The 72,089-nt window shown below is 42.7% G+C and overlaps 3 protein-coding genes across 11 annotated transcripts; 2 read left to right on the top strand and 1 right to left on the bottom strand.

Annotated features, from left to right (window-relative positions):
* Positions 1 to 13,243: 13,243 nt before the first annotated feature.
* On the bottom strand, positions 13,244 to 26,021 carry LOC123104838 (uncharacterized). 3 transcript variants are annotated; one of them, XM_044526746.1, is made up of 13 exons: positions 25,638 to 26,021; positions 24,161 to 24,799; positions 23,385 to 23,734; positions 22,483 to 22,752; positions 22,188 to 22,361; positions 19,899 to 20,964; positions 19,739 to 19,827; positions 18,390 to 18,494; positions 17,130 to 18,293; positions 15,668 to 16,387; positions 15,378 to 15,573; positions 14,265 to 15,260; positions 13,244 to 13,526 (listed from the first exon to the last, which is right to left on the bottom strand). In XM_044526746.1, exons 2-12 carry the CDS (start codon positions 24,762 to 24,764, stop codon positions 14,350 to 14,352), a joined length of 5,649 nt encoding a protein of 1,882 aa, XP_044382681.1. In that variant the 5' UTR covers positions 24,765 to 24,799; positions 25,638 to 26,021; the 3' UTR covers positions 13,244 to 13,526; positions 14,265 to 14,349. The 3 variants fall into 3 exon arrangements, with proteins under 3 accessions (XP_044382681.1, XP_044382680.1, XP_044382682.1); XM_044526745.1 differs by having other exon boundaries at positions 22,483 to 22,782; positions 25,638 to 26,020; XM_044526747.1 differs by lacking the exon at positions 24,161 to 24,799 and having other exon boundaries at positions 22,483 to 22,782; positions 25,638 to 26,019.
* Positions 26,022 to 26,459: 438 nt separating this feature from the next.
* LOC123104837 (uncharacterized) lies at positions 26,460 to 30,536 on the top strand. 7 transcript variants are annotated; one of them, XR_006450548.1, is made up of 4 exons: positions 26,468 to 26,887; positions 26,967 to 28,904; positions 29,562 to 29,633; positions 30,252 to 30,536. XR_006450548.1 is itself a non-coding variant. In XM_044526744.1 (4 exons), the coding sequence occupies exons 1-4, from the start codon at positions 26,765 to 26,767 to the stop codon at positions 30,294 to 30,296; spliced, it is 408 nt and encodes a 135-aa protein (XP_044382679.1). In that variant the 5' UTR covers positions 26,474 to 26,764; the 3' UTR covers positions 30,297 to 30,536. The 7 variants fall into 7 exon arrangements, 1 of the variants encoding a protein (XP_044382679.1); XR_006450546.1 differs by having other exon boundaries at positions 26,472 to 26,887; positions 26,967 to 27,134; positions 28,757 to 28,904; positions 29,562 to 30,536; XM_044526744.1 differs by having other exon boundaries at positions 26,474 to 26,887; positions 26,967 to 27,134.
* A 34,857-nt stretch (positions 30,537 to 65,393) lies between these two features.
* Positions 65,394 to 68,401, top strand: LOC123104835 (G-type lectin S-receptor-like serine/threonine-protein kinase At2g19130). Its single transcript, XM_044526743.1, has one exon. It carries the CDS (start codon positions 65,399 to 65,401, stop codon positions 67,940 to 67,942), a length of 2,544 nt encoding a protein of 847 aa, XP_044382678.1. The 5' UTR covers positions 65,394 to 65,398; the 3' UTR covers positions 67,943 to 68,401.
* The last annotated feature ends 3,688 nt before the right edge of the window (positions 68,402 to 72,089 follow it).

The raw sequence follows: 72,089 nt of genomic DNA, 5'->3' as shown, positions 1-72,089 counted from the left end.
CCCTCTCTTGTGGAGATCTATTCGATGTAATCTTATTTTTGCGGTGTGTTTGTTGAGACCGATGAATTGTGGGTTTATGATCAAGTCTATCTATGAATAATATTTGAATCTTCTCTGAATTCTTTTATGTATGATTGGTTATCTTTGCAAGTCTCTTCGAATTATCAGTTTGGTTTGGCCTACTAGATTGATCTTTCTTGCAATGGGAGAAGTGCTTAGCTTTGGGTTCAATCTTGTAGTGTCCTTTCCCGGTGACAGTAAGGGCAGCAAGGCACGTATTGTATTGTTGCCATCGAGGATAACAAGATGGGGTTTTCTTCATATTGCATGAGTCTATCCCTCTACATCATGTCATCTTGCTTAAGGCGTTACTCTGTTTTTAACTTAATACTCTAGATGCATGCTGGATAGCGGTCAATGAGTGGAGTAATAGTAGTAGATGCAGGCAGGAGTCGGTCTACTTGTCTCGGACGTGATGCCTATATACATGATCATACCTAGATATTCTCATAACTATGCTCAATTCTGTCAATTGCTCAACAGTAATTTGTTCACCCACCGTAGAATACTTATGCTCTCGAGAGAAGCCACTAGTGAAACCTATGCCCCCAGGTCTATCTTCATCATATTAATCTCCTACTACTTAGTTATTTCCTTTGCTATTTACTTTGCCTTTATTTTACTTTGCATCTTTTATCATAAAAATACCAAAAATATTATCTTCTCATATCTATCAGATCTCACTCTCGTAAGTGTCCCTATAGGGATTGACAACCCCTATTTGCGTTGGTTGCGAGGATTTATTTGTTTTCTGCATGTGCGAGGGACTCGCGCGTAGCCTCCTACTGGATTGATACCTTGGTTCTCAAAAACTGAGGGAAATACTTACGCTACTTTGCTGCATCATCCCTTCCTCTTCGGGGAAAACCAACGCAGTGCTCAAGAGGTAGCAAGAAGGATTTCTGGCGCCATTGCCGGGGAGGTCTACGCAAAAGTCAACATACCAAGTACCCATCACATACCCTTATCTCCCGCATTACATTATTTGCAATTTGCCTCTCGTTTTCCTCTCCCCCACTTCACACTTGCCGTTTTATTCGCCCTCTCTCTCTCTCTCTATCCTCCCTCTCTATTTGCCTCTTTTTGTTCGCTTGCTTTTTGTTTGCTTGTGTGTTAGATTGCTTGCTTGTCATGATGGCTCTACCTAAATTGGTGACCTTCACCTTAAAAGATTAGAAGAGATCGAAAGCAATGTCAGGAGTTTCATGGTCTTGCAATTTGAACATAATAGTTTCTTCAGAAACGAGCTTAAAGAACAAAAAAGTTTTATGAATTTTATGAATAAAGAGCTTGATGATATGTCTAAAGAATTCGATGGTTTCAGATCCCAAATTGCTCATCTTGAGAAATTAACTGCTGAAATTTCGGATAGGCGGGCTACCTTAGTTAATAAGATGGCCGCTAAACCGGGTTTCTATGAAAATAAAGATGAAGATCTAAAAGTTATTGATGTGTCCCCTATTAAATCTTTGTTTTGCAATATGAATCTTGATAATGATGGGACTGAATATGACGCACCTTTACCTAGAAGGCGTTCCAAGAATTTGGAATTTGTTGATCTTGATTCTAAATTTGATAAAAGTGGGATTGAAGAAATTAAAACCCTAGATGTTGCTAAACCCACTATTATGGATTTCAAGAAATTTAACTATGAAAATTTCTCTTTGATTGATTGTATTTCCTTGTTGCAATCCGTGCTAAATTCCCCTCATGATTATAGTCAAAATAAAGCGTTTACTAAACATGTCGTTGATGCCTTGATGCAATCTTATGAAGAAAAACTTGAATTGGAAGTTTCTATCCCTAGAAAACTTTATGATGAGTGGTAACCAACTACTAAAATTAAAATTAAAGATCATGAGTGCTATGCTTTATGTGATTTTGGTGCTAGTGTTTCCACGATTCCTAAAACTTTGTGTGATTTCTTAGGTTTCCGTGATTTTGATGATTGCTCTCTAAACTTGCACCTTGCGGATTCCACTATTAAGAAAACTATGGGAAGAATTAACGATGTTCTTATTGTTGCAAATAGGAATTATGTGCCCGTAGATTTTATTGTTCTTGACATAGATTGCAATCCTTCATGTCCTATTATTCTTGGTAGACCTTTCCTTAGAACGATTGGTGCAATTATTGATATGAAGGAAGGAAATATTAGATTCCAATTTCCACTAAGGAAAGGCATGGAACACTTTCCTAGAAATAAAATAAAATTACCTTATGAATCTATTATGAGAGCCACTTATGGATTGCCTACCAAAGATGGCAATACCTAGATCTATTCTTGCTTGTTATGCCTAGCTAGGGGCGTTAAACGATAGCGCTTGTTGGGAGGCAACCCAACTTTATTTTTATTCCTTTCTTTTTGCTCCTGTTTAGTAATAAATAATTTATCTAGCCTCTGTTTTGGTTTTGTTTTTTGAGCCAAGTAGAACCGTTGGGAAGACTTGGGGAAAGTTTTGTTGAACTTGCTGTAAAAAACAGAAACTTTAGCGCTCACGAGAACTGATTTAATTTTTATTTGGAGAGTTCTATTTAGTTAATTGTTTTTTAAGATGATTAATAGATAAATTCCTCACGTCCAGCAATTTATTTTAGAATTTTTGGGGTTCCAGATATTGCGCTAGCTACAGATTACTACAGACTGTTCTGTTTTTGACAGATTCTGTTTTTCGTGTGTTGTTTGCTTATTTTGATGAATCTATGGCTAGTAAAATAGTTTGTAAACCATAGAGAAGTTGGAATACTGTAGGTAGAACACCAATATAAATAAAGAATGAGTTCATTACAGTACCTTGAAGTGGTCTTTTATTTGCTTTCGCTAACGGAGCTCACGAGATTTTCTACTTTAAGTTTTGTGTTGTGAAGTTTCAAGTTTTGGGTAAAGATTTGATGGATTATGGAACAAGTAGTGGCAAGAGCCTAAGCTTGGGGATGCCCCGGAAGGCATACCCTCTTTCATCTACTTCTATCAGTAACTTTACTTGGAGCTATATTTTTATTTACCACATGATATGTGTTTTGCTTGGAGCGTCTTGTATGATTTGATTCTTTGCTTGTTTGTTTACCACAATCATCCTTGCTGTAGACACCTTTCGAGAGAGCCATACATGATTTGGAATTTGTTAGAATACTCTATGTGCTTCACTTATATCTTTTGGCCCTTTTCTTTTTCTTTTTGATGTATTGGTTTTTGCTCTGTTTTTTCTTTTTGGAGTGGTTCTGTGGCTTTGTCACCTGGGAAATCATCCTCATTTCCCCTCCCAAGTGGCTCATCATCCTAAAACTTTGCCAAGATCATGTCACTCCACTGGTTGACCAAACCCTAATTTCTTTTCTAGGGAGAATTCATTTTTCTATTAAAGGAATAATCCTATCTACCCTAGGTTGTGAAGCAACCTATATTTCGGTCCATCCAAAAATCCCCAAATAATTCTTATAAATTGTTTGGGTCATATCTTCCTTAAATATGGCAAAATATTTTATTAGCCATATTTTCCATCGTTCTCAATAAATTCATTTCCTATCCTGTCCTAAATGGCACATTGTGAAGCAAGTGCTATTTATCTTTACCCATTTAACCCCAAACTTTTTGTACATCTTATCCTATCCAAATAATTGACTTGTGCCAAAATTAAACTTTATTTTCCTAGCCAAACTTCCTCGGTGATTTTTCAAAGATCCTGTCTAAGGGAAGCCTTTGTGAAGGAAGTGCTAGCTAGGATTATCCAAATGAGTTGAAATTTTGCACACTCCTTAATGTGCTCATATAATTGCTCTACTCCAAATTTCAGCTCCATCCCTTGATCTATGTGAGCTCAACATCAAATCTTTGATACTGTCAATATTTTTCAGGTTGTGAAGCAAGTATATTTTATATTGCTTCATTTTGCCTGAAAATTTACCAGAGCATTCTCCTACCCAAATAACTTCTCTACACCAAATTTGGCACCAGTTCACCTAGCCAATATTTCTCTAAAATTCTTGCAAGATTCTGGCCAGTGAAGATAGTCGTGAAGGAAGTACCATTTTGGTAAATCTATTTGGTATGAAATTTTTACAGCGCCTTTATCTAGCCAAATCACTAAGCCCTGCCAAGTTTGACCTCAAGTGGTTACTCCATGTAAGTGCATCATCCAAATATTGATTCTGGACACATAATGTGAGTTACAAAGCAACTATGTTAGTTTGTGCTCCATTATGCCTCAAAACCTCCAGGATCATAGTCCTTCCTTAGTTAATCACCCCAGACAAACTCTTTGGCGCCAGTAAAATACCTGTTGATCACCAGTGTTCACCCAAGTTTACTGCAGTAAACTTCAGAGGGTGATTACCTTTTAACCATAGCTCTTTTAACTGATCTACCACCATAGTTGAGACCTACCCTGGATGAACTTACCCGTAGACAACATTTTACAGCCCATCTCCCCCACTACATGCCAGTGCACGCGGTGACCGCATTAATGGCAAGCCTGTGCGCGTGCTCTGCTACCGTTGGCCGCGTCCAGAATGGCTTCTTGCTCGGGCCCCTCCTCTGCTCGGCGTCTCAGCAAGCACGGGAATTTCCCCTAGCTTCCCCTCGTCGTCGCCGTTCTCCTGGACCCCTCTCCCCCTCGGTCTGCTTCCTCACCAACGCAAGTCGCCGCGCGCCCACGGGTGCACTGTGGCCGATCGAGCTTTTATGGCGCTCGGCTTCTTCCTCTACTTCTCCTTTGGCCTCCTCCTCCTTGTGAGCTCTCCTCTATGCCTCCCTCGTCGCCTGCCTCCGAGCTCGCAAGCGCGGGCACGCGTCCGCGGCGCCGAACACGCGTCTGCGGCGACGCTAGCGCGATACCTCGTCCCGCGGCTATATAAGCCAACTCCGAGCTCCCTCGACCACACCAGCAGCCTCACTCCTCTCTCCTAGTCCTCCTAGCCCCTTCCCTGAGCACCAGAACCCCTCCTCGACCTCCATTGGCACCATGGCCGTCGTTCGGCTCCGCTCAAATTCGAGCTGGGCAGTGCCCCTCACCCTCTCTTTACACCACCAGTAGACTCCTCCTCCACCTAGACTTCGCCCCCGTGCTCTCCCTCCCCTCCGGTGGCCTTCTGCCATGAGCTCGCTGCCGGCCAAAGATCGCCGTTCGCCGCGGCTGGCCGCCCGCTCAGCCGAGCCCTTCCCCGCGACTCTATCTTGCCTGGATGGATCCGCCCCATCGCGCTGATCACTCCGGTAGGTCGCACGCCGCGAGAGGTGGCCGGAGTCGTCGGGAATCCGCGTCAGGCCGCCAGTCTCGTCTGTGCATCGCGGGCGAGCGGGAGGAGGAAGAAGGAGCCAGGCCAGGCAGGCCCCATCTCCACGCGGCCCCACCTGTCGGCGGGTACACATTGACCCCGCCTGCCTAGCTGGATAAGTGACGGGCCCCACAGCCCGTGGGACCCGCCCGTCAGCGACCACGCGCCCGGTCCCGCCTCTGCCTAGTCAGATAAGTGGACACGTATCCTCTGGAATACGTTTTCCTATACAAAAAGCGTACTTTGGTTAACTGCGACTGAAAATACATTTCCCGTTTCTAGAAACGTATTTCAGCTGTAGGCGCTTTCAGTTTTTCTGTTTAAGCCCAGGCTGAAAAATATTTCTTTATAGATGGGTCCCTGGCACAAAAACAACTATATCTTTTTATTCCCAACTCCAAATGAGGTGAATCCAACGCCCACTTCTTCGTCTCGTCGAGTCCGTTCTGTTGGTATCATTTTCATTATGTTTCAACATTCTGAAATTGACCATTTTTCCCTTGCACTTAATCAGCCCCCTCTGAGAGAGAACGTTTTCCGGCAACTCTTTCCGCTAGCTTCTCGCACTTCTTCCCAGTGATTTCTTCCACCCCAGGCAAGCCACACCCTCCATTTGCATGATTGCAATGCAGTGACATGGTTTCTTTATTTAAACTTGTTTAAAATATTGTTCTAGCTACTTGTGATTTGTTCATGGCATATTTCAGAGTATTGTTTTGATCTTGCTATTGCCATGATATTGCTTGGAGTTCTAGGACATACATTTTGATGAGTATGTGGATGACATGTGCCTTTGGATTCTTAGTGGCTATTATGATTGTTTTCATGATGGTATCTGGTATTATTTTGAAGTATTACTTTGGATATCATGTTGCCTTTGGATTATTAGTGGCTAGAGTTATTTTCATCATGATGCTAGATGATATTATGTTTTGGAGTATGATGTTGGAGGTGATGCTTGCATGTGGATCATAGTTGGATAATTAGTTCTTGACATTTGAGTAGTAGTTTTATCGTTATTGGATTCATCATGATAGTAGTGTTATGTTGTTCTCGGAGTATTTTGGTATGATGATATTATGCTCAAATGATTTGTTGGATATTGCTATGACTTGGATTATAGTTTGATAGTTGATATCGGAGTAGCAGTTATCACAGTTATATTTTGGGGATAAATTTCGTCATTAAGTTGGTCAGGTGCCATCGAACCGGGCTTTTCCAATGCAACCACATTTGCCTTTATGGGAAGGCCCTAATGCGGTCTATTGTCGTGCCTCTCGCCGGTGCCTCCAACATAGGGAAGGTTATGGGCACGCGCTACCCTGATCAGGTAGGCGGACATGAACCTTGTGAGCCCGAGTTGTTTTGCGCGCTTTGTCCCTGTTTGGGACCGTTTTTGCCACGACGGTGGCCGTAACACCTTTGGTAGGCATGGGCCACCCAGGACTGAACCCAAAAGGGGTGTTGGTCGGAGTGGCCGGGAGAGTGTCATGGCAGTAGATCGGTTTTGTCAGAATGCCGTTGGTCCACCCGAATGGGAGTGCGAGGCCATGGGTTCCGTGGTGTGGGTAAAGTGTGCTACCTCTGCAGAGTATATTTAAATCTATCGTTAGCCATGTTCTCGGTCATGGGCATGGGTTCATACTAGGTCACACCGTTCGGTCAACACTCACATGACGGAATGACTTATAGGTGATATATTTATATGTTGATATGTTGAGCAGTACAGATTGGCAGGATGTTGATGATGATGTTGGAGACCAAGTGTTGGTCATGGTAGTAATAGCCGGAAAGATCACTGTTTGAGCCCAAGTGTTGGTCATGGTTGTGATCACCGGAAAGATCACCGTTTGGTTTGGATCACGAGGTGATCGAGATGGTATATTGCTTGGCCGGTTAGCCAAGAGTGATATGGTTATGGAGATCTGAGATAGTGATTTATTAGTATTGTATTAGTTTCATACCATGCTTAGTAGTTGCTTCATCATGATAGTTGTTAATTTAATTAACCTTTTAAATGCTATGTTATTGTCTTGCCTTGATGTTTATGGTTGTTGTGAACTTGCAAGTACATTCAATGTACTGACTTGGCGTGTCATGCCAGATTGCAAGTGATCCCATGATTGCTTGATTGCTTGTCGATGGTTGCCGTGCGTGCGAGCTAGATCATGTCCCAGCCAGAGTCCCTGCGGAGTGGAGTTCACCACCTTCGTCGTTGTTCCGCTGCTAGAAGTATTCCGCTGCTACGAGTTGTTCTGCTGCTAGCATAGAGCAAGTATAGTATCGCAGGCGTAGTGTCACCGTACTGATGTGCCTCTTTGTAACATCAGACCCTTGTATTATTATTCTTGTAATAAGAGCTGATTTGTTCTATGTCAAGCAGTGTCGTATTCCAGATCTCTGGGCTGGAATACGGGGCGTTCCGGTTTCTCTGAGCCGGGGTGCCACAAAAGTCTGAACTGATGGAGAGAGCCAGGCAATATATTTCAATAGAGCCGCAACAAGCTCTCTCCTCTTTGGACGTGCGTGACTGGAAGAAGCAGTCGACCCCTCTGTCACGCAAAGTCGCCTCAGTTGGGAGGGGCAGTGAGTACGTCGGGGAAGCGTGGAGGTGAGCTCCGATCGGCAGTCTTTGCTCACCGATACACATAAAGTGTTTGATGCAGTGTGTGTGCGCGCGCTCATGCGTGCGTACGTGTGTGCGCGTGTGTGTGTGTGTGTGAGAGAGAGAGAGGAGTCCTGCTATGCGTACGACTCTGCTTGTCAAATTTCCATACGACATAGCAGATCAAGCCGTTCAACTCCTGATCCAAACACAGCACACCACTAGATTAGGCATCGTATAAAGTCGGACAGGACAAAATTGTATTCATAGTAGTTCCGGAGAGAGAAAGAGAGAGTAGGGGGGAGAAGAAGGCCTAGTCAACATGTCCATGCAGCAGGGTTCTTTTCAACTAAGTCTGATGGGTAGGTCTCAACAATTAGTGATGTCAGCAAAGCGCTTAGCATTCATCGTCAGTGTTTGCTGTCACTGATAATTTTTTGGCATGGTGCAAAGTGCAACGGGTCTCTAATTGCTAATCGCGCCGCAAATGTGATTCTTCGTGCATTTAACTCGCAGGCCAAACTATGCCCTTGTCAGTTATGTAAAAGAGAACCAGATTTAGCAGTGTACCTTATATTCAAATGTTTGCTAGTCCATCAGCATTTGGACCATGATTAATGACTGGCTAGGGATGAATCACAGGCAAATGCTTGGGCCGCTTTCATTCGGTGGAATGCTAGCCGCGGGCAACAGGGTACGACCAAGAAGGCGTACAATTCTTTGAAGATGCTTGTCTGAGTGCTGGAGTTTTTTCAAATAAGGTCTCCTTGTCCGCCCACATGGTTTCATCAATCAAGGCAGAGACGAAGATCCGGGTTATTGCCACGCAAAATATTTGGGAAACATTTTACTCAGAAAGTGATCTCTTTGTGTACTAACCTTTGTGGTCATGAAACCCTCAAACATTGTAATCCTTCTTGTTAACTAATGAGATGAGGCAAATCTTTTGTCTCCCTTTAAAAAAAATAGCCCACATGTCATAGAGTGGGTGAAGGAGGGTAGGTGAATAAAACAGGACAGAAAGGCCGCGGATGTTGGCTCTCAGGTCTGAACCCCTCCAAAATCTACAAGTCCATTAGTTACATGAAATGTGTGGAACACCTTTTTAATTACATGAAGATTTTATTAATACATTAAGTTTTTTTTAATAATTATATAAAAAATGCATCGCAAACTTTTAAATTACATGAGATTTAAAAAAAGTGTCAAACACTTAATTATTTGCATGATATTTAATAAATATTTTTATATAATTACATACTTTTTCAAATGCATCATGCGCTTGTTGAAATGCATGTATAGAAGCTTGTCAGTGGTGGTCCCTACCGCCCCCTATGGGTGGCGAGACCTCTCGTCCACCGCTCACTGCGTCATTGTCTTGCCAAAACAAGATGGGTCAGCTGAGCAAGTCCAATTGGCTTTGGTTACGAATTGTCTATAGCGATTTCCTTCCCTATTTTGATTTTTCACTCCCAGAAAACCGCTGCCAAGATTATTTTTCACAAACTGAACACAATTATTGTTGAATTTTTAAAAGACACTCATAACGCCCGAACGTTCGTGATTTGACCATAGCAAATTGAACATCTTCGATGGCAATTTTCATTACGCGTGGATGGCAAGTTTAGTTGACAAGCATGGCAAATCCGTACTCAATGTATTTTGTGCCAGAAAATTGCCGTGCGTGTCAACTAAGCTTGCCATCCTCGTGTCACTAAAATTGCCAGCGAAAACGTTCGATTTTCCAAGGTCAAATCCCGAACGTCCAGAATTTATCATTTCCATTTTTAAATATGTTCACAGGATTTTAAAAAAAATATTTGCAAATTTAAAGAAAATGTTCAAAATATTGAAAAATAATAATAATGGAAAAACATGGATTTAGAAAAATTTTGTTTAAAAAAGGTCCATGAGTATAAAATTTTAACGAAATTTCATAAAAACATTCATGAATTTAAAAAACTTAAATTTGGGGAAATGTTCAAGTACATTGAAGAAAATATTCATGAATTTAAATGCTCTGTTTTGTTTTAATCTAAAATTTGAAAAAATGTTCACGTGTTTAAGTCTGTGGATCATGACTACATATGTTCAAAGTATCAATCATATGTACGCTATCTTTAACGGAAGAGGAGATTTGGGGGGGTGCAAAAGTAGGTTTGCACAAGTTAGCTCCCATGTTTAACTACAGTTGTAAGTTACATGCTTTTTAGCTTAACGCCCGAGTAGTAGTGGCAGCTCGGTTAGTTTCCAAAGTTCATGTACGAGTTTGGGTTTACTCGTGTCCCAGTCACTTTTTGAAATCCATCTTATCTTTATTTTCTCACACGAAAATCTTATTGTGTCAAACACTTATATATTTAAATTAATGTTTTTCCAAACATAGAACAATATGTGAACATTTTTTAAAAGCCATCAATTTTTTGAACATGTCGTAAGTACGTGATGAACATTTTTTGGAACTCAAGATGATTTTTTTAAATACACTATGAACAGTTTTAAATACTACATTCCTAATATTTTTTATAAAATCTGTAAAGTAAAATTTTATAGCATCTCTAAAACCACAGAGAATATGAAATGAAAATTGAAAGGAACATTTATAGCATCTCTAGAACCAGAAAAGATATGAAATAAAAATTGTATAGCATCTCTTGTGGCGAACAATTGTAATAGCCTCAATGGCAGCGTGTAAGGTTGCTGCTGATTCTCAAAAAAATTGAAAGGAAAAAAAAAGAAAAATTAACAGCGCATGCATTACCTACTTTGCGTGTGGCAAGCAGGATACAAGTGGTTGCCTCGGAAACTGAGCCTGGGCCATGTATGTCGTCAGTGATGGTCCCTACCGCTTCGAACTGGCGGCACAACACCACTAGTGTGTCGGAGACCTCTCATCTGCCACTCGCCGTGTCATTGTCTCGCCAGAACGAGATGAGTGAGCTGGGCAAGCCCAATCGGCTTTGCTTACGAGTCGTCTATAGTGATTTCTTTCCCTATTCTGATTTTCACTCCCGAAAAACCGCTGCCAAGATTAACTTTCACAAACTGGAAACAATTGTTGGTGAATTTTTAAAAGACCCTGATAATGCCCGAACGTTCGGGATTTGATCATGACAAATCAAACGTTTTCGATGGCAGTTTTAGTGACGCGAGGATGGCAAGTTTAGTTGGCTAGCATGACAAATCTGTGCTTAATGTATTTTTTTTTGCCAGAAAATTGACGTGAGTGTCAACTAAAGTTGCCATCCTTATGTCATTGAAATTGCCATTGAAAACGTCCGATTTTCCATGGTCAAATCCCAAACGTCCGGGATTTATCATTTCCATTTTTAAGTTTGTTCACGGGACTTAAAAAATCTTCGCAAATTCATTCTTTTATGATTTTTATAAATTATTGCATTTAAATATAAGTTCATAAATTTGAAAAATATGTGCAAATTTTAACAAAATGTTTACATTAATGAAAAATAATAATGGAAATACATGGATTTAGAAAATGTTTGTTCTAAAAAAGTTCATGAGTATAAAATTTTAACAACATTCATAAAAATGTTCATGAATTAAAAAAATCTTAAATTTGGGAAAATGTTCAAGTGTATTAAAGAAAATATTCACGAATTTAAAATATTATGTTTTGTTTTAGTCTCAACTTTGAAAAAATGTTCACAAATTTAGTGTTGTGGGTCATGACTATATATGTTCAAAGTATATCAATCATATGTATCGTATCATTAACGGAAGAGGAGATAGAGAGGGGAAAGGAACAACGGTGGTGTTAGCATTAATCTCGCCTCCGGTGCAAAAGTAGGTTTGCACAAGTTAGTTTCCATGTTAACTAGTACAGTTGGAAGTTACGTGCATTTAGCTTAACGCCCGAGTAAGACTGGCAGTTTGGTTAGTTCCCAAGTTCATGTACTATAAAACCATGACAAGTAATTTGGAATGGATGGAGTACGAGTTTAGGTTTATCCGTGTCCCGGTCCGTGTAGGTTAGGTACTAGTCTAGTTGGCTTTGCGCGTGTTTATATATACACGCATACATAGGCTGCAACTGTGAAACATAGTGATAGCTGACACAGAAATCAAGGAAAAGCAAGGAGCATGACAGGTGTCTTTGGCTACAAGTTTTTCGTGCGCATGTGTTCCTAATGCTGTGGTGTAATCAATCCGTGGGTGAATTCCAACAGGTTGAGCTAGTGAGTCGGCACCGCAGCCTCGGCCTCCAGATCCCTCCAATATGGATGTCGCCGCCGCTGCTTCATCCGGCGTGCCTCCGCAAGACGTACCCGCCCTACAGGGCCTCCCCGCCGGTTGGGTGTTGTTCGATGAACTCGTCGGCTTGGATGAAGAGCTCGCCAACAACGCCACATCCGCCGCCTGCGCGACAACAAATGGTCTCCCTCCGCCTCGCCGCGCCGCCGGCTTCCTCCTGCATCCATCTTTACACCAATGAACACGTGTATGGAAGGCCAAGGGTGTTGGCCGCGGACCGCGACCTCCTCCTCGTGAACATGCTCGTCGCCGCCCAAGACGAGGTTCCCGGGAACTACCCGGACAACTTTCTGGTCTACAAGGCCGACACGGACACGCCGTGGCTGTGATCTCTACCCTCTCCGGTCGACTGGATAGACCCTCGCTGGCCATGAATGCCCAATCTACCTCGTCTACTCCACTGGATAGGCCGGTGCGAAGGCGTCGGCATCGCTCGCAGCGGCGAGGTGTTCTTCGTGGCGAATCTCACTATAAACTAAACGTTCTTATATTATGGGACGGAGGGAGTTGGCGAGGCTTGGATGATGACGGTGGACATGGAAAAGAAGTCGTTGAGGTGGTACGAAATCGACAAGAACGGGATAAGTTATATCTTGGGTGGTAGAAGAAAAATCATTTACAGTGATCTCTGTACATACCTAGCCAACCCCCGAGGGAATTAAACGTGATCTCTGGTTGCATGAGCAAGCAACTTTTAAAAAATAGTTAAATCTCAGTCCATGTGTTTTTGCCCAAATCTGGGTGGCAAGGTGTGCTCCAGCAGGTTCGCATTTATTGTTTGGGCATTGTAATGTGTGCCTTACAAGTTCCTGGTGGCTACAGAATATCCCTGATACTGTAGGTCTTTAAAGCATTTGGGGTGTTCTTGCCACTTAGATTCTTTAGTATTTGTGCCAAATGGTTGACTCATCTTCTATCATGACAACGTAGTAATTTTCAAGCAAAACTAACTGATGCATGAACCTCCGAAAAATAGAATTACCCTCCGAAACTGGTTGACTCATCTTCTGCATAGCAAACTACGGACTTATATGTGTTAAAACGATGAACATTGAATAATTATGCAACTGATGAAATATGCAACTTGTCTTTCCTCAGGGCCAATGGCCAGTACATATATACATATATAGGTGGTAAATATGCAGGAAACCCCTCATACAACGGGGAGAATATACATACTACACATGGAACATAATACAACTCTAGCAGAAACTAACAGTTGCACTACATGGACATCAGTTTATTTTGTTTGCAAGCAACCCTTCTGTTGGAGAGCTCTTCAGCGATGAGCGTCATTTTTGCTTGGTTTGGTCATCTATAGGGCAAATGATTCTATTGGTTAGACATCCATAACATGTGCATAAAAATTGAAAACTTTTCATCCATCGCATCACATGATCATTTATGGCACTAAACGAAAATTGTAAATTACAAAGAAAAATAATTAACAGAAGCTATGAATAAAACTATGCTACAGAGCTAGTTCGCTTAGATTGAAACTCATGAACTAGTTCCTTGCGTGCAGATGTATTCGCTTGCACATGGCAGCTTTAAAGAAATACACGGGACACCTTATATTGGATTCAACACCATAAGTGTGTGTTATCCTAAGTGCCTGCTAGTTAATATCCATTCATCATTATCTATAGTTTAGTTGCAACTGAAAACATATGTACTCCAGCATGTCTAGAGTATATCTAACTATCGGTTATCGCATTGTAGATCTGTTATTGAATTTCGTACTAGATATCACGGAAGAACAATGGATCAGCTCATTGTGTACATGTCGGCTCCAGTTGACAATCTAATCTTTAACACTTCTCTCTTTTTTCTCTTAGTTACTGTGAACTACTAGTTCTAAAATAGTATTTCAGTGAGTTTTCTGCTGTAAATCTGCACTTGAGACAACAAACTCATTCGCGTGTCATTTGCACCTGAGATAATGATATTCAAATTATATTGTCATCTTTGTAATGGTGCTATCCTTGAGATCTATAATTTTTCAAGCAACCTGTTACATTCGCCACTCGGTGTCAAGGAAATGTGAACGTACCAGTCTCTTCATCATCAGATAGGCAATACCACATCTGCAGGAGCAGCCACGCCATGGGGATCACTGTGCAGCCCAAGCCTTCCTGTTAGCCATTCATCCAGCGTGCTGGATCAGGATCTGACTGCAGCGTGCCTGATGCGGAAGGCCCAACACCCCTACTTGTCAACACATTCGACGCAGCTGAGGAAACGCTAGATGTCATAGTCAAACCTCGCGGTGATGTTAGTGGCAGAACTGGATTTGGAGTTGAAGGTACTGGTGACGACAAGCGTGTTGGGTGTGAACTTGATGGCAGTAGTGGAACCTGCTGAATTTGATGTGAACTTGATGGCCCCAAGAGTGCGGCTAAAGTGGGGTATAAACTTGGGTGCAAACTTGACAGTGATGGGTTCCCTGGGGGAACTGCCTGTGGGCATGATTGTCTTATATCTACTGGAGTCACAGGGGTAGCCCGTGTCCTTGCAGACATGCTCTCCAGCTTAGTTGGAAGCTGCTGCTGATTTGCAGATGCCATCGAATGCACCTGTGGAGGCAACCTGCGCCGAAGATGAGGAGCAGGTGCACGTGCACGTGCTAGATCACTCTGGACTCCAAAGCTTCCCCGTGGCAGAACTGGCGCGAGACTAAAAGTAGTTGACGGTGATCTGACAATGTTGTTTAGTATGGAGGGGCGAGGTCTGACAACTTGTGAAGATGGCGATGATGATGGTGATAGTCGATCGACCTTTAATGGTTGGACATGTGGTGGTGGACCAGCTGGTGATGATGGTGATGGTCGATCGACCTTTAATGGTTGGACATGTGGTGGTGGATCAGCTGGCGATGATGGTGATGGTCGGTCGACCTGTAATGGTTGGATATGATGTGTCAACACTAGTGGTCGACCAGCTGATGACGACGCAGCTGGTGATGCAGTCGATGCCACCGCTGAAGGCCTCGGGGGAACTTGCTGAGAGGCCTGGGGTGTCTGGTGATTTGGAGGGCTGTGGGCTCTAGCTGCAGATCAAAGTAATTAGCATTAGCGATAGGGATTTGGGAGGATGTTTGGAAAACATGTCAGCATAATCATTTAGAGGACATCAAATATGATTGCTTGTAGTCAATACTAAATACCTTGTGCTCCAGAAGAAGATATGAATTTAGCCCGAAAATAGTCAGCTATTGACTGGTTGAGGAGAACTTTCTCACATAAATTATCAAGTGTCCTTGTTTGCTGAAGATGAGTGGAATCCTGTTCTTGAAGTAACAAATCATACTTTTGTTTGACCTTGTCTATTTCTTGGCTACACTCAGTCCTAAGTTGTGATTTCTGTCCATAAGTGAAAAAATGAGAACAAGATGAATCGCGGAACTAGTGTAAGAAACTCACAACCAAGATACATGAAATAGAAGAAATAGCAAACCTTTAGTTCGTTGGTTTTATTAAGCGAGTCAATGTATGACCGCAATCTGTGCAACTCATTTTTCAGTGGTTCATCACCAACTGGTGGATGATTAAACACCATTGATGCCACCATTTTTGCTGAAGAACCAAGTGCAGCCTCGGGTTGATGACTTTGTTGACACTGATCAGAGTGTGTTCTTTCAAGCAGAATACTGGACAGTGGAACCCATGGGTGCATTCCAGATGGCAAACACTGAGATGATGGTACACGATAAAGGCTTGCTTGTTCTACATTTCTCTGTGAAAGCTCAGTTGGCACCATACTTGGTTGTGCAGATTGAATTATCAGATCTGACTGCATATAAGCTTCCCTGGATGCTGATGGTTGCATTTCAGGTTGCAAAGTCTGAGCTGGTATCATACCAGAACGGTCTACTTGTTCTGCCTCTCTTTGCAGAAGTTGTGCTGGAGCTGCAATTGGTTGGCCTGACTGCAGTAAAAGATTGGCCTCAGCTTCAACTTCGTTGGACATTTGCAAGGAAGCCTGGCTGGGCACAGGAACCACAATCTGTGGTTCTAGGTAAGGTGGATCTGCCTGAGTATTGTCCCCATTGCCGGTGTTAACTTCCATTTCAGCATCTCCTAAATGTTGGTCAGTCTCTCCGGGTAATGGTTGCGAACCCACACCACTCTGTCGCCCAACATGTTCAGTCCTTCTATCGTCACCACTTGAAGATTCCTGATAAATGTCACAGGTACATAGGATTATAGTATCATAATGGACACTAATAATAAAAACGGTCAAAAGGAATACTAGCACAACTATAATGTAATGAAGTTCCATGAATACTAGTGCAACCATAATGAAATGGAGTACCATGAACTGAAACATGAAGACCATGTGTTCAGCACTGACTCTAATAGAAAGATAGGTGCTGCATCAACTGGGATGTCCACTATTTGTAAGTACGTACAAGTAAAATAGCTACACAAAGTCACAGACGCTCACAGATGAGCCTACTAAACATTTCTTTTCCTTTCGATATATTACAAAGAACTTATAAATGAGTAATCTACAAACCATAAAACATGACATAGCATGAAAGGCAACATACTACATACAGTTCCAGCTTCTATGCCTAGTGTACTGTACAGACCATGGTGAGCAAGTAACTATGTTCACATTGCCACGTGGAAAGAGCAAAAACTACACATCCTAGATGAGCCTACTAAACATCTCCTTTCCTTTTCGCTATCATAAAGCAGAACTTATATGAAAAATCTACAATCCATAAAACATGACATGAAACTTGAACCGAAGCTTCAATGTGCTGTATAATCTTACATAAATTGACTGCTAATTACGATAGAAGTTTTCATTAAAAAAAGTTAAGCTGACAGTTCCTATATGGATAAGCTTATAAAATCAGAATGAAATCACTCCAAAGAACTAGCAAGTCTACTTAATTAATCCACCTTACCTGATTAATAGAATTATCAATTGCAGGACTAGAATTTACTTGGTGTTGAACAGCCAGAGATGCCCCTCCTTGCGAGTCGATGCAATCAAAAATATCGCTGATCGTGTTCTCTGTCAAACCAATACCTTCTGATGCTGGCATTCCCCCATTGTGGATAAGAACTTCAGCAGAACCATTTCTCGCTGCTTCTGCATTGATAACATCAGATGGAATCACACTACGAACCAATGTAACTTCCATCGCTGAGGTTTCATGCAAAGACTGCAGACAGTTTGCCAAAGTTGCTGTATCAACACAGGAGCTAAAATGGCTGAATTCCTCAATAGCAAAGCCTGAATCTGGTAAATAAATATGTTCATCAAAAGTAAGATCTAATTGGCCAAATTTTGCTTCGTGAAGGAAATTTTCCTTCAACTGTAACTCCTTGGTCCACACCATTGATTGCTGCAAGTCAAGCTTCTCACGCTGGTACCTCATGTGCTTCAGAAACGCATATAGTAACATAGTGAACCATTCAACTATTAGCTTTCTTTGACTACCTCTGTCCTCTGGAGCAGCTTGAGACCTACGAAGATGTTCCACAACTATTCTGCATGCTTCTCTCAGTTTCTCCACTCCCTTGTGCCTGTGCATGTCAAACATTGCGACCTCATTTGTTTGTTTATCATGGATATTCTTTTCTCTCAAGGAGAAAACCATGTCAACTAATTTAATTCTTTTCTCTGTGATTCTATTAAGAAGTGCATCCTTTGATAAATGTTGTTTTTCATGAATCCCTGGAACATATAGCACTTCCTTCTCTCCTGGTACAATAGGCTCAATCACTAAGTCATGTGAATCCTCTTGATGTGATTCATTCCCACCAACAGACGCTGCCTGCTTAGGGATTGATTTGTCACCTGCCTGCTTAGGGATTGATTTGTCACATCCATATTTAGTTGAGGTCTCCTGCTGGTATGGTGATATGTTCTTTACTGAAATTGATTGATTACTCTTGCTTGTTCTGCCTACTCTATGTGAGAACTCCTTCTTTAGGACCCTTAGCTTCTTATAAACCTTCTCCGCAAGAGTTTCACTGCACTCATACTTCAAATGTTCTACAGCAAGGGCCAGTGATTCTCTATGATCGACTTTATGCCTTGAGAGAGAAGCAGCACGCCAGCACTGAAGTAAAGCATGCAAAGAAGGAAAACATTCATGAAGAACAGCAACATTTAACATTGAACATGTAGTACAAAATTACAGAAGGCTTTCTCTAACCAGTGCAATGTTGAATGCATGCAGTATGTCCTTTGGCACCTGACTGACTTGGTGATTCTTCAAAGTATACTCAAGAAGTTCTTCACATAAACATTTAACACTCCCCTGCACAACATGCTACAGTTCCATCAAAGAATCCAATCATCTAAAATAGCAAAATGATGAATATATTAAATCATGCGTCTTCAGGAATTTTAACCTCACTGGAATGGTAGGGTGAATCACTTTTTGATAACTTGTCTCTGTATTTATTTGCTACACATAATGCATTGATGTTCAGAATGCTGCACTCCAGGCAGAGTTTATGATTGTTGATCAATTACAAACAACCAAATATTATACTTCTCTTCGGGATGTATTTGGTTCTTACTATCGTTCTTACAGAACTTTCAATACTGCCAATTAGGTTAGTACTTCTGACCAAAAGAATATACTAAACAGTAGCAACTCTAGCAGAATCAGCAAAATGGCCCAATCGCCATAATAACCACCTGTATGGTGTTCGGGGCCCAAAAAAGGGGTCTAGCAGAGTCGCAATATCGCCCTCCATGATTTTTGGAGCGTGCTCCAAATAGCGGGACGTAGCCTCCATATCTGGAGGCTGCACGGGGCTGCTTTGGAGCATGCTCTAAACCCAACCGCCTGCGTGGGAGGGCAGTTTCACCTCTCTCCTCGTCCTCCTGCGTGGCCTCCCCCCCCCCCCCCCCCCCCCCAAGCCAATGGCACGGGTCAGATGCCCGTAACAGTCCCGCAGCCGCTTATCTCACCAGGAAACGAGCCAATTAATGGCCGCTGTCGCGTGTCCAACAGCCTGCGCCCGTTTCAGCCCCATTTTCCTGCCGCCCGCCGGCCACATTTCCCACCGCTTGCTGCTATAGAAAGGCCAGTGCATCCCCGTCCCAGCTCATCTCCCTGCCGCCCACAGCTCCACTTCCCTCCTCATCCTCACCAAACCGCTTCGCCCAAGGCCAGACTGGCTGCCACTCACGGAGGAGGCACAGCAGCTGGACAAGGAGGATGCGCAGGAGGAGGCTGCCCTCATTGCAGAGGAGTGGGATCACCGGGAAAAGCTGCCACGGCCGGTTTCCCGCCGGTCCCTCACTGTTAGGCAGCTTGGGATGCCCACCAGGCCACCGCCTCCGACATAGGCGTTGAGGAGGCCGCGGCAGAGAGGGAGCATGCCTTCTGGGCCAACTTCGAGGTGGCATGGGCAGCAGCACAGGAGATGGACAGAGAACGAGCACGCCATCTGGGACCATCCCCCAAAAGTCTGGACTAGTGGAGAAGGGCGGGCAATATATTTCAACACAAACATCAAGGGAATAATGAAGTCGTTACATTCAGCATACCGGTAGTTCAAACAATTCATATAGCTTTGAGATCTCAGGCTTCAACTGGATGTGAAGACTTTTTTGTGTGTCTTGAAGATTTTCCACCCCTACAAAATGGACTCTGTTAGAACAGTGCATTATTCACACAAAAAACAGAGCTGGTATTACAGTAGTATACCTTGTTCCTGCCATGTGTCATCAACTGATATTTGATGAGAACTAGATGTCACATTAGTTTCAGGCAATATTGAATCCTTGTCTTCGCCAGCTAAAACATTTGCAGATGAATCCAAGATTCCAGCAATTTTTCGACGAGAACTACATGCCGTATTAGTTTCAGGCAATATTGAGTCCTGGTCTTCGCCAGCTAAAACATTTGCAGATGAATCCAAGATTCCAGCAATTTTTCTACGTTTGGTACTGCCTTCATCAGCCTCATCGGCAGGAACGTTCCCTTCTTCCATGTTTTGTATCTTTCTACAGCTTCTTTGTGCCTGCTCAGTTATATACTGCCAACGAGGAGACTTCTGATCTAGCAAATTTACCCAGAACTTTGGCAGATCACTATCAGGTGCAGAGATCCCCTCCCTCTCACCTACTACAAGACTATCTCTAGAATAAAAAGGTCCACTCAGATGAGCTTGTGATATGGCTGCATTGCTCATCTTAGTGCTGGGATCATCTTTAGTGGATAACTTCTTTAAGTCCAAAAGTACTTTATCCATGAACAGTTTCTCAGCATCAGAATCCTTGCGTAAACATGCATAGTTTTTTAGCCCTTCGAGTCTACTGAAGAGAAATGATGCACCCCAACTAAGCAGAGAATGGCTCAGGATAGGCCTTATATTCTGGACAGTGCTATCAAGAATATGACCATGCTTTGCAAGTATAAGAGCCTTTTCCTCCACTGTACAAGACGAATACAAACGAAAAATGGGCACGCACTCGGATTGTGACTCTATGCTGATCTTCTGGAGGACTCTCAAGTCATTTGTGGGATTCCAATCACTACAATATATGATGATGACATCAACTGATGATAGTTTAATGCTTGGGACACACGCACGACTATCAATCAAGAAAATAAACCGGCCCTTAGTCGTGTCATTGAACATACTCATTGCACCCTGTTTCTTTCGTACATTGAGATCACGCTCCACGCGCTCATATGACTCAAAACCAAATCTTTGATTGACAAAGTCATCCAAAATGTCACCCATTGGATTGCCAGCCCCACCACAAGACTGCACATAGAAGAAAGTAACATTATATTGCACTGATAAGCTTGGGAAACCTTTAAAAAAGATCATGATATTTGATTCTAACAACGATGAATCAGAAACTACCCAAACAATGAGCTTAATAAGGGATATATCATATACCCTTCAGGAATTAAAAAGTGCAGATGGTACTTAAACATTGGTACATTTTGAAAAAATGTGGCAACATCTTTTTTTAACAGACACCACGATGCTAGAACATGTGCTTGCAAAATGTTGTTTCTAGAGTGAACCATATGTTCATTGTACCAAAAAAGATTAAATAGAATCAAATGCATATCAGCTTTCTGCAGGAGCAACCATGCATTCATATAGACAACATTGGGGGGGGGGGGGGGGGGGGGGGGTCAGCCCAGACCCTGAGAAGGGTCAGAGAATGCCTCCTTAAATCTAAAGGATTGAACATGTACTTCTTTCAGGATGAGCCATGGTCTAATAGGGGTTATTTTGCCAAAAAATTCTGTGTGTTCCTTTGTTTCCAGATATAAGCCAGCAGGCCATGACAAAGATGCCCAAAAATCTATTTTGAAAAACCAGCACTACGATGGTGCAGCATGTCTCCGATACCGTTTCTCTGCTGGTCCGCCGTACTGAATGCCAAGCTGTTCCAACAGCTGACATCAAACGGGCATCTGAAGGACAGATGGATGCTGGTTTTCTACTGTTCGTTGCTGCAAAGTACACAAGAGTTATCACTGGAGACAGTGAAGTGCCGCCGTGCTATAATTTCTTCGGTGTTTAAACGATCACACTAAATCAATGTCTAGAAACTCCAATACTCAATGCTGCGGAATTCTTATGTGCATAACTGTACTAAAGTGAAACATCACTAGTCTTTCTGCAGCTCTTGATTTTGCGACTAGGAAAGTGATACCCAGATGTTATTACTAACAATTTGACAAAATGCACCAAAGAGCAATGACAGCTTGAAACTTCTCACCGTATGACAAGTTGATAACACTTGTGCATAACATTGACAAATAAGTAAAGGAAATCATCACTGCTTCAGTTACCAAAAATAAAATAATGCGTGCTTTCAGGAAATAAAAAATATTAATCCTTGCCAACTCTTTGGATACAAGTACTAGTAATGAATCACACATAACAGGCATTACTACATAAATAGGGCCAAAACTAAATAATGGAAGTAAGAGATTATCTGAGGAATGGTAACACAAAACACTCACCTGGGAAAGGATAAGAACTCTCTGCCCTTTTTTCCAGATTTCTTGGAGCATTTTGTCAAGAAGCAGTAGCTTGCCACTTGCACTCACTCCAATATCTAGGATATCAGTTACTGGGTGTCCCTTGGTAAGTAATAAATGCAACGTTTTATCTACTAGATAAGGGTGGTCGCAGCACTGTTGCATGATAAGATCATTAAAGACAGTTAGCTATGCACAATGAGGGCCATTGAAGATTCCATCTAACTCCCTACTATGAAAAAAGGTGTCATGCATGCTCAGAATTTTAACAGCTAACCTTCCGGAGGGATACAAGAATGTTGCGAAGAGCACCAACACTGTCAGTTTTTGAATGTGATCGAAGCGCAGGCGAGTTTGAAAGTAAGGTATAACAGTACATTTCTAGTTGCACTCGTGAAAGGCGAGCAGGAACCCAATACTCCACAAATTTTGATGAATCCGCTTTCTGGCCCATTGCAACATGAAGTGCGAACTCTGAACAGTCATCAGTTGGCTCTGTAGCATCCATTGCAGGACTGCTTGAGCACAGATCAACAGTCATATGTGCCTGTACAGGACTTGATAATGTAACCAAGTCCTTCCATGCAGATGGTAGGATGATAAGAGAAAGAAAAGCTACATTGCAAATAACAAGCCAACATACTGAAGCAACAACAATGTTACAAAAAAAATCAAGCATATGCTTAATAGGAATTCAGGTAGCTAAAAGGGAACTATACAAAGTATCCCGTCAGGTGAACAGTCTCCTGCATAAGTTGTACTTAAGTAAGAACCTCAAGACTTTATATGAGATAATTCAGGTGCAAATAAAGAATATTTTGATGTATTACTGAATATGTGTTCAGTTATTTACTTCTATTTTGCTACCCGAGACTTACGACCTATAAAGGATGAAGGAAAATAACAATGATACTTACAGTAATGCTTTGTAATAATTTAAGGTCAAGAGTTGTAATAATTTAAGCCCAAGAGGTGATATTGTGATCTAGGAGCAACGAAATAACATACTATTAATCTATTACCAGAATATGTTACTTAATTCTATTTTGCTACTCCAGGGTTAAGACCTACAAAGGATGAAGGCAGAGAGAACTGCTACTTACAGCAAGGCCTTGATTTCATAAAGAGTAGAATAAAGAAAACCGACAACTCAAAAGAATAGAAGATGGTTGAGCAAACCTCTGAAATGGGAGCAGATTTTTCAACATCATTTTTCAACCCATCTGTCTCCAATATCACCTTGGGAGCTTCACACTGGCCAGAAGTATAGCCTTCCCAAAATTTATTGACGACTTGACTTGAATATGCCTGTTTATCTTCTTCAGATTTTTCAACATCAGTTTTCAACCCATCTGTCTCCAATATCACCTTGGGAACTTCACACAGGCCAGAAGTATAGCCTTCCAAAAAATTATTGGCGACTTGACTTAAATGTGCCTGGTTATCTTCTTCATGTGCGCCACTTTCTTCATACCTCAAAACAGAGCCATTGTCTTCTGTGTGTACCTTGGAAGCATTTCCCTCATAGGCTTTGAAAGTAGCAGCAGGGAATACATCACCAAAGAAAAATAAAAGGGGAAGAAGGTATTAGGATAAAAAGAATTGATATGCCAAAATTTCGTTGATAACAAGCTATACAAGCCTATTAAAATGCTACATTAATTATTTCAACAAAAGTGCTTTGCACCGAACGCCTTGCATTGTTTTTAGAGCATTCAGCAAGCTAGTAACACTTCATCCTGACCAAATCAGTCACAAGAACACGTTAAGCTTTACACCTTCAGCTATCTAAGATGAACTTACACAATATGCAGCAAAAAGCAAAGTCTTGGAGATGGCTATTTACAACAAACAGGCCAACCGTGATAATGAAACAGGCCAACTAAACTGTGACTGTCATCCCAGTTGATTGGAAAAGCAAAATATGAGCTCAAAGTCACAGGGAAATCAAGTACCAGGAGATTTTTCATATTCTTCAGAAGATGTCTTGAAGATATTTGTATAGCTCTGTGCGGTTAGCCTTTTCTGCTTCTTCAATGGCATAGTACCACTCTCGGAAGCATCATTCTTTGTTGAGTCATGTTCATCAATTTCTCTTTTTACGGTTTTGTCGGGAGTAGCCACTGGACTAGAAACTCCAGTTGCATCATTTGAAGCAGTAGAAGCTGAAACAGTACTTTTCTTTACTCTGTCGGACGTTCTTGGAGTACTAGCCTTCCTCGTCGACCCTTTTAGCTTCCTTGCTGACGATTTCGGGGTACCAGGTGTGCTGGGGTTGCTTCTGCCCCTAAAAGATTTCTGCGGAACCGGTGTAGAGGCAGAACTGGTGGTCAAAATGGGATTCTTTCCTTTTGTTTCTCGGTTCGACCTCCTGAGGTTTGGCTTCTGCTCATCGCTTGTTTCACGTGTGGACAAGCTTCTAGACTCCCTTCCACTGGCGGATGAGGTGGAGGTCGTTGCAGACTTGGGGTCTTTTGCACTGGTGGCGGCGCTGCCTTTCCTTGCACTGGTGCCCCCTGCCCCCTCATTGTTCGCCCCTCCTGACCGGGTATTGGCCATCTGCTTCCGAAGAATCAACGCACTAGGCAGGGCACCTAGAATAACGCAATCAGAAGCAGAGGGGGTCAGATATTTGGTCGAGGAGCATGGTATTAAACAGAGAAATTGTTTAATTTCGCGATGCGTAAGCAGTGCGACTTGGGTTGTTTTTGGTTAGGCTATGGATTTTCTCAAAGCAGCTGTGGGAGATGTGCTGTGGAAAAGCTGTGCAGGCTGTGTGCTGTGAGAAAGCTGTAAAGCCATTTGACAAACTAGCTGTCTGCAATGTGGCTGTGGGGTAAATGCCTGAAATACCCGTAAAAGCTGAAACATTGGTTGCATGGTAGTACTACATAATTAGAGGTTGACTTAGTTTATAAATATAGCTATTAGACAAATTACCTAGTTAATTATTCAATGGAATTTTCGAGTCAATGCATATGAACGAGAATGAAAATTTTCCTATAAGTTTTGGATCATGGAATAGCTAATGAGAACACTAATACAAACATAATTGACTAATTATCTGGCTATGTTGATCATTATGGAATTTCAGCATGTCAAAGGAGTATTCTCATGGATCAATGCATCGGTTCGTTGAGCACACATGCAAATAGCAAACAACTCATCACAAAATTCTCTAGCAAGAAACCCAAATATTTTGCAGGACCTAGCATTGACCAGCAACTAGACTACATGTCAATACCACAAGCCTTGACAATAACCAGAGGTGCACGGGGCCATCAAATAGCTAAGAAGCAAATCTAGCACTACCCAGGCCACGAAAACGGTTGTTGTGGTGCCCCCATTGACCATTGTACACCAGCAGCAACCCAGCACAGCAAGTACCCATGGTACAGGGGCATGTACAGCAAAAAAGTTGATTTTTTTTACCTCACAGTCGAACTGCGACGGAGCCGTCCGTCGTGGTCGAGCCGGTGGGCACAGGGAGGCCGTGCGAACGAAGAGAGACGGCGAAGGCGGTGCCGGGGTAGAGCTCCTGCGGCGGCCCGTCGTCTTGGTCGAGCTCCTGCGGCGGCCGGTCACTGTGGCCGAGGTGGACGGGGGCGGCCGCGGAGCGGAGGAGAGGAGGCCGGAGCGAATGGAGGTGGATGAGGGGGTGGAGGCGGCCGACGGCGGTCTTGCGGCTGCCCGCCGGCGGCGAGGTGGGGGCGCGCCGGTGGGCAGCTGCTGGACGGCGGACGAGAACCCTAGAAATGGGGACTGCGTCTGCGTTGACTCTTGCGTGGACGCTGGACGGGGACGGGGACTGCCGGACTGGGCACCGATTAGGATTTTCACAGTGGCAAACATGGGTAATTTCACCATAACTCTGGGGCCAAAGACGGGTGGCCAAATCGAGAAGCATTAGGGCTCCTTTGATTCAAAGAAATTTTATAGGATTTTTGAAGGATTAAAATCCTTAGGATTTTTTCCTATGTTGGTCCTTTGATTTATAGGATTGACCTCATAGGATTTTTTTCTATGAAATCTTTTGTACTGCATTTTATAGAAAATCTAACATCCAGTTCAACCTCTTTTTACAATTCCTCTATTTTTCCTATGCAATCAAACACTCATTGCTAATTCTATAAAATTCAAATGAGCATGCCACTCCAACACTATACTTTTCATATCCCTAAGTTTTTAAAATCCTATGAATCAAAGAGGCCCTTAACGTGTGCAGATGGGGCGGTCGATGGCTAGAGACAAAAAGAGATCGCTGGGAGAAAAGAAAACGCGTCGTGAGCGGAGACAAAAGAGAGGGACAGAGTGCTCTCTTTTTCCTCCTCTCGCATCTCCTTGTTTCCACCCCGACTGGCGGCTAGGGTTTCCGTCGGCGCCGCCACAGCCGCCGCTACCATCCTTGCTCCGCCATCTATGGCCACCAGAGAAGGCGCCCTTCTGAGACCTGCTCTTGTTCAAACCTTCTCGTCTTGGCGTCAAGGCGTGCTATTCTGCCTATGTTTGCCACTGTGGCGGCGAGATGAGGGGGAGGAAGGGATGGCATCGAGGTGTCGATGGAGGCCCTAGCTCGAGGCGGCGAGATGCAGAGATGCGGGGTGGTGCGGATGGAGAGGCAGCTTCAGATCCGCGCGCAGCCGCCCGCACTCTCCTTCCTCTGCCGCCTTCCCTGTGGTCAGGTCAGTGCCGCCACCGCTGCTCCATGCCTCGTGCCGATCCAATTCGCCTCATATTCTTCGTGTGCTGTGGCTGGCGCAGCTCCGTCTTCTCCCCGCCCTCCATCCTCATGTGTTCAGCAGCAACCCTAGGAGGAGCTCGAGCCACATCGGTGAATGTTCTCTGCTAGGTTTGGTGCTACTACTCCGTCTTCGATCCCAACCATCTCGCACGTTCCCGAGATCGTCGTCTTCCTGGCCGGGACGCCTGGTGAGAGCCTCTCTCCATGCCCCAACTTCCTAAGCACATACGTATCTCCTAATGGTGAATCTTTGACTGAATTTGTTACACACGACGTTTACTGAAACTGTCGTGGTCTGAAGAACAGCTTACTGAAATTGTTCTAGTCTGAAAAACAGTTATCTGAATCTGTTGAAGTCTGAAAGTGTTAGTGTGAGCTGTCTGCAACTGTTGTAATCTTGTAGACAGAGTAGGTCAGTTGATTCATCTCTTTTCAGCCTTAACAGAGAAGATGGTGATGATATCCGTTTGACTTAGCCCATTTTGCTTGTGTTTGAATAATCTCTGAACAAAATTCAGGTTCCAACAGTGGTAAATTAAATCTTGTTACTGCACATGATTTGTATTCAGGTTTTCTACATGACCCGTCGTAATATTATGATACATTCTGTTAAAACCTGGCAATGGTCTGAAACTGTTGTAGTCCTATAGAAAGTAAAAGTAGTTGGATGGGAATAGTGTATTTATCAAAGCTAGTTGGACATCCCTGTTCTTGATTAAGATAATTCAGTTCGTCCATTCCATATGTTTGCCGCTAGTAGAAATTATGGAAGCTAAAAGGCCAAATCAAGCTCAGTCATCTCATTTTACCGCTAGTAGATTTCAGACTTTTATTATGTTGTGCGCACACACACATACAACACGTTCGGCACAGTCGCGGCGGCGGCACTGTCGGCTACTTATCTGTACTCCTCACCAGAGTTTGAAGTGGCAGAGTGAGCTCGTTAGCATGGCATGAGAAGTGGTATTTGATAAAATAAAGCATGTCAGATCATGTCACTCCTTAGTACTTGTATGGTTTATTCACGTGTGATGCTCCTCTTTGGCCATTTGGCTGAGTGAGTAGAACTAGACGAAGTAAGGGCCGCGTGAACTGCACGGCCATTTGTGCTGAAAATTAAGTGGGCGCTGGTTCAGCAAGCAACGACCCAATGTGTCAGTCTATTTCAGAAAGAAGAGGTCCTGTTGGTTCAGTAAGCAAAACACTCGAGAGGTCCCTGTCTATTTGAGAAAAAGGAAAGTGCAACAAAAATGTCAAACATCGCGTGCATGGACTGGATTAATCTTCTGGCCTGCATTCCAGCATTTACCTCAAATTTTGACCAGGATGTATGACTTTGTTAAACAGCAATGTCCAGATTGTGCAGCTTAGGTGTGCATCAGTTTTGTTTTCATCAGGCTTTACTTACTTCAATTTAGTTTCATTTTCGCATTACTTCTTTTCGACATGGGTTGGAGTGGGAGCTATGATATTCTCTTTTGACGATATACGACTATTTGAAAGAGTATAAGCAAATAATTATATTTAGTACAAATGCGATAGGGGACATGTGTTTGAACTTCCTCTGGTTTTGAGAGAGTTTAGCCACTCCATATATTTCCTCTCTGGCAAGTCATTTTGCCTATGATATATTGTATCCCTTTCTTTCTAACCTGAAAGTTAGCATGTCAATTTTAAATTAATTAGAGCTCATTTCTTCGCATGGTTCACTGATCCATACTTAAAAAATGAACTTCCATTTAGTTCATAATGTGTTCTTGGCTTCTTGATAACTGGAAATAAGTGTCCTATGTTTCTGCGTTTAATGCAGTTTCCCAATCGTAGATTTTACTGATGAAATAAATACGTCGAAAGGGGATTGGACATGTTACTGACTAAGGAGATAGCGCTAAACTTTTGTATTGATTATGTTGCTATTTTCATACTTCAGTCAAGTTCTTGCCTTATGTGATGGGCAGGTTAGTTTACACTTCCTGAATGCCTCCGTATTCTGTTATGGCACTATTAAAACTTCTATCCCATAGGGCACACAACATTCAGAGGGAAATTTGTCTGTTCTTAATACCTTGCTTGTCCATACGACTATTGGCTTTTGTTGCCTGTGTAGTATTTTTTTAAGTGTTTGTAAATCATATATATTCTGTAAATTGTATATTTTTTAATATTAAGGAACCCAATTTTTGCGTCTCCAATTGTAAAACTGACTCTCTCTCTGGAATTAGGAGATTAACTCATTATATGCACAATTTAACTTCTAAATTAATCTCCTTTTACATGTGGTTTAATTTCAAAATACACGCAGTGTAGATACGACTAAATATGTATTGCACACAATGGAAAATATTTGATATCATCGATTTCTTTGGATGGGGTTGACATTTGGGAGATGCTACACCATTGGTAATGATGACGCTTCAACAACTTACTTAGATTATTGTAATTTCCAAGCATTCAGTTATCCTTCCGTATATCATTCTGTACGTTTTGTGCCCGTTGACCAATTATTTGGCCTACAGGCCTACCGTGAGTGTCCCACACCTATTTAGTAGTGTCCCTTCTGCTTACATATTGCAAGCATAGTTCTTAACAGTCCACTTATTCTTGCTGAATGACAGGTTTGTGATTCATGGCATTTGGCGCATCTGCGCTTAAATTCTTGCTGGAATGGTAAACAACGATTCCATTTGGTACATAACTGAACTTGAACACCCATTATGCATCTGATTTCTCTACACTTCAATCATTCGTGATTGCTGGGAAGATGAGTTTCATAATCTGCACAAGAAATATGAAAGAAAAGAAAGTCGGACTAGATGTCTCCACCCACGCCTCGACTATCGGGTTATTCTCTGTTCTTTCTTTCCTTGTCCTCTTCTCTCTTCTATAAATTCATCAAATTTGATTATTCTATTTAAGAACTAGATAAAATAGAAATATTCATGTATAGGACAATCATATGTCATGTTTGTCTTCATAGTGCAGGTGATGTAATGCACCATTTCACAAGTAAGAATGGGACAAAGGCTACTACGCGCGCTCAATAAATTTTATAGTTTTGGATAGAAAAGGGGGAGCTGCATAAGAATTAATTATAGGGCAGTTGTATGTGTGGATACAGACACGGAAGTAAGGAATGGTATATAAATGATATCATATAAATAAATTGGTGGGCAGAAGTTGGTCTGATTTTATGGGATTAATTAATCCTGTATGTGCTTGCCAATTTTGGTTAGTAAGTATCAGGTAGCAGCTATCTTTTCATAATCCTTCTTCCACTTCTTGATGCACCTATCTTTTGCTTTCAGGTTACCATTAACAAAATGAAGAAAACCAACAATTTATTTTTGTAGTAAACGGCAATACGATGTGAAGATATTCAAGAGAATCTGGTCTTATTTTTCTGATCCCTATGGTCCCTGTGAAGCATCAACTATATCAGCATTTTGAAGCTTAGAATGGCTAATGCTGATTGTTTAGAGCTTAGTTATAATGATTTCTTGTGCATCATGTTATATTGTACAAGTGATTGCAACTGATTTATTTTCAGAGTTATTATTATTTACATGTATAAGTTTAGGGCTGACCTTTTATTTGTCTATGGCAACTACATATCTACATTGTTCCATGTATCAGCGCTTGTATGCACAAGCGTCAAACATATCGAAAACAGGAAAGTAAAAGGGGCGCTTTCCACCTGGCACCGCCTAGCTACCTTTTAGGAGGCCCGCAATAGCGGGCCCCAACCGCTAGTGATGACGGAGCAGGGGCACCCACCCCTCAACTAGTACTAGAACGCTCGTGCGTTGCAACGAGGCCACATGAACTTTACGAGTTCAATATTAGTTATGTTAATATTATATTTAATATTCTCATACATATCAAGTGACATTGACGACATTTTTTACCATCAAATTCTCACACACACACTCTCTCCCTTCCTCTTCCTCACTCTCTCCCCCTCTCCCTCCCTCTCTCTCTAACACACACACATATCCATTTTATTGGGTACGAGATCATAATCCATCTATTTCACACGCACACGCGCTAGTGCATAACAATATGAATTATGTGTATTATATTTGCCACCACAACTTATATTTCCCCGAGCCGCGTCGCTACAGAGCCGAGCTCCCGCCCGACCACCTCGCCGGCATCGAAGGGGAATGGATAAGGGTGACGCCCTGCCTCCCCTGCCCCCCATGGCCTCACTCCTCGACACCCCCTCCCAGATCCACTTCTCCTCCTCGCTCGCTCGATCCCGTCGATCTGGACGAAGTCAGACGCCATGGCCACCATGACCGACCCCATCCACATAGCCACTGCTCTCCCTGCAGGCTAGGAGCTTGTTGAGGAGCTCCGAACTCCTCCGCTACTTCGTCTGCGCCAACGAGATCAAGTCCAGCACTCTCGCATCGACGTCGCTGTCGTCTTCCTCAACCTTCGGCCACCGTAACATTGTCGTTCGATCCGCGTCGCCCCGAGCTCCACTGTCTTCCCCTAGGGCGCCATTGACACCGTCGTGATCTCCTCTTGCCTTTTCCCATGTTTCCCCTCTCGTTTGCTCTCGTTAGGTATTTCGCCGTGGCCGACAACCGCCGTCCGCCATGGCCATTGCAGGGGTAGCCACCGAGCTCCTTAGATTGACCCCGTGGCACATGCCCGCTCCTATGCGCGCCCATGCCCGAGCCTGCTGCTCTTCTTCCGCACCCGCGGGGCCACTCCCTCTCCATGCCCACGCTTGTGCCACACCGCGTCGATCTCGCCCGCCACTGCCGTCGCGCTCGCCGCAGCCACCGCACCACTGTGACCTGCGCGGCGCACACCCTGGCCACGCGCCACACTCTCGCTAGCTGCGCTCGCCCCGTCTGCTACCGCCTATCCCTTCGCTCGCCCCGCAGTCGCGCCGCTGCCTCGCGCCCCCTCCTGTCACGGCCATCTTCTGCCGGCCGCCCCCTCAGCCACGCCGGCCGCTTGCGTCGCCTGCTGCGTGCTGCTTCCTGCTGCTATGCACTGCTCTACCGCTGGTACACTGTTGCGCCATGTCCTCGACACCGTCGTGGACAAACATGGCGGACGGATTGTCAATGGAGTACGAGGAGGTGGTGGCGGAGAAGGTGTGGAGAGGCAGGAGGTCTGGGGTGGCGTCAGCTGGCTGTGGTGGAGGTGTTTATGCGAGAAGGAGCCGAAGCGGAAAGAGAGGTCACAATTGGAAAGAATCGCAAAAAAAAATCATAACCTGACGATCTCATTCCAAAAAATGCTAATATCGATGGAGGGTGATTTCCTTCTATAGGTGGAAAACATAGGAAATATTGGTTGTTATCAAGGAAAGGCAAAAATTTAGGAAAGTTACGATTTTGAACTGATTTCTATGCAAATGGGGTTTTATTGTTTGGTAACATGATATCAGTACCTATCTGTTTGTGACGTGTCTAATTAGGAAAGTTTGCAAATGTTAAGAAACTATTTATTGGGAGGAAAGTTTGTGACGTGTCTGTTATTTGTTTCCTAAACAAATTTCACTAATGAGAGAAATCGATTGATTTAGATAAATTAGGAAAGTTAGATTAAAATATATTATTTGTTTTCTGAAAATCTGTTATTTGTTTCCTAAGACAAATTGAACCAATAAAAGGAATCAATTGATTTGCATAATTTAAGAAAGTTAGATTCGTGATTTGTTATACGTTACGGAAGTTCTGATTGTAATAAAGAGTGGAGAGAAAAATAACCGATGGACCAAGGTGAGAGGGGGTGGTGGGAGGAGAGACAAAAAAACCAGCAAAAATAAACCGTGGAGACTATTCACCAACTGCTCTATTAGGAGTAGAGATATGTCCAGCCCATCAGAGGTAAGTCCTAAATTTGACACTGATACTCGTATTTTTGATTTATTTCAGATTTTTCGACGATGTTTGTTCAGTTGAAGGAGATATGCCATCGATTACGAGGTGTCTATGATGAATTCGTCAATATCAACATGCTATGTGTTTTAGTCTCTTGGAGATGCTCATAAGATGAATACGTGCGATTATATATAGGGTGAGTGCATGCTCACTCATATGTAAACAACTTCGATTACATTGTACTGAAAAATCTCTCTCCCTCTAAATTTAATAGAGGTAGGCCCTTTCATCCTCTATTAAGCCTATAATAAAATTTAAGTGACCCTTTAATAGATGTAGCATTACTCACATGCATCAAATCATCGAGGGCGCACGGCTTCTCCGTTTTTTTTTGTGTCCGGTATTATGAAATAAGATCTACTTCAGGATTCCTATACTGACCGGAAGGACGGGCCGATCAGTGATTGGTCATGTTTGTTCGACCTAATCGATCTTCTCAAACGGTCCCTACACACCAAACTAATCAGCACTCCTGCCCATATATGGGTGGATATGCAAGGCCCGGGCGCGCCCACTATGTCAGCTCGACCCATCCTGGCTCACACGAACCCCATTCTGTCCCATATCCACACCCATTTCTCAAAAAAAATCACACCCAGGTCAAACCCTAGCTTCACTCTCTCACTTCTGCTCCGCTCACTGTCTCTTTCCCTTCCCTCTCCCCGCAATGTTTGGTAGTGGCGTCGGTGTCGGATCCGACAGCGAGGACGATCCCATCGACTGGGACGCCCTCGTTCGGGAGGCAGAGGCAAGTAACGATGAGCAGCTAGTCCTCCACATCGTGCTGTAGCGCTCATGAGTCGACAATGGCGGCAGCTCAGGCTCTGCCCTGTCCCTTGTCGATCGGCGTGGGAACGCGGACGCCAGCGTCGGCCCGTCTTGCATCACATGCAGCTTCGCGTGCTCGGCCCACTCCACTCCGCTCGCTCGACGCCCTCCTACCCCTCCGTGGTTGTTCCTCATGGACATCTGTGGGTGCTCATCCCCGCGACGCCGGCACCATAGAAGTGGATGCTCGAATTGGAGGCACACCCCGTCCACCGTGAGAGGCGGCGGGCTAGCTAGGGAGAGGGTGTCGGAGGCGACCACATCTTCCTCCCGCCAACACATGTGGATTGTAGGCAGCGCCCAATGCGGGGAGCAACTCCTTGTGACCGTATTCCATCGCTCGTTGATGACGGCTGAGACGGATGCCCACCGCCTCCGACGGAAGAACGCCAAGGCGCTCCGGCTCAGCATCGAGCAGTCGGACCATCAAGCGAAGGAGAAGGCAGCGACGACAGTGAAAGTTGTCCAGCTGGCGAAGCAGCACAACTGCGCCATCCGGAGGATGGGCGTCTACATCTCATCCTCCTCCGACAACTCTGACGTCACAGACTGGCTCCGACGACCCCCTCCAGCCGTCGACGCCTACACGAGGGTTACATCCCCTCCGATGACAACAAGGGGAAAGGACCGGTGAGGAAGTGGCGAAATTCATTGGCCCTCTCCGTCTCCATTTACATATCTAGCAATTTTAGTTTAAATATCTATTCATTTTGCAAGCTGAATTGTGATGTTTAAACTAAGTATTTTGGTCCAGATTAACTGCCTATTTGTTCTATGTTCCGAAATTTCGTGGGTGTGGATATTTGAGGATTGACCCGTCACTATCTACGGACACGCGCAGGCGCGTCTGCGGACGTATTTGAGGTCAGATTAGCTATGTCTTGTTGTAGACGCTTTTCTAAAATTATTTTGAGCAATTGAGTTGATTTGATTGTACATGTTGCGGGTGTTTTCTTTATTTTTTGATGGATTAGCTGAGTTGTATAATCCAGGATTGCTCACAACCCTTTTAGAGCATCCCTAATCAATCTCTTATAATTTAGAGAAACAAATGGCCTCCTACTTTTTAGAGAAATGTATTTTGTCATCTAAAAAAGTGTGGTTTCTAGCCGATCCTTATTAGACTTAACTCACTACAGAAAATAAACACAAATTAGTTTATTTTTGGGTCAGTGAGTTAAACTTCACTACTCAATTATTTTATTAAATGACATTTTAGTCACATGCTTTACTAGTTCTTCGCTTAGAGAACTGGTCCAAAGAAAAATTATACACTTCAATAGAAACACCACTTCCTTAACTGCTCCTACTAGTCTGATCAATGATTTCTTCATCTCTTCATTGTCTACATTGTTGCTTTTCTCTATTGGCTTCTCGAGCTTGCAGACTTCTTTCTTCTCTGCCACCTCAAATTTGGACATTGTGTCCTCTCTAGTCTCATCTCTGGCAACTAGTGCACCAATATCTAGCAGATATCTCACTATCAATAGGTCAATGTACTCTTCTTCCCAATACCAAAAAAATTCATCCTTCTCACATACAATTTTTGTTGGGGAACGCAGTAATTTCAAAAATTCCTACGCACACACAAGATCATGGTGATGCATAGCAACGAGAGGGGAAGAGTGTTGTCCACATACCCTCGTAGACCGTAAGCGGAAGCGTTATGACAACGCGGTTGATGTAGTCGTATGTCTTCACGATCGACCGATCTTAGTACCGAAAGTACGGCACCTCCACGATCTGCACACGTTCGGCTCGGTGACGTCCCACGAACTCATGATTCAGCAGAGTGTCGAGGGACACCTTCGTCAGCACGAGGCGCGATGACGATGATGATGATGCTACCGGAACAGGGCTTCGCCTAAGCACCGCTATGATATTGATGACCCACAAGTATAGGGGATCTATCATAGTCCTTTCGATAAGTAAGAGTGTCGAACCCAACAAGGAGCAGAAGGAAATGATAAGCGGTTTCCAGCAAGGTATTCTCTGCAAGTACTGAAATAAGGGGTAACAGATAGTTTTGTGATAGGATAATTTGTAACAAGCAACAAGTAACAAAAGTAAATAAGGTGCAGCAAGGTGGCCCAATCCTTTTTGTAGCAAAGGACAAGCCTGGTCAAACTCTTATATGATGTAAAGCACTCCCAAGGACACATGGGAATATCGTCAAGCTAGTTTTCATCACGCTCATATGATTCGCGTTCGGTACTTTGATAATTTGGTGTGTGGGTGGACCGGTGCTTGGGTGCTGCCCTTACTTGGACAAGCATCCTACTTATGATTAACCTCTATTGCAAGCATCCGCAAATACAACAAAAGTATTAAGGTAAACCTAACCATAGCATAAAACATATGGATCCAAATCAGCCCCTTACAAAGAAACGCATAAACTAGGGTTTAAGCTTCTGTCACTCTAGCAACCCATCATCTACTTATTACTTCCCAATGCCTTCCTCTAGGCCCAAATAATGGTGAAGTGTCATATAGTCGACGTTCACATAACACCACTAGAGGAGAGACAACATACATCTCATCAAAATATCGAACGAATACCAAATTCACATGACTACTAATAGCAAGACTTCTCACATGTCCTTAGGAACAAAAGTAACTACTCACAAAGCATAAACATGTTCATAATCAGAGGGGTATTAATGTGCATATAGGATCTGAACATATGATCTTCCACCAATTAAACCAACTAGCATCAACTACAAGGAGTAATTAACACTACCAACATCCTACTAGCACCAATCCCGGACTTGGAGACAAGAATTGGATACAAGAGATGAACTAGGGTTTTGAGATGAGATGGTGCTGATGAAGATGTTGATGGAGATTGCCCTCTCCCGATGAGAGGAGCGTTGGTGATGACGATGGCGATGATTTCCCCCTCCGGGAGGGAAGTTTCCCAGGCAGAACAGCCCTGCCAGAATCCTAGATTGGCTCCGCCAAGGTTCCGCCTCGTGGCAGCGGAGTTTCGTCCGAGAAGATGGCTTATGATTATTTTCCCATCAAAAGAGTCCATATAGCAGAAGATGGTCACCGGAGGGCCACCAGGGGGCCCACAAGGTAGGGGGCACCCAGGGGGGTAGGGCGCGCCCCCACCCTCGTGGGCAGGGTGTGGCCCCCTGGTGAAGTTCTTGCGCTCAATGTTTTTTATATATTTGGAAAACATCATCCGTGAAGTTTCAGGACTTTTGGAGCTGTGCAGAATAGGTCTCTAATATTTGCTCCTTTTCGAGCCAGAATCCTAGCTGCCGGCATTCTCCCTCTTTATGTAAACCTTGTAAAATAAGAGAGAATAGGCATAAGTATTGTGACATAATGATTAATAACATCCCATGATGCAATAAATATTGATATAAAAGCATGATGCAAAATGGATGTACCAACTCCCCCAAGCTTAGACCTCACTTGTCCTCAAGCGAAAAGCCGAAATCGAAAAATATGTCCACATGTTTAGAGATGAAGGTGTCGATAAAAATAAAATACGGACATGAGGGCATCATGATCATTCTTAGAACAACAACTTACATAATTCTTGTCATATGATTTCTTATGCTAGAGTAATAATTCAATCACAATATCAAGTAGGAATCGTAAACTTCATTGAAAACTAACAAACTATAATCTCAGTCATTGAGGCAATTGCAATTTATCATAACATAGGAAAGAGTCAATGTATAAGAGCTTTTCAGCAAGTCCACATACTCAACTATCATATAGTCTTTCACAATTGCTGACACTCACACAATACTTATGGGTATGGAGTTTTAATCGGACACAGAGAAAGATAGGGGCTTATAGTTTTACCTCCCAACGTTTTACCTCAAGGGTAATGTCAACAGTAATAGTTCATGAAAACCCACATCCAATTAGCCATATATACCAGGATCTTTCCAACATATTGTGCTTGCCAAAGGATAATATGTAAAAAGGAAGGGTGAAGATCACCTTGACTCTTTTGCAGTATAGGAGATAAAATTAAAAGATATTCCCTTCGCAGAGGGAAGCAGAGGTTGTCATGCGCTTTTATGATTGGATGCATAAAATCCTAATGCGAAAGAACGTCACTTTATATTGCCACTTGTGATATGGACCTTTATTATGCAGCATGTCGCTTTTATTACTTCCATATCACACGATCGTATAAAGCTTATTCCTTCCACACCCATCAATCATACATATTTAAAGAGCAATTTTTATTGCTTGCATCGATGACAACTTACTTGATGGAGCTTACTCAATCCATAGGTAGGTATGGTGGACTCTCATGGCAAAACTGGTTTAAGGGTGTTTGGAAGCACAAGTAGTATTTCTACTTGGTGCAAGGAATTTGGCTAGCATGAGGGAGAAAGGCAAGCTCAACATGTCGGAGGATCCAAGACAATATAATTTATCTCAGATGTAAGAAAACATAACCCATTACGTTGTCTTCCTTGTCCAATGTCAACTCTTTAGCATGTCATATTTTAATGGGTGCTCACAATAAAAGATGTCCAAGATAGTATATTTATATGTGAAGACCCCTCTTTCTTTATTACTTCCTATTAATTGCAACGATGACCAAAACTATGTTTGTCAACCCTCAATAACTTTTATTCATCATACTCTTTCTATGTGAGCTCATTACTCTCCATAAGAGTCACATGATCTCTTTGTTTTTTTTATTTCTTTCTCTTTTCTTTTATTCCTTTAGGATCATGGCAAAATAATCAAGCCCTTGACTCAACACTAATCTTTATTATATAGCTCATGGACTCGATTACATAGAAGGATAATAAAGCAAAACTCACAACTAGATCATACTAAGAACTTTTATTCTACTAGATCAAGATATTATCAAAAGGATCGAACTAAGAAAAACGGTAAAGATAAAAGTGATGGTGATACGATACCGGGGCACTCCCCCAAGCTTGGCAGTTGCCAAGTGGAGTGCCCATACCAGATACTCAATTCTTCTTTGTTGGAGGAGATGGTGGGGTTGTTGATGATGGATAGTCGCACATCGAGCGTAGGAGGTCTTCTAGCTTGCAGATAATGCCCTTGAGTGCGATGATATGCTCCTTCAACAAAATATTTTCACGTGTGAGATACTTATTTGTATACGAGCCAACTCAATCATCTTGAAAGCTTCAATTTCTGTTGGGGTAAGAAGATTGTGATCCAGTTGAAGGGTGTCCTCTGTTGTTGGAACTTGGTCCTCCATGGCCTTCTTGATCCCTTCATCCTTGTTGATATCCATAGGTTCTTCTCTCTTCAGCTCTATCTTAATTAGCCAAGCATCATTTCCCTCATGGTTGGAGGAGGAGGGAGACGACATAGTGCCTGGCCTTGAGAACCCTGACAGAAAACAGCTCGAAACAAAGACAGGAGATTTTTGCGTGATACGGGAGTCAAAACCCCCAGGAGGTTATATAATGAATTTTTACCAACCAAAATATGTGTCCTGTAAGAAAACGGAGTCCGGAGAGCACACGAGGTGCCCACGAGGCAGGGGGGCGCGCCCAGGGGGTAGGGCGCGCCCTCCACCCTCTTGGAGCCCTCGTGTCCTTTCCGGACTGTTACTTATTTTTCTATTTTTCTACATATTCCAAACGGAGAAATATTGCCTTAAAAACTGTTTTGGAGTCGGTTTACTTACCGTACCGCATACCTATTCCTTTTCGGAGTCTGAAATGTTCCGAAAAGTGTCCCTTATGTATTCCTCCGGGGTTACAGTTTCAATAACATTGGTTTCAACATTTATAGGATTACCTGAGATATAGTGTTTGATTCTTTGACCGTTCACCACCTTCGGATTTGTGCCCTCGAAGTTGTTGATTTTTATGGCACCGGAACGGTAGACCTCCTCGATAACGTAAGGGCCTTCCCATTTAGAGAGAAGTTTTCCTGCAAAAAATCTTAAACGAGAGTTGTATAGCAATACATAATCACCTACGTTAAACTCACGCTTTTGTATCCTTTTGTCATGCCATCTTTTAACTTTTTCTTTAAACAACTTGGCATTTCGTAGGCTTGGGTTCTCCATTCATCAAGTGAGCTAATATCAAATAACCTCTTCTCACCGGCAAGTTTAAAATCATAATTAAGTTCTTTAATAGCCCAATAAGCCTTGTGTTCTAGTTCGAGAGGTAAGTGACATGCTTTGCCATAGACCATTTTATACGGAGACATACTCATAGGATTTTTATATGCAGTTCTATAGGCCCATAATGCATCATCAAGTTTCTTGGACCAATTCTTTCTGGACCTATTAACAGTCTTTTGCAAACTTAATTTGAGTTCTCTATTACTCAATTCTACTTGACCACTAGACTGAGGGTGATAAGGAGATGCAATTCTATGATTAACATCATACTTAGCAAGCATTTTACGGAAAGCACCATGAATAAAATGTGAACCACCATTAGTCATTAAATATCTAGGGACTCCAAACCTTGGAAAATAACTTCTTTAAGCATTTTAATAGAAGTGTTATGATCAACACTACTAGTTGGAATAGCTTCTACCCACTTAGTAACGTAATCAACAGGAACTAAAATATGTGTATAACCATTAGAGGAAGGAAAAGGTCCCATATAGTCAAAGCCCCAAACATCAAATGGTTCAATAACAAGTGAATAATTCATAGGCATTTCTTGACGTCTACTAATATTACCAATTCTTTGACATTCATCACAAGATAAGACAAACTTACAGGCATCCTTGAAGAGAGTAGGCCAATAAAAACCAGATTGCAGTACCTTATGTGCAGTTCTATCTCCAGCATAGTGTCCTCCATAAGCTTCGGAGTGACACTTGCGTAGGATCTGTTCATGCTCATGCTCAGGTACACAACGTCTAATAACACCATCTACTCCTTCTTTATAAAGATGTGGGTCATCCCAAAAGTAATGCCTCAAATCATAAAAGAACTTTTTCTTTTGCTGGTATGTGAAACTAGGTGGTATAAACTTAGCAACAATGTAATTAGCATAATCAGCATACCATGGAGCAATATGAGAAGTATTTATGACATTTAATTGCTCATCTGGAAAGCTATCATCAATAGGTAGTGGGTCATCAAGCACATTTTCTAACCTAGACAAGTTGTCTGCAACGGGGTTCTCAGCTCCTTTTCTATCAACAATATGCAAATCAAATTCTTGTAGCAAGAGAACCCATCTAATAAGTCTAGGTTTATCATCTTTCTTTTCCATAAGATATTTAATAGCAACATGATCAGTGTGAATAGTTACTTTAGAATCAACAATATAAGGTCTAAACTTATCACAAGCAAATACAGCCGCTAAGAATTATTTTTCAGTGGTAGCATAATTTCTTTGAGCATTGTCTAGAGTTTTACTAGCATATTGGATAACATTTAGTTTCTTATCAACTCTTTGTCCTAGAACAACACCTACAGCATAATCACTAGCATCACACATAATTTCAAAGGGTAAATTCCAATCAGGTGGCTGAACAATAGGTGCAGAGATCAATGCTTTCTTAAGTATTTCAAATGCTTCTACACAATCATCATCAAAGACAAATGGTATATCTTTTTGTAATAAATTAGTTAGAGGCCGAGAGATTTTTGAGAAGTCCTTGATGAACCTCCTATAAGAACCGGCATGACCAAGAAAACTTCTTATACCTTTGATGTCCTTGGGACATGGCATCTTTTCAATAGCATCAACCTTGGCTTTATCAACTTCAATACCTCTTTCAGAAACTTTATGCCCCAAGACAATACCGTCATTAACCATAAAGTGGCACTTTTCCCAATTCAAGACAAGATTAGTTTCTTCACATCTCTGCAAAACTCGATCAAGGTTGCTCAAGAAATCATCAAAAGAAGATCCATAGACGGAAAAGTCATCCACGAAAACCTCACAAATCTTTTCAGAGAAGTCAGAGAATATAGCCATCATGCATCTTTGAAAGGTAGCAGGTGCATTACATAAACCAAAAGGCATACGTCTATAAGCAAAAGTACCAAAAGGGCATGTAAAAGTAGTCTTTGATTGATCTTTGCCTGACACAGGTATTTGAGAGAAACCAGAATAACCATCTCGAAAGCAAAAATGTGTATGTTTGGATAATCTTTCTAGCATTTGATCGATAAAAGGTAAGGGGTAATGATCTTTTTCAGTAGCCTTATTTAATTTGTGGAAGTTGATTACCATCCTATAACCAGTAATAATTCTTTGAGGGATCAATTCTTCTTTATCTTTAGGAACAATAGTAATACCTCCCTTCTTAGGGACACAATGTACAAGACTTACCCACTTGCTATCAGCAACGGGATAAATTATACCTGCCTCAAGGAGCTTTAGTATCTCCTTTCTTACCACTTCTTTCATTTTAGGATTCAGACGGCATTGATGATCACGAACTGGTTTAGCATCTTCTTCCAAATTAATTTTATGTTGACATAGAGTGGGACTAATGCCCTTAAGATCATCAAGAGTATACCCAATAGCAGCACGATGCTTCTTCAGAGTTTTCAATAATCTCTCTTCTTCATGTTCTGAAAGGTTAGCGGTAATAATAACAGGGTATATCCTTTTCTCATCAAGATAAGCATATTTAAGAGTATCAGGTAATGGTTTAAGCTCAAACACGGGATCACCCTTGGGTGGAGGAGGATCCCCTAGGATTTCAACAAGTAAATTGTTTTTAAGAACAAGTTCCTGTTTAAAGAATACTTCATCTAATTCCCTTCTTTCATTCATAAACATATCATTTTCATGGTTTAGCAAATATTGTGCTAAAGGATCACTAGGAGGTACGACAATAGAAGCAAGACCAATAATTTCATCCTTACTAGGTAATTCATCTTCATAGTGTTGTCTACTAAATTTAGAAAAATTAAATTCATGAGTCATATCATCTAAACCGATAGTAACGACATCCCTTTTGCAATCTATGGTAGCATTAACAGTATTTAAGAAGGGTCTACCAAATATAATGGGACAAAAACTATCTTGTGGGGAACCAAGAACAAGTAAATCAGCAGGATATTTAGTTTTCCCACACAAGACTTCAACATCTCTAACAATTTCCATTGGTGAAATAGTATCTCTATTGGCAAGTTTAATTGTGACATCAATTTCTTCTAACTCAATAGGTGCAATGTCATGCATAATTTCTTTGTATAAGTCAATAGGTATTGCACTAGCACTAGAACCCATATCACATAAGCCATGATAGCAATGATCTCCTATTTTAACAGAAATAACAGGCATGCCTACCACAGGTCTAGGTTTATCTGTATCACAGGGTTTAGCAATTCTAGCAGTTTCATTACAGAAATAAATAACATGCCCATCTATATTATCAGACAAGAGATCTTTAACAATAGCAATTTTAGGTTCAACTTTAACTTGCCCAGGAGGTGTATATGTTTTAATATTGCTTTTACAAACCACAGTTGAAGCTTTAGCATGATGCTTTATCCTAACAGGGAAAGGTGGTTTCTCAACATAAGAAGTAGGAACAATATGATCATTATAAGTAATAGTCTTTTCTTCAACTTTAATAGGTGCAACTACTTTTACTTCTATGGGAGGATGATATTTAAACCACTTCTCCTTGGGGAGATCAACATAAGCAGCAAAAGATTCACAAAAAAAAAGCTACTATCTCATAGTCAAGTCCATATTTAGTGCTAAATTTACGAAAAATATCGGTATCCATAAAAGATTTAACACAATCAAAACTAGGTGTCATACCTGAAGGAAATATGTCCTAGAGGCAATAATAAAGTTATTATTTATTTCCTTATATCATGATAAATGTTTATTATTCATGCTAGAATTGTATTAACCGGAAACATAATACATGTGTGAATACATAGACAAACAGTATGTCACTAGTATGCCTCTACTTGACTAGCTCGTTGAATCAAAGATGGTTAAGTTTCCTAGCCATAGACATGAGTTGTCATTTGATTAACGGGATCACATCATTAGAGAATGATGTGATTGACTTGACCCATTCCGTTAGCATAGCACTTGATCGTTTAGTTTGTTGCTATTGCTTTCTTCATGACTTATACATGTTCCTATGACTATGAAATTATGCAACTCCCATTTACCGGAGGAACACTTTGTGTGCTACCAAACGTTACAACTTATCTGGGTGATTATAAAGGTGCTCTACAGGTGTCTCCGAACGTACTTGTTGGGTTGGCGTATTTCGAGATTAGGATTTGTCACTCCGATTGTCGGAGAGGTATCTCTGGGCCCACTCGGTAATACACATCACGTAAAGCCTTGCAATCATTGCAACTAATGAGTTAATTGCGAAATGATGTATTACAGAATGAGTAAAGAGACTTGTCGGTAACGAGATTGAACTAGGTATTGAGATACCGACGATCGAATCTTGGGCAAGTAACATACCGATGACAAAGGGAATAACGTATGTTGTTATGCGGTTTGACTGATAAAGATCTTCGTAAAATATGTAGGAGCCAATATGAGCATCCAGGTTCCGTTATTGGTTATTGACCGGAGACGTGTCTCGGTCATGTCTACATAGTTCTCGAACCCGTAGGGTCCGCACGCTTAAAGTTCGATGACGGTTATATTATGAGTTTATGTGTTTTCATGTACCGAAGGAGTTTGGAGTCCCGGATGAGATCGGGGACATGACGAGGAGTCTCAAAATGGTCGAGACGTAAAGATCGATATATTGGACGACTATATTTGGACATCGGAAAGGTTCCGAGTGATTCGGGTATTTTCGGGAGTACCGAAGAGTTACGGGAATTCGTATTGGGCCTTAATGGGTCATACGGGAAAGGAGAGAAAGGCCTCAAAGGGTGGCCGCACCCCTCCCCATGAGCTGGTCCGAATTGGACTAGGGAGGGGGGCGCCCCCTTCCTTCCTTCTCCTTTTCCCTTCCCTTTCCTTCTCTCCTACTCCTACTACTTGGAAGGGATCCTAGTTCTACTAGGAAAGGGGGAATCCTACTCCCGGTGGGAGTAGGACTCCCCTAGGGCGCGCCATAGAGAGGGCCGGCCCCTCCCCTCCTACACTCCTTTATATATGTGGCCAAGAGGCACCCCATAGACACAACAATTGATCTCTTGATCTCTTAGCCGTGTGCGGTGCCCCCCTCCACCATAATCCACCTCGATCATATCGTAGCAGTGCTTAGGCGAAGCCCTACGTCGGTAGAACATCATCATTGTCACCACATCGTCATGCTGACGAAACTCTCCCTCAACACTCGGCTGGATCGGAGTTCGAGGGACGTCATCGAGTTGAACGTGTGCAGAACTCGGAGGTGCCGTGCGTTCGGTACTTGATCGGTCGGATCGTGAAGACATACGACTACATCAACCGCGTTGTGCTAACACTTCCACTTTCGGTCTACGAGGGTACATAGACAACACTCTCCCCTCTCGTTGCTATGCATCACCATGATCTTGCGTGTGCGTAGGAATTTTTTTGAAATTACTACGTTCCCCAACAGTGGCATCCGAGCCTGGTTTTTTGCGTTGATGTAATATGCACGAGTAGAACACAAGTGAGTTGTGGGTGATATAAGTCATACTGCTTACCAGCATGTCACACTTTGGTTCGGCGGTATTGTTGGATGAAGCGGCCCGGACCGACATTACGCGTACGCTTACGCGAGACTAGTTCTACCGACGTGCTTTGCACACAGGTGGCTGGCGGGTGTCAGTTTCTCCAACTTTAGTTGAACCGAGTGTTGCTACGCCCGGTCCTTGCGAAGCTTAAAACAACACCAACTTGACAAACTATCGTTGTGGTTTTGATGCGTAGGCAAGAACGGTTCTTGCTCAGCCCGTAGCAGCCACGTAAAAGTTGCAACAACAAAGTAGAGGATGTCTAACTTGTTTTTGCAGGGCATGTTGTGATGTGATATGGTCAAGACGTGATGTGATATAAGTTGTTGTATAAGATGACCATGTTTTGTTGAAGTTATCGGCAACTGGCAGAAGCCTTGTGGTTGTCTCTTTATTGCATAAGATGCAAGCGCCAAATAATTGCTTTACTTTATCGCTATGCGATAGCAATAGTTGTAAGAGCAATAGTTAGCGAGACGACCATGTGACGACACATTGATATAGATCAAGATGATGGAGATCATGGTGTCATGCCGGTGACGATGGAGATCATGATGATGCTTTGGAGATGGAGATCAAAGGCACAAGATGATGATGATCATATCATGTCACATATTATGATTGCATGTGATGTTTATCTTTTATACATCTTATTTTGCTTAGTTCGGCAGTAGCTTTATAAGATAATCCCTCACTAAATTATCAAGGTATAAGTGTTCTCCCTGAGTATGCACCGTTGCGAAAGTTCTTCATGCTGAGACACCACGTGATGATCGGGTGTGATAGGCTCTACGTTCAAATACAACGGGTGCAAAATAGTTGCACACATGGAATACTCAGGTTAAACTTGACGAGCCTAGCATATAACAGATATGGCCCCGGAACACGGAGACCGAAAGGTCGAGCGTGAATCATATAGTAGATATGCTCAACATAGTGATGTTCATCATTGAAACTACTCCATCTCATGTGATGATCGGACATGGTTTAGTTGATATGGATCACGTGATCACTTAGAAAATTAGAGGGATGTCTATCTAAGTGGGAGTTCTTAAGTAATATGATTAATTGAATTTTAATTTATCATGAACTTAGTCCTGGTAGTATTAGCATATCTATGTTGTAGATCAATAGCTCGCGATATTGCTCCCAGTTTATTGTGTTCCTAGAGAAAAGTTATGTTGAAAAATGTTAGTAGCAATGATGCGGATTGGATCCGTGATCTGAGGATTATCCTCATTGCTGCACAGAAGAATTATGTTCTTGATGCACCGCTAGGTGACAAACCTATTGCAGGAGCAGATGCAGATGTTATGAATGTGTGGCTAGCTCAATATGATGACTACTTGATAGTTTAGTGCACCATGCTCAACGGCTTAGAATTGGGACTTCAAAGACGTTTTGAACGTCATGGACCATATGAGATGTTCCAGGAGTTGAAGTTAATATTTCAAAGCAAATACCCGAGTTGAGAGATATGAAGTCTCCAACAAGTTCTATAGCTAAAAGATGGAGGAGAATAGCTCAAGCAGTGAGCATGTGCTCAGATTGTCTGGGTACTACAATCGCTTGAATTAAGTGGGAGTTAATCTTCCAGATAAAATAGTGATTGACAGAATTCTCTAGTCACCATCACCAAGTTAGTAAAACTTCGTGATGAACTATAATATGCAAGGGATAACGGAAACGATTCCCAAGCTCTCCGTGATGCTGAAATTGACGAAGGTAGAAATCAAGAAAAGCATCAAGTGTTGATGGTAAACAAAACCACTAGTTTCAAGTAAAGGGACAAAGGGAAGAAAGGGGAACTTCAAGAAGAACGGCAAGCAAGTTGTTGCTCAAGTGAAAAACCCAAGTCTGGACCTAAGCCTGAAACTGAGTGCTTCTACTGCAAAGGGATTGGTTACTGGAAGCGGAACTACGCCAAGTAATTGGCGGATAAGAAGGATGGCAAAGTGAACATAGGTATATTTGATATACATGTTATTGATGTGTACTTTACTAGTGTTTATAGCAACCCCTCAGTATTTGATACTAGTTCAGTTGCTAAGAATAGTAACTCGAAACGGGAGTTGCAGAATAAATAGAGACTAGTTAAGGGTGAAGTGACGATGTGTATTGGAAATGGTCCCAAGATTGATATGATCATCATCGCACACTCCCTATACTTTCGGGATTAGTGTTAAACCTAAAATAAATGTTATTTAGTGTTTGCGTTGAGCATGAATATGATTGGATCATATTTATTGCAATACGGTTATTCATGTAAGTTAGAGAATATTTGTTGCTCTGTTTACATGAATAAAACCTTCTATGGTCATACACCCAATGAAAATGGTTTGTTGGATCTCAATCGTGGTGATACACATTTTCATAATATTAAAGCCAAAAGATGCAAAGTTAATAATGATAGTGCAACTTATTTGTGGCACTGCCGTTTAGGTCATATTGGTGTAAAGCGCATGAAGAAAATCCATGCTGATGGGCTTTTGGAATCACTTGATTATGAATCAGTTGATGCTTGCGAACCATGCCTCATGGGCAAGATGACTAAAACTCCGTTCTCCGGAACAATGGAGCGAGCAATTGACTTATTGGAAATAATACATACTGATGTATGCGGTTCGATGAGTGTTGAGGCTCACGGCGGATATCATTATTTTCTGACCTTCACAGATGATTTGAGCAGATATGGGTATATCTACTTGATGAAATACAAGTCCGAAACATTTGAAAAGTTCAAAGTATTTCAGAGTAAAGTGGAGAATCATCGTAACAAGAAAAATAAAAGTTTCTACGATATGATCGCAGAAGTAAAATATTTGAGTTAACGAGTTTGGCCTTCAGTTAAAATAATGTGAAATAGTTTCACTACTCATGCCACCTGGAACACCACAATGAAAGGTGTGTCCGAATATCATAACCGTACTTTATTAGATATGGTGCGATCTATGATGTCTCTTACCGATCTACCACTATAGTTTTGGGGTTATGCATTAGAGACAACTGCATTCATGTTAAATAGGGCACCATCTAAATCCGTTGAAACGACACCGTATGAATTATGGTTTGGCCAGAAACCTAAGCTGTCGTTTCTTAAAGTTTGAGGTTGCAATGCTTATGTGAAAAAGTTTCAACCTGATAAGCTCAAACCCAAATCGGAGAAGTACATCTTCATAGGATACCCAAAAGAAAATGTTGGGTACACCTTCTATCACAGATCCGAAGGCAAGATATTCGTTGCTTTGAATGGATCCTTTCTAGAGAAGGAGTTTCTTTCGAAAGAAGTGAGTGGGAGGAAAGTAGAACTTGGTGAGGTAACTGTACCTACTCTCTTATTGGAAAGTAGTTCATCACAGAAATATGTTCCTGTGACTCCTACACCAATTAGTGAGGAAGCTAATGATGATGATCATGTAACTTCAGATCAAGTTACTACCGAACCTCGTAGGTCAACCAAAATGAAATTCGCACCAGAGTGGTATGGTAATCCAGTTCTGGAGGTCATGTTACTGTTGGAGAACGTAGTAATTTCAAAAAAAATCCTACGTACACGCAAGATCATGGTGATGCATAGCAACGAGAGGGGAGAGTGTGATCTACGTACCCTAGTAGACCGACGGCGGAAGCGTTAGCACAACGCGGTTGATGTAGTCGTACGTCTTCACGGCCCGACCGATCAAGCACCGAAACTACGGCACCTCCTAGTTTTAGCACACATTCAGCTCGATGACGATCCCCGGACTCCAATCCAGCAAAGTGTCGGAGAAGAGTTCCGTCAGTACGACGGCGTGGTGATGATCTTGATGTTCTACCGTCGCAGGGCTTCGCCTAAGCACCGCTACAATATTATCGAGGATTATGGTGGAAGGGGACACCGCACATGGCTAAGAAAACGATCACGTGGATCAACTTGTGTGTCTAGGGGTGCCCCTGCCCCCGTATATAAAGGAGCAAGGGGGAGGAGGCCGGCCCTAGGAGGGGCGCGCCAGGGAGTAGGATTCCTACTCCTAGTTGAAGTAGGTTTCCTCCTTTCCTAGTCCAACTAGGAGAAGGGGGAAAGGGGGGGAAGAGGGGAAGGAAGGGAGAGAGGGGCCGCGCCCCAAACCCCTTGTCCAATTCGGACTGGGCTTGGGAGGGGCGCGCGCCACCTCCTGGTCCTTTCCACTAAGGCCCATTAAGGCCCATTGCTTCTTCCTCGTATTCCCGTAACTCCCCGGTACCTCTGAAAATACCCGAATCACTCGGAACCTTTCCGATGTCCGAATATAGTCGTCCAATATATCGATCTTTACGTCTCGACCATTTCGAGACTCCTCGTCATGTCCCCGATCTCATCCGGGACTCCGAACTCCTTCGGTACATCAAAACTCATAAACTCATAATATAACTGTCATCGAAACCTTAAGCGTGTGGACCCTACGGGTTCGAGAACAATGTAGACATGACCGAGACATGTCTCCGGTCAATAACCAATAGCGGAACCTGGATGCTCATATTGGCTCCTACATATTCTACGAAGATCTTTATCGGTCAGACCGCATAACAACATACGTTGTTCCCTTTGTCATCGGTATGTTACTTGCCCGAGATTCGATTGTCGGTATCTCAATACCTAGTTCAATCTCGTTACCGGCAAGTCTCTTTACTCGTTTCGTAATACATCATCTCACAACTAACTCATTAGTTGCAATGCTTGCAAGGCTTATGTGATGTGCATTACCGAGAGGGCCTAGAGATACCTCTCTGACAATCGGAGTGACAAATCCTAATCTCGAAATACGCCAACCCAACATTTACCTTTGGAGACACCTGTAGAGCTCCTTTATAATCACCCAGTTACGTTGTGATGTTTGGTAGCACACAAAGTGTTCCTCCGGCAAATGGGAGTTGCATAATCTCATAGTCATAGGAACATGTATAAGTCATGAAGAAAGCAATATCAACATACTAAACGATCGGATGCTAAGCTAATGGAATGGGTCATGTCAATCACATCATTCTCCTAATAATGTGATCCCGTTAATCAAATGACAACACATGTCTATGGTTAGGAAACATAACCATCTTTGATTAATGAGCTAGTCAAGTAGAGGCATACTAGTGACGTTTAGTTTGTCTATGTATTCACACAAGTATTATGTTTCCAGATAATACAATTTTAGCATGAATAATAAAAATTTATCATGATATAAGGAAATAAATAATAACTTTATTATTGCCTCTAGGGCATATTTCCTTCAGTCTCCCACTTGCACTAGAGTCAATAATCTAGTTCACATCGCCATGTGATTCAACACTAATAGTTCACATCACCATGTGATTAACACCCATAGTTCACATTGTCATGTGACCTATACCCAAAGGGTTTACTAGAGTCAGTAATCTAGTTCACATCGTTTATGTGATTAACACCCAAAGAGTACTAAGGTGTGATCATGTTTTGCTTGTGAGATAATTTTAGTCAACGGGTCTGTCATATACAGATCCGTAAGTATTTTGCGAATTATGTGTCTACAATGCTCTGCACGGAGCTACTCTAGCTAATTGCTCCCACTTTCAATATGTATCTAGATCGAGACTTAGAGTCATCCAGATCTGTGTCAAAATTTGCATCGACGTAAATTTTTACGACGAACCTTTTTGTCACCTCCATAATTGAGAAATATTTCCTTATTTCACTAAGGATAATTTTGACCGTTGTCCAGTGATCTACTCTTAGATCACTATTGTACTCCCTTGCTTAACATAGTGTAGGGTATACAATAGATCTGATACACAACATGACATACTTTATAGAACCTATGGCTGAGGCATAGGGAATGACTTTCATTCTCTTTCTATCTTCTGCCGTGGTCGGGCTTTGAGTCTTACTCAATTTCACACCTTGTAACACAGCCAAGAACTCTTTCTTTGACCATTCCAATTTTTGAACTACTTCAAAATATTGTCAAAGTATGTACTCATTGAAAAAACTTATCAAGCATCTTGATCTATCTCTATAGATCTTGATGCTTAATATGTAAGCAGCTTCACCGAGGTCTTTCTTTGAAAAACTTCTTTCAAAACACTCCTTTATGCTTTGCAGAATAATTCTACATTATTTCCGATCAACAATATGTCATTCACATATACTTATCAGAAATGTTGTAGTGCTCCCACTCACTTTCTTGTAAATACAGGCTTCACCGCAAGTCTGTATAAAACTATATGCTTTGATCATCTCATCAAAGCGCATATTCCAACTCCGAGATGCTTGCACCAGTCCATAGATGGATCGCTGGAGCTTGCACATTTTGTTAGCACCTTTAGGATTGACAAAACCTTCTGGTTGTATCACATACAACTCTTCTTTAATAAATCCATTAAGGAATGCAGTTTTGTTTATCCATTTGCCGGATTTCATAAAATGCGGCAATTGCTAACATGATTCGGACAGACTTAAGCATAGATACGAGTGAGAAACTCTCATCGTAGTCAACACCTTGAACTTGTCGAAAACCTTTTTGCGACAATTCTAGCTTTGTAGATAGTAACACTACTATCAGCGTCCGCCTTCCTCTTGAAGATCCATTTAATCTCAATGGCTCGCCGATCATTGGGCAAGTCAATCAAAGTCCATACTTTGTTCTCATACATGGATCTCATCTCAGATTTCATGGCCTCAAGCCATTTCGCGTAATCTGGGCTCATCATCGCTTCCTCATAGTTCGTGGGCTCGTCATGGTCAAGTAACATGACCTCCAGAACTGGATTACCGTACCACTCTGGTGCGGATCTCACTCTGGTTTTACCTACGAGGTTCGGTAGTAACTTGATCTGAAGTTACATGATCATCATCATTAGCTTCCTCACTAATCGGTCTAGTAGTCACAGGAACAGATTTCTGTGATGAACTACTTTTCAATAAGGGAGCAGGTACAGTTACCTCATCAAGTTCTACTTTCCTCCCACTCACTTCTTTCGAGAGAAATTCCTTCTCTAGAAAGGATCCATTCAAAGCAACGAATATCTTGCCTTCGGATCTGTGATAGAAGGTGTACCCAACATTTTCTTTTGGGTATCCTATGAAGACGCACTTCTCCGATTTGGGTTTGAGCTTATCAGGTTGAAACTTTTTCACATAAGCATTGCAACCTCAAACTTTAAGAAATGACAGCTTAGGTTTCTTGTCAAACCATAGTTCATACGGTGTCGTTTCAACGGATTTAGATGGTGCCCTATTTAACGTGAATGCAGCTGTCTCTAATGCATAACCCCAAAACGATAGTGGTAGATCGGTAAGAGACATCATAGATCGCACCATATCTAATAAAGTACGGTTATGATGTTCGGACACACCATTACATTGTGGTGTTCCAGGTGGCGTGAGTAGTGAAACTATTTCACATTGTTTTTAACTGAAGGCCAAACTCGTAACTCAAATACTCTTCTCTACAATCAGATCGTAGAAACTTTATTTTCTTGTTACGATGATTTTTCACTTCACTCTGAAATTCTTTGAACTTTTCAAATGTTTCAGACTTATGTTTCATCAAGTAGATATACTCATATCTGCTCAAATCATCTGTGAAGATCAGAAAATAATGATATCTATTGCGAGCCTCAATATTCATCGGACCACATACATCAGTATGTATGATTTCCAACAAATCTGTTGCTTGCTCCATTGTTCCGAAGAACAGAGTCTTAGTCATCTTGCCCATGAGGCATGGTTCGCAAGCATCAACTGATTCATAATCAAGTGATTCCAAAAGCCCATCAGCATGGAGTTTCTTCATGCGCTTTACACCAATATGACCTAAACGGCAGTGCCACAAATAAGTTGCACTATCATTATTAACTTTGCATCTTTTGGTTTTAATATTATGATTATGTGTATCACTACGATCGAGATCCAACGAACTATTTTCATTGGATGTGTAACCATATAAGGTTTTATTCATGTAAACAGAACAACAATTTATTCTCTTACTTAAATGAATAACCGTATTACAATAAACATGATCAAATCATATTCATGCTCAACGCAAACACCAAATAACACTTATTTAGGTTCAACACTAATCCCGAAACTATAGGGAGTGTGCGATGATGATCATATCAATCTTGGAACCACTTCCAATACACATCGTCACTTCACCCTTAACTAGTCTCTGTTTATTCTGCAACTCCTATTTCGAGTTACTAATCTTAGCAACTGAACTAGTATCAAATACCGAGGGGTTGCTATAAACACTAGTAAAGTACACATCAATAACATGTATATCAAATATACTTATGTTCACTTTGCCATCCTTCTTATCCGCCAATCACTTGGGGTAGTTCCGCTTCCAGTGACCAGTCCCTTTGAAGTAGAAGCACTTAGTCTCAGGCTTAGGACCAGACTTGGGCTTCTTCACTTGAGCAGCAACTTGCTTGTTGTTCTTCTTGAAGTTCCACTTCTTCCCTCTGCCCTTTTCTTGAAACTAGTGGTCTTGTCTACCATCAACACTTGATGTTTTTCTCGATTTCTACCTTCGTCAATTTCAGCATTACGAAGAGCTTGGGAATCGTTTCCGTTATCCCTTGCATATCATAGTTCATCATGAAGTTCTACTAGCTTGGTGATGGTGACTAGAGAATTTTGTTAATCACTATTTTATCTGGAAGATTAACTCCCACTTCATTCAAGCAATTATAGTACCCAGACAATCTGAGCACATGGTCACTAGTTGAGCGATTCTCCTCCATCTTTTAGCTATAGAACTTGTTGGAAACTTCATATCTCTCAACTCGGGTATTTGCTTGAAATATTAACTTCAACTTCTGGAATATCTCATATGTTCCATGACGTTCAAAACGTCTTTGAAGTCCCGATTCTAAGCCGTTAAGCATGGTGCACTAAACTATCAAGTAGTCATCATATTGAGCTAGCCAAACGTTCATAACGTCTGCATCTGCTCCTGCAATAGGTCTGTCACCTAGCGGTGCATCAAGGACATAATTCTTCTGTGCAGCAATGAGGATAAACCTCAGATCACGGATCCAATCCGCATCATTGCTAATAACATGTTTCAACACAATTTTCTCTAGGAACATATCAAAATAAACACAGGGAAGCAACAACGCGAGCTATTGATCAACATAATTTGCAAAATACTACCAGGACTAAGTTCATGATAAATGTAAAGTTCAATTAATCATATTACTTAAGAACTCCCACTTAGAAAGACATCCCTCTAATCTTCTAAGTGATCACGTGATCCAAATCAACTAAACCATGTCCGATCATCACGTGAGATGGAGTAGTTTCAATGGTGAACATCACTATGTTGATCATATCTACTATATGATTCACGCTCGACCTTTCGGTCTCCGTGTTCCGAGGCCATATCTGTATATGCTTGGCTCGTCAAGTATAACCTGAGTATTCCGCGTGTGCAACTGTTTTGCACCCGTTGTATTTGAACGTAGAGCCTATCACACCCGATCATCATGTGGTGTCTCAGCATGAAGAACTTTCGCAACGGTGCATACTGAGGGAGAACACTTCTTGATAATTAGTGAGAGATCATCTTAAAATGCTACCATCAAACTAAGCAAAATAAGATGTATAAAAAGATAAACATCATATGCAATCAAAATATGTGACATGATATGGCCATCATCGTCTTGCGCCTTTGATCTCCATCTCCAAAGTACTGTCATGATCTCTATCGTCACCGGCATGACACCATGATCTCCATCATCTTGATCTATATCAATGTGTCGTCACATGGTTGTCTCACCAACAGTTGCTCTTGCAACTATTGCTATCGCATAGCGATAAAGTAAAGCAATTATTTGGCGCTTGTATCTTATGCAATAGAGAGATAACCATAAGGCTTTTGCCAGTTGCTGATAACTTCAACAAAACATGACCATCTCATACAACAACTTATATCTCATCACGTCTTGACCATATCACATCACAACATGCCCTGCAAAAACAAGTTAGACGTCCTCTACTTTGTTGTTGCAAGTTTTATGTGGCTGCTACGGGCTTAAGCAAGAACCAATCTTACCTACGCATCAAAAACCACAACGATAGTTTGTCAAGTTGGTGCTGTTTTAACCTTCGCAAGGACCGGGCGTAGCCACACTCGGTTCAACTAAAGTTGGAGAAGCTGACACCCGCCAGCCACCTGTGTGCAAAGCACGTCGGTAGAACCAGTCTCGCGTAAGCGTACGCATAATGTCGGTTCGGGCCGCTTCATCCAACAATACCGCCGAACCAAAGTATGACATGCTGGTAAGCAGTATGACTTATATCGCCCACAACTCACTTGTGTTCTACTCGTGCACAACATCAACACATAAAACCTAGGCTCGGATGCCACTGTTGGGGAACGTAGTAATTTCAAAAAAATTCCTACGCACACGCAAGATCATGGTGATGCATAGCAACGAGAGGGGAGAGTGTGATCTATGTACCCTAGTAGACCGACAGCGGAAGCGTTAGCACAATGCGGTTGATGTAGTCGTACGTCTTCACGGCCCGACCGATCAGGCACCGAAACTACGGCACCTCCGAGTTTTAGCACACGTTCAGCTCGATGACGATGCCCGGACTCCAATCCAGCAAAGTGTCGGAGAAGAGTTCCATCAGCACGACGGCATGGTGATGATTTTGATGTTCTACCGTCGCAGGGCTTCGCCTAAGCACCGCTACAATATTATCGAGGATTATGGTGGAAGGGGGCACCGCACACGGCTAAGAAAACGATCACGTGGATCAACTTGTTTGTCTAGGGGTTCCCCCTGCCCCCGTATATAAAGGAGCAAGGGGGAGGAGGCCGGCCCTAGGAGGGGCGCGCCAGGGAGTAGGATTCCTACTCCTAGTTGGAGTAGGTTTCCTCCTTTCCTAGTCCAACTAGGAGAAGGGGGGAAAGGGGGAAGAGGGGAAGGAAGGGAGAGAGAGGTCGCGCCCCAAACCCCTTGTCCAATTCGGACTGGGCTTGGGAGGGGCGCGCGCCACCTCCTGGTCCTTTCCACTAAGGCCCATTAAGGCCCATTACTTCTTCCTCGTATTCCTGTAACTCCCCGGTACCTCCGAAAATACCCGAATCACTCGGAACCTTTCCGATGTCTGAATATAGTCGTCCAATATATCGATCTTTACGTCTCGATCATTTCAAGACTCCTCGTCATGTCCCACTCCGAACTCCTTTGGTACATCAAAACTCATAAACTCATAATATAACTATCATCGAAACCTTAAGCGTGCGGACCCTACGAGTTTGAGAACAATGTAGACATGACCGAGACATGTCTCCGGTCAATAACCAATAGCGGAACCTGGATGCTCATATTGGCTCCTACATATTCTACGAAGATCTTTATCGGTCAGACCGCATAACAACATACGTTGTTCCCTTTGTCATCGGTATGTTACTTGCCCGAGATTCGATCGTCGGTATCTCAATACCTAGTTCAATCTCGTTACCGGCAAGTCTCTTAATGCATGACATAAGCCTTGCAAGCATTGCACATCACATAAGCCTTGCAAGCATTGCAACTAATGAGTTAGTTGTGAGATGATGTATTATGAGATTTGCCGGTAACGAGATTGAACTAGGTATTGAGGTACCGACGATCGAATCTCAGGCAAGTAACATACCGATGACAAAGGGAACAACGTATGTTGTTATGCGGTTTGACCGATAAAGATCTTCGTAGAATATGTAGGAGCCAATATGAGCATCTAGGTTCCGCTATTGGTTATTGACCGGAGACGTGTCTCGGTCATGTCTACATAGTTCTCGAACCCGTAGGGTCCGTACGCTTAAAGTTCGATGACAGTTATATTATGAGTTTATGTGTTTTGATGTACCGAAGGAGTTTGGAGTCCCGGATGAGATCGGGGACATGACGAGGAGTCTCGAAATGGCCGAGACGTAAAGATCGATATATTGGACGACTATATTCGGACATCGGAAAGGTTCCGAGTGATTCGGGTATTTTTGGGAGTACCCGGGAGTTACGGGAATTCGTATTGGGCCTTAATGGGCCATACGGAAAAGGAGAGGAAGGCCTCAAAGGGTGGCCGCACCCCTCCCCATGGGCTGGTTCGAATTGGACTAGGGAGGGGGGTGCCCCCTTCCTTCCTTCTCCTTTTCCCTTCCCTTTCCTTCTCTCCTACTCCTACTACTTGGAAGGGATCCTAGTTCTGCTAGGAAAGGGGGAATCCTACCCCCGGTGGGAGTAGGACTCCCCTAGGGCGTGCCATAGAGAGGGCCGGCCCCTCCCCTCCTCCACTCCTTTATATACATGGCCAGGAGGCACCTCATAGACACAACAATTGATCTCTTGATCTCTTAGCCGTGTGCGGTGCCCCCTCCACCATAATCCACCTCGATCATTTTGTAGCGGTGCTTAGGCGAAGCCCTGCGTCGTTAGAACATCATCATTGTCACCACACCGTCGTGCTGACGAAACTCTCCCTCAACACTCGGCTGGATCGGAGTTCGAGGGACGTCATCGAGTTGAATGTGTGCAGAACTCGGAGGTGCCGTGCGTTCGGTACTTGATCGATCGGATCGTGAAGACATACAACTACATCAACCGCATTGTGCTAACGCTTCTGCTTTTGGTCTACGAGGGTACGTAGACAACACTCTCCCCTCTCGTTGTTATGCATCACCATGATCTTGCGTGTGCGTAGGATTTTTTTTTAAATTGCTACGTTCCCCAACAATACCTGACTCCTTACCATTGTCGAGGTCCCAATCTTCGGAGTTGCGTTTAATTCTTTCCAATAAATCTCATTTGAATTCAATAGTCTTCATCATAAAAGAGCCAGCACAAGAAGTATCAAGCATGGTGCGATTGTTAACAGAAAGCTGAGCATAAATTTTTTGAATAATCATTTCTCTTGAGAGCTCATGATTGGGGCATGAATATAACATTGATTTAAGCCTCCCCCAAGCTTGAGCGATGCTTTCTCCTTCGCGAGGACAAAAATTATATATATATAATTGCGATCACGATGAACAAGATGCATAGGATAAAACTTTTGATGAAATTCCAATTTCAATCGTTTGTAGTTCCAAGACTCCATATCATCACATAGCCTATACCATGTCGATGCATCTCCCCTCAAAGATAAAGGGAAGACCTTCTTCTTAACAACATCTCTGGGTACACCTGCAAGTTTAAATAATCCACAAACTTCATCCACATATATTAGAAGCTCATCAGGATGTTTTGTTCCATCTCCCAAAAAAGGATTAGCTAGCAGTTTTTCTACCATACCCAAAGGAATTTCAAAGCAAGCATTTTCATTTTCAGTAGGTTCAGTAGGTTGAGGAGCAACTCTTTGCTCTACTGGTCGGGGTGAAGATACCCCTAACAAGCCCCTCAGAGGATTACTTTCCATAGTAACAAGTGACAGTAAATTTCAGCACACTATATAATTTTTTTCCTTACCAAATTCCACCTACCAAAGGCGCTTCACTCCCCGGCAATGGCGCCAGAAAAGAGTCTTGATGACCCACAAGTATAGGGGATCTATCGTAGTCCTTTCGATAAGTAAGAGTGTCGAACCCAACAAGGAGCAGAAGGAAATGATAAGTGGTTTCCAGCAAGGTATTCTCTGCAAGTACCGAAATAAGGGGTAACAGATAGTTTTGTGATAGGATAATTTGTAATGAGCAACAAGTAACAAAAGTAAATAAGGTGCAGCAAGGTGGCCCAATCCTTTTTGTAGCAAAGGACAAGCCTGGATAAACTCTTATATGATGTAAAGCGCTCCCGAGGACACATGGGAATATCGTCAAGCTAGTTTTCATCACGCTCATATGATTCTTGTTCGGTACTTTGATAATTTGGTGTGTGGGTGGACCGGTGCTTGGGTGCTGCCCTTACTTGGACAAGCATCCTATTTATGATTAACCTCTATTGCAAGCATCCGCAAATACAACAAAAGTATTATGGTAAACCTAACCATAGCATGAAACATATGGATCCAAATCAGCCCCTTACGAAGAAACGCATAAACTAGGGTTTAAACTTCTGTCACTCTAGCAACCCATCATCTACTTATTACTTTCCAATGCCTTCCTCTAGGCCCAAATAATGGTGAAGTGTCATGTAGTCGACATTCACATATCACCACTAGAGGAGAGACAACATACATCTCATCAAAATATCGAACGAATACCAAATTCACATGACTACTAATAGCAAGACTTCTCCCATGTCCTTAGGAACAAAAGTAACTACTCACAAAGCATAAACATGTTCATAATCAGAGGGGTATTAATGTGCATATAGGATCTGAACATATGATCTTCCACCAATTAAACCAACTAGCATCAACTACAAGGAGTAATTAACACTACTAGCAACCTACTAGCACCAATCCCGGACTTGGAGACAAGAATTGGATACAAGAGATGAACTAGGGTTTTCAAATGAGATGGTGCTGATGAAGATGTTGATGGAGATTGCCCTCTCCCGATGAGAGGAGCGTTGGTGATGACGATGGCGATGATTTTCCCCTCCGGGAGGGATGTTTCCCCGGCAGAACAGCCCCGCCAGAACCCTAGACTGGCTCCGTCAAGGTTCCGCCTCGTGGCGGCAAAGTTTCGTCCGAGAAGATGGCTTATGATTATTTTCCCATCGAAAGAGTCCATATAGTAGAAGATGGTCACCGGAGGGCCACCAGGGGGCCCACGAGGTAGGGGGGCGCGCCCCCACCCTCGTGTGCAGGGTGTGGCCCCCCTGGTGAAGTTCTTGCGCTCAATGTTTTTTATATATTTGGAAAACATCATCCATGAAGTTTCAGGACTTTTGGAGCTGTGTAGAATAGGTCTCTAATATTTGCTCCTTTTCCAGCCAGAATCCCAGCTGTCGGCATTCTCCCTCTTTATGTAAACCTTATAAAATAAGAGAGAATAGGCATAAGTATTGTGACATAATGGGTAATAACAGCCCATAATGCAATAAATATTGATATAAAAGCATGATGCAAAATGGACATATCAGATATGACCGAGGTGGATTATGGTGGAGGGGGGCACCGCACACGGCTAAGAGATCAATGATCAACTTGTGTGTCTATGGGGTGCCCCCTGGCGACGTATATAAAGGATAGAGGGAGGAGGAGGCCGGCCCTCATAGGGCGCGCCCAAACTAGGATTCCACCTCCTACATGGAATAGGAAAAAGGGAAGGGAGAAGGAAGGAAGGGGGCACCCCCTTTCCCTAGTCCAATTTGGACCAGTCTACGGGGAAGGGGCGCGGCCACCCTTGAGGCATTTCTCTCATTTCCCGTATGGCCCATTAAGGCCCAATACGAATTCTCGTAACTCTCCAGTACTCCGAAAAATACCCGAATCACTCAGAACCTTTCCGATATCCGAATATAGCCTTCCAATATATCGATCTTTACGTCTCGATCATTTCGAGACTCCTCATCATGTCCCTGATCTCATTTGGGACTCCGAACATACTTTGGTCATCAAATCACATAACTCATAATACAAATCGTCACAGAACGTTAAGCGTGCGGACCCTGCGGGTTCGAGAACTATGTAGACATGACCGAGACACATCTCCGGTCAATAACCAATAGCGGAACCTAGATGCTCATATTGGCTCCTACATATTCTACGAAGATCTTTATCGGTCAAATGCATAACAACATACGTTGGTCCTTTTGTCATCGGTATGTTACTTACCCGAGATTCGATCGTCGGTATCTCAATACCTAGTTCAATCTCGTTAGCGGCAAGTCTCTTTACTTGTTCCATAATGCAACATCCCGTAACTAACTCATTAGTCACATTGCTTGCAAGGCTTATAGTGATGTGCATTATCGGGAGGGCCCGGAGATACCTCTCCGATACACGGAGTGACAAATCATAATCTCGATCTATGCCAACTCACCAAACACCATCGGAGACACCTGTAGAGCATCTTTATAATCACCCAGTTACGTTGTGACGCTTGATAGCACACAAGGTGTTCCTCCGGTATTCGGGAGTTGCATAATCTCATAGTTAGAGGAACGTGTATAAGTTATGAAGAAAGCAGTAGCAATAAAACTGAACTATCATTATGCTAAGCTAACGGATGGGTCTTGTCCATCACATCATTCTCTAATGATATGATCTCGTTCATCAAATGACAACACATGTCCATGGCTAGTAAACTTAACCATCTTTGATTAACGAGCTAGTCAAGTAGAGGCATACTAGGTGCACTATGTTTGTCTATGTATTCACACATGTACTAAGTTTCCGGTTAATACAATTCTAGCATGAATAGTAAACATTTATCATGATATAAGAAAATATAAATAACAAATTTATTATTGCCTTTAGGGCATATTTTCTTCAATTTTAAGCAAAACAATGGGTTTCATATTGCGACGAATCCGAAGAACAACTGTACAAAAATGGCACTCACTCCTTCGTGTTCACACTTGTAGAACACCCATCAAGGATGTTTGGGCATGCTCAAGACGAGGCGCAGCACCAACCGTCAGCAGTGACTGCACATGATAACTGGTAGGGCAAGGACTGAGCCCGGCGGACGAGCGAACGTGGTTGTGCCGGTGGTCGGTCAACGATTGAGATGTAAGCGTTGAGGGATCGAGGACTCACCGAGAGGCGGTGCGGAGCAGTAGAGGTGGTTGTGTGGTTCGTTCCCTGTAGACTCCCTTCAAAACGGATGCCGCCGAGGACTAGACGCGTTGAATCCGACGACAGCGGCAACGGGCGTAGATCTATTAATTTACGCATCGGTGACGAGAAGCGGCCGAATCGACGTGAGGGAGGAGTGTAGCAGGTGCTACAGGGGGGGTCGGCGGTGGTGCGTGGTGGCCGACGGAGGCAAGTAGGGCGTCGCCGGAGTGGATGTGGCTCGGGGTGAGGAAGGAAAAAAAATTACTCTGCGGGTGGGCGACCGAGTATATTTAAGAGCTGAGGCGGCCGTGGAGTATATTATAAGTTATAAGCTCTGTTGGAAAAGGCAGTGCCTAGGAGGCGCTTAGGCACGCCTAGGCGCTAGGCGATGGCCAAACGCCTTGCCTAGGGCATAAATGGAAGTCTAGGCAGGGCAAGCAAAGAATTGTCTCCCCAAGCGACAAACGATGCCATATTGCATTCATATATATGCCAAATGGGCCATATGCCAATGGTAGTAGTTGGTAGTTAACTTATTTATATGCCCTAAATTAATATCGTCATGCATATCATATCCACAAATATGCCCTGATAGTAAAACTATATTACCGCCTAGGCCGCGCCTAGGGCACTTAAGCACCGCCTAGACACTAGGCGAAGGCCAACCGCCTCGCTTACACCTATCGCTTTTTTCAAGGTTATAAGGGATCGGTTAGGTGCAGTTTAGAGAAGAAAACCTGATTATTTTTTACTCTTCTAAAGCTTTATAAGGGTTTGGTTAGAGATTCTCTTAGCCCACAGTGGACGTTCTCTTTAAGAAAAGTTGTTGTTATCCGTGAGACCGCGAGTGATAGTCTTGCTTGCTTGTATATAATGTTAATCTTATAGCATGGTGCATTCTTTATGTTATGCATCAGTGTGTGTTATTGGATGAATGTATGTGCTGAACAGAATTCTAGTGTATTATTCAAAACATTTTTTTTTTGCTAGAGTTCAAAACAAAATCTGAATGCACCCATCTCTGCTGTACTCATTTTGCATGAAGTCTTTTTTTTAGAAATGAAGGAGGACCCCCGGACTCTGCATCTGGGTGATGTATGCAGCCACTTTACTCATTTTGCATGAAGTCTTGACAATCATCTTGCATAAATTTCACTCATATCATACGCATGAGACTGGCCCAGACACTATTCTTCGTTTCGTTACACATATACTTTCTCCGTAAAAAAATATAAGAGCGTTTAGATATTTCTTTGTAGAGGGAGTACAATTTATTGATCCATCGATCATTTTCTCCACTAAAAATTGTGCAACTTGCAGTTGCAGTGCATCAATAAGTTGATGCAAACGCAACGAGCGTGTGGCGAGTCCACATCGCAACTCGATCCATGCATCCTTTATTTCAGACGGGTCTCCAGTGGGACATACACTGAGTCAAGTTTCTCTACGGGTTGTGAGCAGTCGAGACCTAATAAAATGTCTGGTCCCTTGGCAATCAAATTAAGTGTCTACTGCTACTGTGTGCAATATCGGTCCATCTGACCACAACAGCTGGGCTACCATTATTTCAGTCAACGTCGTCTTCGTGGTCTTGGCAAATTGTACGTGTGTGCCCATGCAGACCGGTAAAGACTTTTATCTCGCAAAAAAAGACTTTAGCTCTCGAATTGCCAACAACGTACTCTGACTGAGAAAAAAAAAGTAGTTTCAGTCACAATGTCACTTTGATCTCGGCCCAGCGAATCCTGCTCCTCCTCCGGCTGCGGGCCAGCCATACGTTTTTTTTTTCTGAAAAAAAAGATTACCCCGATCTCTGCATCAAAGTGATGCATGCAACCCTTTTATTAATCAAAAAGTCTGAAAAGTCTGTGATACAGAACAAGCTCATTCAGATGATGCCCCAGCCGTCACGTAGATTAATTGGGGGTGAAACCACCGAGTTGATTGATCAACGCCCAATGGAGGCTGCAGTAGCATCTATCAAAGTGGACCCTTTTCTATCCTTTCTTTACCCAATTCCTCTCATCTTTTTGCTAGCTTTACCTTTTTCCTGACGAAGCAGACGTCTCTTCTGCAGGATGCACCTGCCACCTGCAGGGCTGCACCTTTGAATCCATCTGGCATCCGAGCCTACGTGGGCACGTGAGGCAGCGGTCCATGTTGGAGCGATGGCCATGCCCTCAGAGGTGAAGAAAAATAAAAAAGGTATAATATACTACAACCGACGAAAATGAAACGAGGTGACTAAACATCTATTCTATTACTGGACCGTCATCCAAACCGGTTATAGCTATCCCGAAAGACCATCTCCCATCGGGCAGACGCACTAATCGAAGGCTCTCTGGCTTCACCGGGAGTGAGTAATGACCACATACAGATCCAAGCAGTGGTCCTATAGATAACCTGCAAAAAAATTATAGAAGTTTGTCTGTTAAAAATCATCTCATTTCTACAATTTCATATAGCCCAAAGTAATGCACATACTCCTATACGAATATGTCCACAGTAATTGTCTCTACTCTATTTAGCCATGTCTTAAATAATGTGTAAATACTATTTGGAGGAGTGATATTGAATGATATATGAATTGAGCGACATACTAGCTTGGCCAACGGACAATCGAGAAAGAGGTGTTTGATGGTTTCATCGTGATCACAAAAACTACATCTTTAACTACCATCTCAATTACGATTTGCCAAATTATCCTCAATCAGAACCACCTTCTTGTGCACAAACCACATGAAGACTTTGATTCTTAACGGGATTTTGATCTTCCAAAGCAACGAGCCGTACGTGTGTTCTCCTCATCACCGGCAAGGTCCTAGCGAGTCCTCGCCGGCCGCGGCGCCTCCCATGTCCAGCTCGATCACCGTCTAATCCGAGCTGTCAATCAGAAAAAGGCCCACACCCTAACCTCGAACCCTCTTCCTCTCGATGTGAGTGTCCTACCGGAGACCTCAGGACCAGCGTTCTCTGTGTGAATGTTTGAGAGATGCAATTCCGCACTGATCACACGATGTGAGCACAGAGGGCGTGTACTGTGCTAGCTTCGTTTGCCATTGCCAGCGGCACGGACGAATGCAGGACGGCCCTTGGTTAGATTCTAACTTCAGCTAGCTGCTGAATGATCTTGTACGTAGGCCATGAATGTCACAGTACGTGGGATGGGACCTTGGCAATGCATGTGCAGCGCCTGCTAATTTCCAGGAAGCTGTGATTCATTGCTTGGGGAATCTTCATTGAAATTCCTCCTCACAGTCCTACACACTGTAGTATTTACGGTGATTAATGGTGCCTTGTATCAATTGAAATACTGTCCCAGTGTGAACATGATTGACCCTAAGTCTTCCCCTTCAGCCAGTCTTTGTAGCGCTAGCTTCGGTCTTCCTGCGTCTTCAGAAGACATACTACTTCCACTCTATATATGCATCCCCTCCTCTCCTCTTCAAATCATCCACGCACTTCTCCTCAATGACTCCCCTCCACATACTGCCCGGGCTTCTCCTCCTTCTCACTCCTCGGTGCTCCTCTGCAGCTGCAAATGGAGACAAGCTGACGGCAGGCCAAGCGCTCGCTGTTGGCAGCAAGCTCGTCTCCAGAAACGGCAAGTTCGCGCTTGGCTTCTTCCAGCCAGCAGTTGCGGCGGGTAGCATCAGTAAGTCGTCTCACAATGTCACCTCCCCAAGCTCAGGCTGGTATCTGGGCATATGGTTCAATAAGATCCCGGTTTTCACTACTGTGTGGGTCGCTAATAGGGAGGAGCCCATCGTCCACCACAACTTCAACCTAACACAGCTCAAGATAGCAAGCGATGGCAATCTTGTCATCGTAGTAAACCATGCCGGCAACACGGAGTCTGTAGTTTGGTCCACTCACATCGCCAATAATATGACACAAACCAGCAAAAAAAACACCCTCACCACTAGTGTTGCCCTTCTCTTGAACAATGGAAACCTTGCCCTCACATCTGAACAGAAGGTGTTGTGGCAGAGCTTCGACTACCCAATAGATGTCGTGCTTCCTGGCTCTAAGTTTGGCCGTAACAAGATCACTAGTTTTAGCAGCCAACTCATCTCAAAGAAGAGCCTCATTGATCCTGGTTTAGGGTCATACAGTCTTGACCTAGAAGATATCAAGGGGTTCGTCCTCAAGCGCCGCAAGAATCCATCAATAGTGTATTGGCTTTATGAATCCTCCACAACATCAGCAATGAATCTTTTTCCACTAGCCCAGGCACTGCTAGATTTGAATCCTCAGACCAAAGGTTTACTTAACATAACATATGTTGATAACAACCAAGAGGAGTACTATATGGGCACTTTACGAGATGAATCCTCGGCTTCCATATTTGGCTTACTAGACATCTCTGGTCAGATAAAGATGAATCTTTGGTCACAAGCCAGCCAGTCTTGGCAGACAATATATGCCCAACCAGACGATCCATGTGATCCGCCTGCAACCTGTGGACCGTTCACAATCTGTAGCGGCAAGCCACATCCATCATGTGATTGTATGGAGAACTTCTCTCAGAAGTCCCCGCATGATTGGGAGTTTGATGATCGAACAGAAGGATGCATTAGAAATACACCATTACATTGCACTCATGAGATAAACATGACAAGTTCAACAGACATATTCCACCCCACTGCTCAAGTTCAATATCCGTACAACTCGCAAAACATAGTCAGTGCTACCACCCAAAGAAAATGCGAAGAAGTTTGTCTCAGTTCCTGCTCCTGCACTGCTTATTCCTATAACGATAGAAGATGTTCTGTCTGGAATGGAGAATTACTTAATGTAATTCTGGCAAAAGGCATTGATAACACCGGAGATCATGTTCTCTACCTTCGCCTTGCCGCCAAAGATTTGCTGCCAAGTTTGAGAAAAAACAAAAGAAAACCAAATGTTGGAGTTGTTATTGCATCCAGTATTATTGGTTTTGGATTACTAATGTTCATGCTATTGTTACTGATTTGGAGGAACAAATTCAAGCGTTGTAGTTTTCTATCAATAAGCTATGACAATCAAGGTAGTTCTGGTGGGATTATAGCCTTTAGATACACGGATTTAGTTCGTGCTACTAAGAACTTTTCAGAAAAGCTGGGTGGAGGTGGTTTTGGTTCTGTATACAGGGGATTATTAAGTGACTCGGAGACTAGTGTAGCAGTTAAAAGGCTTGATGTTGCCCATCAAGCAGGAGAGAAGCAATTCAGGGCTGAGGTGAGCTCAATTGGATTGATCCAACACATTAACCTAGTCAAACTTATTGGTTTCTGTTGTGAAGGTGATCATAGGTTACTTGTGTATGAACACATAGTAAATGGGTCTCTTGATAGTCATCTATTTAAGGTGAGCAATAATGGTGATGCCGCTACCCTAAATTGGAATAACAGATACCAAATAACCCTAGGAGTTGCTAGAGGATTGTACTACTTGCATCAAAGTTGCCGTGAGTGCATTATACACTGTGATATTAAGCCAGAGAACATATTGGTAGATGGGTCATTTCTTCCTAAAGTTGCAGACTTTGGGCTGGCAGCGTGTGTGGGAAGGGACTTTAGCCGAATCCTGACAAGTTTTAGAGGAACCATCGGTTATCTTGCCCCGGAGTGGCTTAGCGGAGTTGCAATCACGCCAAAAGTCGATGTTTACGCCTTTGGCATGGTGTTGTTGGAAATCATATCAGGAAGGAGGAATTCAGCACATGAAACGTCATACAACACCAGCAACAATAGCAGTAACCAGCATGTTGAATATTTCCCCGTGCAAGCCATCAGCAAGCTTCATAGCGGTGATGTGAAGAGTTTGGTGGATCCACGGCTAAATGGTGAATTCAGTTTGGAAGAAGTTGAAAGGGTTTGCAAAGTTGCTTGTTGGTGCATCCAAGATAATGAGTTTGATCGTCCGACGATGGGTGAAGTTGTCCGGGTTCTAGAGGGTCTACACGAGATTGATGTGCCCTCGATGCCAAGACTACTTGCAGCTATTACAAAACAATCTGGTGTTGCAATGTAATAATAAGTTGTTGCTAATATTATTAGTCTTTGTTGATTTCAGAAATTTCTTGAAGTTCTAATGTGAAGAATAAGAAATAAAGGAAAGCAAGTTTGTAGTTGATAATTAGTCGCCTTGTTACCAATCATTGCAGCAAAATATGGCAAAGGATAGAAATTTTGTATGTGTATGTGTGTGATTATTTTCAGTCTGGAATGGGAACTTCCGAATTTCTAGTTACATATTCCAGGAATAGCTATTAGCACGCAGAAGCAAGATGCCATGCATGGATTAAATATTTGGAAACTGGGGTCCGTGGGTAGCCATATATTTGTTCAAGAAAATACATAGGCTCTATAATTACCTGGTCTTCTCAGTAAATTGGATAAGCCAATCATGTCATCTTGGTTTTGCATGTTGTGCTTGTCATTTGTGGGGTGCCAGTCTCTAACTCTAAACTCCAATCTAAAGCAGATCTTTGTCAGTGTACAAAACTACCTCTAACACACTACTTCCTCCGTTCCTAAATATTTGTCTTTCTAGAGATTTCAATAAGTGACTACATACGGAGCAAAATAAGTGAATCTACTCTAAAATATGTCTATATACATCCGTATGTGATAGTTTATTTGAAATCTCTAAAAAGACAAATATTTAGAAACGGATGGAGTACTTTCTTTGAGTTGTTTGTTGTTTTTGAGATAGCTACCCACTTATTTCAAGTGGACCCTCTGACACACTACTTGACGATGCCTTGACAGCCAGCAGAATTGCGGGGCGTCCGAGCTCACACAAAATGTAAACAGCGGCGACGAAGGCAAACATGATCACATGAGGCAGCGGGCGAGAATTGCAAGGGCTCGGGCAGCCCCATTTTTCTCACGGGCAAGAGAATGAGAATTGTCGGCCGGGGCCTGATTATCTTTGCTTAACCTCGAAAAAGAAAATTATTTGTCTTTCCTTTTGCTTGACTTCAACCCCATTTACAGCCGCGGCACAGCCAGAGTACTATTGCAGTTTATCAGAATCGATTGGTACGTAGTTGCAATCAATCAGAAAAAGTATGCATGAATACGACGGGTCTGTAGTTTTCTCGCCGACGGCGACGCGGCCGGAAATATAATGGCTTGTAGGTATAAGGATCGGTCGATGTGCACGCCATTGTGATGCTGCCTGCTCTTGGCCTATTGTTACATCTTGCTATAGAATCTTTTTTTTTTTTGAGAGCAAGCATAAAGCTTAACTTGCTATAGAATCTTAATTAGGAGTCCCGTGACAAGGCGCATGCATTGACCTGACTCCACAAGTGACGCCTAGTGTTGCCACAACGGTCACTTTTGGGCGGGACATGCATTTTTACCTTTAAAAATAGGCTTTCGTTTCACTTTATGTATATGAAAAAGAAACCGTTAACTGTTTTCTTTTGGCAAGAAAGCAACCATCAACTTGAAGCAAGCAGTTCAAGCGCGTATGCGTATGCAACAAGAATAAATTAGAGACAAAACACCGTGTGGCAAACAAAATACTCTTTCTGTACTAAAATATAAGACGTTTTTGCAGTTCTATTCAGAAACATGTCTTATATTTTGGGTTCGAGATAGTAGTTACTCCCTCCGTAAACTAATAGAAGAGCATTTAGATCACTATTTTAGTAATCTAAACGCTCTTATATTAGTTTACAGAGGGAGTACTAAGATGCACATGTGGGATGGGACGGTCACTTTTGTGGGAAAGGAGCAGAATATAGTTAGCGTGTACTAGCTAACTATATAGTGCTTGTAGTCATCGCTAGGTGATTCATGAACATCGTTGTAATTTTTATTACCTCTGTTGTTTTTTGTACTGCCAAGATTGAAGATAAATAGATTGAAAGTTTCTTGCAAAAATAAATAAATATATAATTTTATTATTTTTCTCTTGTCACCCAATTCCGCTTCTGTCACACACCAATCAACACCTATAACGATCATCTATCATAAATTTCCACTACTAGTCAAGGGGTCAATCATCACACAAGTGGCAAAACGAAGACTATTCAAAGACATGTGCTATATTTGTTTGGTAGCATGGACTACTTCTCATACCCATACCGACGACTATGCACATATCAATCGATGTGACCTGTGACCGCATGCAAGTGGTTGCTTGCTCTTGTTTTTTTTTGAGGGAGTGCCTTCATAGAAAATACTAAGGCACTAGAGTATGGGCAGTTGAAACACTGGGTTAATGCCTTCATATGAATGTGTTCAGATAGCTTGCCTGAATACATTCAACTGCTGTATTCTTTCCTGTATCTTGTTACCTGTTGTTTTTCTTTCTTTTCTAAGGTTAGTTTTGCGTAGTCTTTTGTTTTCTATATTCTTTATTTAATTTGTTATTCTTTATTTAATTTGTTAAGACTCTCTTTGTACCTTAAAAAATCAATAAGATTACGCAGCAGAGTCCTGTTGTTTTTCTAAAAAAGATAGAAAATATCAAGGAAAAATCTTGTGCCCAGCCGGCTGATTTCTAGCAAAATTAGCCGGCTCGCTCATGTGCCATGCGATATGTGGCCTCGCATGTAGATCTCTACCTGGTACCCTCTAACCGTTTCTTTTTTCTTCTCAATTAATGTCATCAAGATTCGCGCTCGAAACATATCTTCTTTCAAGTTCCATCCCTCTCGCCTCTTCCTCTCTCCTCTCAGTTCTCATGGAATGATGCTTGCAACGGAACATGTAGGTGATGGGAGCTAGGGAGGTCAAGTGTGGTCCAAATCTAGGCCAGTCAGCTCCTTTGCGAGAGGGCAATTCTCGAATAAATATGCTCCCCGATGTGTCATTGGCCAGATCCAAAGCAGCTGCTACGAGGTGTCGATGCCGCAGGTCAGGCCGCAAGGTGCTGGGAAAACCCATGACTGCTGCTCCAAGGCATTGTTGTTCCATGTTGCCCACTAGTGCTTCAGGCGGGCGCCGCTGGTTGTTGGGTGTCGTGCAAGAGATATCCATGCCCTGCTGCTGCAGGAATGAGCACTAATGATTGTGTTGGTGCTCACATGCTTTGGCAACATCGATGTTGTTGCAAACGACAGTAGGCGGAACAACGGTGCTGCTGCTGTTGAGATGAGTTTCTGCAAACATCGTCGGTTTCCCGCAACATCACCACTGCTACAAAGAATCTTGCCTTTGCTTGTTTGCAACATCATCAACATTGTAGTGTGCTTGTCAGTATTTTTGCAGCATCATCGATGCTACAGGGAAGCTTGTCGGTGCTCGCTTGCAACATCATCGGCGCTGCAGAGTGCTCTCTAGTGCACGATTGGGTGGTGGTAGGGTTGCACCATCACTTGTGTTGCACAGGTCGCCGAGGATTGCAACATCGCCTATGTTACGGTGGCAACACGAATCATGTTGCGGACGTTTTGGTATAGCTAGGGGTGGCTAGCGGATCGGATTTCTCTCTCTCATGAAATGTAATGGCTTGGCAATCGACCGATTTTGTTCTCATGTTACCTGATAGATTAGACGCATAGTGCACGTCAAATATAAATTAGAAAATCCAGATCTATCTATCTAGGGATAAGGCGTATGTGTCGAGTTGTCTATCCAGATCCCATGTTCTCTACCATTTCGGGCCTTTATTATTGACATCCCAATCAAGGGTAGAGGACACTTCCATTGGTTAGCATAGAATAGTCAAAACATTTTTTCTTTTTGGTGGGGGGACTAATCGCAACTTGCAACCAAGTAGGGTATCTCCAAGGGAGACCCGTAAAACACCGGTATATGTTCGACCGGACACATTTCTTCACTTTTGCAATCCAATGAGGACTTGTATCAGTTCGCGAAGCTGTCCATACATCTAAATTCTGGTAACCACGGCCAATCATATAATCGTATTTCGGCCAGTTTTCCTCTCGTCCCTGGCGGCTGCAACCCTAGCCGCCGCCAGGGCCAATCTCCTAACGCCGTTCTCCGGCGGCTCCCCTCCGCCGGCGACCTCGGTCGTCGGTGGTGAGGGGGGCCGCCGGATCCACGCGTGTGGATCGATTTTTCTTCTTTATAGTTTAGGTTTTTAGGTTGTTCATCGTCTTTGTCTCGGTGATGGCGATGGTGGCGCTGAATAATGAATCTTCGGATCCTTCCCTGACGAGGCCATCGGTCCTATGGTTGGGGATGGATTTGGAAAC

Source organism: Triticum aestivum, chromosome 5A, assembly GCF_018294505.1.
Source record: "Triticum aestivum cultivar Chinese Spring chromosome 5A, IWGSC CS RefSeq v2.1, whole genome shotgun sequence".
NCBI classification, from domain to species: domain Eukaryota; kingdom Viridiplantae; phylum Streptophyta; class Magnoliopsida; order Poales; family Poaceae; genus Triticum; species Triticum aestivum.
This window is presented reverse-complemented; position numbering and strand designations above follow the sequence as displayed.

Bases quoted from the DNA above. Each gene is read 5' to 3' on its own strand.
- LOC123104835 (XM_044526743.1), top strand. From the start codon at position 65,399: ATGACTCCCCTCCACATACTGCCCGGGCTTCTCCTCCTTCTCACTCCT.
- LOC123104838 (XM_044526745.1), bottom strand. From the start codon at position 24,764: ATGGCCAATACCCGGTCAGGAGGGGCGAACAATGAGGGGGCAGGGGGC. The intron at 23,735-24,160 runs GTACTTGATTTC...CTACTTTCAAAG, and splicing joins AGAATATGAAAAATCTCCTG to CCTATGAGGGAAATGCTTCC. The intron at 22,362-22,482 runs GTTAGCTGTTAA...ATCATGCAACAG, and splicing joins TTCTTGTATCCCTCCGGAAG to TGCTGCGACCACCCTTATCT.
- LOC123104837 (XM_044526744.1), top strand. From the start codon at position 26,765: ATGGAGGCCCTAGCTCGAGGCGGCGAGATGCAGAGATGCGGGGTGGTG. The intron at 26,888-26,966 runs GTCAGTGCCGCC...TGGCTGGCGCAG, and splicing joins GCCGCCTTCCCTGTGGTCAG to CTCCGTCTTCTCCCCGCCCT. The intron at 29,634-30,251 runs GTACATAACTGA...TTTTGCTTTCAG, and splicing joins GTAAACAACGATTCCATTTG to GTTACCATTAACAAAATGAA.